Here is a 72,089-nt window from a genome sequence, read left to right on the forward strand (position 1 = left end):
TACCTTTCTCTGCTGCACATTCAATAGCTCTGATTTTGATAGGTCTCTTGGCACAGTGTGGCTTAGCTCTCTTCTGGTCTGTGGTGGGACTACTCATTCTCCTGGCCCGTGGTAAAGGATCTCCTCAAAGCAGGTCTACACAATAAGGCCTTATGGCTTTGAAATCTCTTTCCTACTGCTTCAGAATCTGTGGTACAGGAGTCTGTCCCATGTTCAAAGAGTTCCTTCTCTTTCCATGGGTTATGTGTTAACTCACTTCCTCAAGGGGTGTCTGTGTGTGTGTGTATGTGTGTGTGTGTCTGTGTGTCTGTGTGTCTGTGTGTTTGTAAATCATACTTTGCTTCAAAAAAACCTTCCTCCATTTTCCCATTCAGGAGAAACCGAATTAACCTTTCACTCTGATTCTCAATGGTACAACAATCAATGTTTGTAGTGGGGACTGCTCTGCCCATATTTGATGCCTCATGGTATGAAGTTGCCTGTTTTGGGGTAAGTCCAGATCCATACAGTTAATGTTAAATTTATTGTGACAGAGTTATTTCTAATCCTAGAAATGCTTCTGCATAGCCCAAGCTAGATCAATGCATTGGCACATTAATTGGCTCTCTTCTGTTTGCTTCCTGGTATTTCCTGTTATCTATCCAGATTACTTTTACTGACCTTATTCTCTACATTTTCTGTATCTGATGAACCTTAGCAGCAGTTTAACATTTTATGTACATCTGTTCTTCAATGTGAGTGTTTGGGTTACAGTCCTGGGAATGCTTTTTGTTGAAGTTGTGGCTGAGCAGCTTTTTGCCCATCATGCTGCCCAAGTTTATCACCAGATCCATGTGGATTAGTAGGATGCAGTGACTTCCACTGCTGGTGTTACTAAGAGAGACACAAATTCTTAGATTATTGAGATGTAAAGTAAAAACCATCCGGAATATATGAAACTAAAAATTAATTTGAATTAGGAAAGTTTTACTAGATTTTAAATTTGTTTCAGAAATTAATATGGGTAACAGGAGAGATGATGAAATTGGAACATAGATATTTCCAAGAATAAACCTAAATAGCCCAGATGACTCTATTTATCCTGAATATTCCAGAAAAAAAGTTGGTGAAACTGAAATCTAAAACTGAACCAGAAAGTGGCACTGTTCTGAATAGTATGTGAACAGAAGCTAAATAAGAGTAACAGGAGACAATTGGAGGAGTCCCAAGGCAGTAACATGAATTAGATGGCAATACCACCTTACGGCTCAGAGACACGTTACTTAAAAAAAGGAAAGCAACAGTGAAATTAAAGAGTGATAAAAAGTATTGTTCTGTAAAGTATTGCGTATTACTGTGTATAGCAATATGAAAAGTGATATAATGATAATTAACTAATATTAGTGTGTTCACAGGATTTAGCAGTTTCTTTATAACCTTTTGCTTGATCAATAACACTGTAGAGTCTTAAACAGATTTTCAAGCCTGTAATATAAATAAGAAAAATGGGACTGGTGGAATAGAAAGTAAGCAGAAGGTAACCCATGAAGCAATGAATTAATAGGAGAATACTTCAGTTGTAGCAGGAATAAACTAAGAAACATCAGAACTGTGTTCAAATTTGCCTCCTGTTTTTATTTAGCTTGAATGTTTAGCCTGGTATTGTCTTTAGACAATGGCATGTATCTCATATTTGTGTCATGCAGATTTAGCAAGCTTCAACTTTTTTTGCAGCAACTTGAACTTGGATTTATGATTTTTACATAATATTCTGCCATTTTATCATTAAATTTTTTGACAGTTCAGTAATTCAGGAAGAATAGGAAGAGACTAATTTTCTTTTGTTATTTATTACAGGTCAATTATTAAAATAAGTCATAATAATATTAACAAAAAGGGGTTTATTGATGATTAAATGGTGGTCTGATTGTAACTAATTGATAACTGTATGATAATCAAATAATAATTAAGCAATAAATGAATGGCAATTGAACAGTGGTTTTGCAAGTATTTAATGATGATTTGACAATGATTTAAACAAAAATTTAGATGACAATTAGATGCAAACACTCTACTATTTCTTACACTTCTATAAAATTATAGTTGGATATGTGTATGTTGTTAGCATATGATATAATTTTAGGCCTAATATAAAATGTCATTTTCTTCATTAGAGACTTTGAAGAGTAATGTTAAGGAAGATCCCTGCTCAAAGTGAGATCACCACTGTGCAGCCTACTGCCATGCAGGAGAACTCAATGGGCTCAAGGGTACAGATATTTATAGGTAAATTAGTTGGCTTGTAATCAATCCCCCCTTCCATGTGTGCATGAGTAGTGCAGAGCAGCAGTTTTAATTTCGTCTAGTCCCATCTCAGGCTGGTACTCTTAGCCTCTGATAAGACATGGCCTAGGCTCTTGGGTGCCTGAGAGCTTATGTTCTCACAGTTCGTGCTTGTCAATAACGCCTGAATCAAAGTGCTGCCCACCATCCATCACAGTATCCTTCTGTAAAAAAAATCATCCTTGTTGTTGTTGTTGTTGATGATGATGATGATGACAATGATGATTGTACATTATATATACTGCATTGTGTTTGCACAGCCAGGCCCTGGTAGTGGAAGGTGTACAGGGTTGGCTCTGTGGCTTCTGTGAGAAGCTGCCAGAAGCTTTCCCAGTGTCTCACAGAGCCAATGCCAGCTGGCTCGAGGATGGACCCACTGCTGGCCAAGGGAGAGTCAGTCAGGAATGATAATAATGACTCTGTGATAACCCATTTAAGAAGAAAAAAATGTTATTGCACAGATGTAATTGTGGTCAGAGAAGAGTGGGGTGAGAATATGTGACAGGAGTAACTCTGCAGACACCCAGGTCAGTAGAGGAGGAGGCTCAGGAGGTGCTCTAGGTGCTGGAGCTGATACTCCCCTGCAGCCTGTAGTAAAGACCATGGTGAGGCAGCTGTGCCCCTGCAGGCCGTGGAGATCCATGGAGGAGCAGAGATCCACCTGCAGACCATGCAGGAGCCCCACAATGGAGCAGGTGGATGCCTGAGAGGAGCTGTAAACCTTTGGGAAGCTTATGTTGGAGCAGGCTCCAGGCAGGGACCTGCAGATACATGGAAAGAGGAGCCCATATCAGAGCAGGTTTCCTAGTAGGACTTGTGAATGGTGGGATATCCACAGCTGGAGCAGCCTGTCTTTGAAAGATGGTACCCTATGGAAGAGAGACCCATGGTGGAGACATTTGTGGAGACTGATGCCTGTAGTATGCACTCATGGTGGAGAAATTCACAGAGGACTGTCTCCCATGGAAAGAACTCTGTGCTGGAGCAGGGGAAATATTCTTCTCCCTGAGAAGCAGCAGAAACAATGCGTGATGAACAGACTATAACCTTCATTCCTATCTCCCTGTACCACTGGTAGGGAGGAGGTAGAGCTGGAAAAGGGGTTGGGGCGGAAGGTGTTTTTAAGATTTATTTTGCTTCTCTTTATTCTTCTTTGTTTTTGTTACTAATAAATTCATTTAATATCCCTAAGCTGAGTCTGTTTTTCCCATGATGGTATTTGGTGAGTCATCTATCTCCCTGTCCCTAACTCATGAACCTTTCATTATATTTTCTCTCCTCTGTCCACTTGTGGAGGGGACTGAGAGAGCAGCTTTGGTGGGAGCCTGGCATTCAGCCAGGGTCAACCCACTACAAATGGGTATAAAAAGGGATTGCTTAAGTTTTCGTTTAGTTTTTATGTCACTTTCTGTCCATTACAAAGGAGCCAGAACTGTTAAACTGAGCACCAGTTGGATTTTAACAGGTACACTTTTATTCCTTTGGTTCACATTTGGTATTTCAGATTTTAAGAGCTTGTGACTTTAAACTCCTGTCTACAACCAAGAAAATTATAAATCCCTCTGTATATGAAAGCCAAGATCCTCCTCTAAAACTGATTCTGGGAGTTAGTGACTAAATGTAATACTGCAAGTGTGTCAGTAAAATCCTGAGTCATGGCAATGAGTTTCACACAGAGATTCTGTCCTGCAGCCAAAATCACCATAGCTTAATTGAACTTCATCTCACTGAATGTCATTAGCAATAGTTTGCATTAGTGGCTTTCCAACATCAGATGCCTATATTCTGCGTGTTATTAAAATCCTGGCGAGTCAGACGGACAGCAGAATACACACCAAAAGGCAGAAGTCTGAGCCATGCTCAGTCATTCACATAGGCTGAACCCATGTGAACATGGGTTTTTGTCTTTTCCCTCACAGAGAGACAGAAGAAGCAACCTTCAGGCTCCTCCTGTGTGATACAGGTCACCAAATGTGGGGGTGCGGCGGCCCGATGCTGCGGATCCCGAGTCCCCGAGGCCGGCGGTCGGCGTAATCCACGGGGACGCTGCCGAGGATGCCATCGCCTGGGACTCGGAGGAGGCCGGGCCGTAAAACGCTCTCTCCCTCCCCTGGAAAGTTTTCCTAAGCTTATTGGTTTAAGGTTTGCTTCCCCGCCCCTATCACCGCCCCCGCTGCTTGCCCACACTAGAATGTTCTACTGCCGGGCTTTCCCCATGAGTTGCTTGTAATCCCCTCCCTACTTATATTTCATTTGCTCCCCTGCTTGTCCCTCATGTTGTCCCGGAGCCCCGTTGGCTCCGCCCCTGCTGTTCCTCCCCGGGAAACCCCGTATTTCCCCCTAAAAACCCCTTCCCTTTGTTCTCTCGGCGTGGTGTGGCCGCGACCCCAGCCCCGCCGGGCTCTGCGCCCGGCAGCTGCGTGGGCCGCCCCACCCGAGAGCCCCCAGTGTGCCTCCCCCGCGCCGCTTCTCCTTGAATAAACTGCACACTGGCGACTCTCAACTCGTAGCACTCTCTTTATCCCGGGAAGCGACCAGCGACTCCACGGCGTTCCTGCCCGGGAGGCACCCGCCTCCGCCGCGTGGTCCCTACCGCTCCAAGGAGCGACCCTGGGAACACCGAGGCTGACTGCAGCCGCCTCTGGACAGAGCCGAACAGCCGGGAGGGCTGAGAGCTTGGGCCAGGTGAGGCCCCCGAGGTCTCCCGAAGCCCCGGAAGCTCGTTGGGGCCGGGCGGCCGGACCCCGCCGGACCCCCCTTACAACTTCAAGTGGCGCCGTCAACGTGACCCTCCGAACCTGCCTTCGCTCCTTGGAAGGGAAGAGTGGAGATCTGTTGTTCCGCCACCCGGCGAGTCGCAGCACCCTCCCTGGACTACATCGAGAGGTGCTCCTCGCCGGCACCGCCAGCCCCGTGAGCCCCGTGAACCGACCGCGCCGCTTTGTGTTCGGGTGAGTTGGTAGGGAAAGGGGTTCCCTAGCTTGCCCTCTTTTCATTTAATTTTTCGTTCGGATCGGTCGGGTGAGAGTTTGGTTCGGCTAACCTCTATCTCGGGTGGAAAAGATGGGAGTTAACCTAACCAAAAAGCAACGAGAATTTTATGTTTCCGTTAAAACCTCCCTCCGAGTAGCGAAATTTTCTTTTCCCTCCCCGCTCCTAAAACGCTTTGTTAAATTTATTTTTGCCGAATTTCCCGATGTTTCTCCCCAAGATGCTAACTCCATCGATTTTTGGCGTGGGGTCCGCTCGCGCATGAACCAGCTTTTGTCCCGGGGGGACAAGCGAGTGGACCAGTTTTTCGGGATTTTAACGCAGATTTTCCACGCTTTCCGTCCCTCCCTTCGGAGCGCGGGAGTCCCTGCTTAACCCTTCCCCGTCTGCCCGTTCCTCAACTAACCCCAGCCCCTGTCCTTCTCGAGGCGACCGCGGCGGCTCAGAACGTCCGCGGACACGGAGTTCTCATCTAGTCTCCGGCACCCCCGCGGTCACTTCGTCCCCTGCCTGGGAGGGAGAACGCGCGACCCTCTCGGGCACCCCCGGTTCTGTCTCTCCTAACCCCTCTTCCCGAGTTAATTCGTCCCTGGTAGTCCCCCGCAATCCCCGCTGTGTATCCTTTTGTCTCCCCGGAGAGCCAAAAAGGAGCGGCGGCTGGCACCGGGATGGCGCCTGCCGCGTGGCTTTCCCATCCCCCATCCCTTCTCCCTATAATTCTCCCGTTCCCGCTGCTGCTTCGGCTTTCCCGCCGAGCCCCTTCCCTGATCCCTCCCCCTGGGCGGCCTATCCATCACCGTGCGGGCACACCCCCTCCCTCGGACCCTCCGCCCCTGCGCCCAACCCCTTTACCCCTACCCCGCCTACCTCCCCTTTCCCACCGAAACCCCACCTCTTCCTCGACTCCTCCCCGGGACCTTCGTCAGTCGCCCCTCCCGATGTTCCGCCCCTTCCTAACCCCTCCCCGGAGGCGGGTCTTCCCGGTTCCCACGGCTACCCTTCCGGCGTCCGCCGGAAGGACGCCAACTTGGATCCCCTTTCCCACGATGACCGGAAGGAGGCCATCTTTGTTGGTCCTCCAACGGTCCCTGACCGGAAGGAGGCCATCTTTGTTGGTCCTCCAACGGTCCCTGACCGGAAGGAGGCCATCTTGGATGGGTCCTCCGGCTTGGCTGGGAAAGGTTGTCACCTAGATCCGGAACCGGAGAGCCTCCAGGCCCCCTTCGCCGCACCAGTCCGCGTTTCGGGGCAACGCGATCACCCACGGTGGGAGCCCTTTGATAGGGCCGCGCTCAAAGACCTGGCCAAAACGCAAAAGGAGTTTGGCCGGGACTCGAACTATTTCAGAGCAGTCCTTCACGCCACTCTCACCGGTGTCCCTCTAGTTCCCTCCGACATCAAATTAGTGATGTCTTGTCTACTGTCCCCCGTTGAATACCAAGAGTGGGAGGACGAGTGGAAAAGGCAGATCAGGGGGCTAGAGCGACTGCTTCCTGGGCACGGCACTCCAAACGGCCCCACCTTCGAGTTGTTGTTGGGTGAGGGGGATTACTCTAAACCCCAGACGCAAGCCCGAGAGATACCCATAGACGTTCTAGTGTCTCTCGCTGGTGCAGCGGAGAGGGTACTGCTTGGTATCCCTCCGGTGGATGCCCCTACCATCCCCTACTTGGAGATATTCCAAGGGCCTGACGAGGCCTTCCCCAGTTTTGTTGATAAATTAAAACAGGCCATCGATCGTCAGGTCCCTGACCACACCATCAGGGAGCAGCTGCTTGTGGATGGGGCAATCACCAGATCCAACACCATCTGCAAAGAAATCATATTGTCCCTGCCACATGACCCACGGCCGACCATCGCCCAGATGGTCAGTGCCTGTCGGCGCCTGGCTGCGGTCAAGGCGCTGAATGCTAACACCTCTCAGGCACTGGCCATCCGAAACACCTATGCCACCTGTAACCGGTGTGGCAAAAGAGGACACTTCGCCGCAGACTGCCCCACGCCGGTCGAAGAAATCTCCAAGTTTTCCCGTTCTCCTGCCCCTGCCCGCGCCCAGCGTCCTTCCCCCATGTCCCTAACTGACCCTTCCTCGTTTCCACCTCCCTTCCCTGCTGGCCAGGGAAACTGAGAGCGCAGCGTGAGATGCCGGCCTCACGCTGCCAACAGCCACCGGCCGGCCTCGACCCCACGGATTTCCAGCAGGCGTGGGTCGATGATGACTGCACGATACCCGGATGTGACTCCTTTCTTGTTAAGCTAAAGTGTGACTTTCCTGACGCTCTTGTCCTTGCCATTTCAGATGCGGACGCCGGACCCAAAGGGATTGCCATCATCCCTTCCTTGATCAGAGTGGATGCAGAGGGGTTCTTTCCACTCCAGGTTGAAGTTGCCGACCCCCCTCTTATCCTCTCTAGGAATCAGGTCGTGGCCAGGATCAAGGTCATCCCGTTCCACGCTATCCTCACGGAACAACCGCTGGTTGCCTGGTCCGAGGCGGTTGGTAAGGAGAGGCCAATGCTTACTTGTGGCCTTTCCCAGAAGGGAAGCAACATCTCCCTTACTGGCATGATTGACACTGGTGCGGATGTCACGGTCATCTCCTCGGCGAGTTGGCCGTCGGCATGGGCCAAGGAGCCTGTGGCTCAGTCGTTGAAAGGTGTGGGAGGATATACTCCTGCAGAGCAGAGTTCCATCCCCGTTCTAATTGAAGGCCCCGAGGGTCGCATCGCCACCGTGCGGCCATTCATCATCAACTCGGGATTCAACCTGTGGGGGAGAGACACTATGTCCCAATGGGGTGCCCGAGTCGAATTGGCTCCAGCTCGGGATTTTTTGATTGGGGTCACTGGTGAGCGCCCGACCCAGCCATTGAATTGGCTCACTAATAAACCTGTCTGGGTCGACCAGTGGCCTTTGCCTATACACAAATTAAGAGCGCTCGAAGAGCTCGTTGAGGAGCAACTGGAGAAGGGGCACATCGTGCCCTCGACCAGTCCATGGAACTCGCCCGTCTTCGTTATCAAGAAGGCGGGAGGGACCAAATGGAGGCTCCTCCATGACCTCAGAAAAATAAACGAAGTCATTGAGGACATGGGGCCTCTCCAGCCCGGGTTGCCATCACCTTCAATGCTCCCGCGGGACTGGAAGATTGCAGTGGTGGACATAAAGGACTGCTTCTTCCAGATCCCCCTGCACCCAGACGATGCGCCCAGGTTCGCTTTTTCAGTTCCCTCCACCAACAGGGAACGCCCAATGCGCCGCTATCACTGGCGAGTGCTCCCGCAAGGGATGAAAAACTCCCCCACCATTTGCCAGTGGTATGTGGACAGCATTCTCGCACCAGTGCGAGAGGTCACGGGTGAGTCAATCATTGTCCATTATATGGATGATGTATTGGTCTGTTCGCCAACCGAAGCCATCTTGCGGTCAGCACTCTCTAGAGTCGTGGGGGCCCTAGAGAGCGAAGGGTTTGAGATCCAACCCTCCAAGGTCCAGGTGACGGCGCCGTGGAGATACCTGGGAGCAAAAATTGAGGAGCAAACAATAACACTCTTGCCGATCAAAATTATTGACAATCCATCTAACCTGCAGGAAATGCACCAGCTCTGTGGTGCCATCAACTGGATTCGGCCCCTGATCGGCATCTCCTCGGAAGACCTGGTCCCGCTGTTTTCCCTCCTGTGTGGAGATCGCGACCTGACCTCCCCAAGGACATTGACCCCGGAAGCGCGGGAATCCATCAGAAAGGTACAGAACGCCCTGAAAACATGTCGCGTTCACCGATGCGACCCCAAATTGCCCTTTAATTTGGCCATCCTAGGTAAAATGCCCCACCTGCACGGGCTCATCTTTCAATGGGACCTGAAAGACATGGAGAACCGACTGCTCATTGTTGAGTGGGTCTTCCTGCCTATCTCGTCCCCCAAAGTTTTAGTTTCGCCACTGGACAAGGCGGCGCAGCTTGTTAGACGAGCGAGGTCCCGCCTGTCCACCCTAGCAGGACGTGAGTTCGCATACATCCACGTTCCATTCGACACAAAATCATTCGAATTTGCCTTGCTAAAGAGTGAGGAGATGCAGCTAGCACTTGAATCGTTTCCCGGCCAGGTTGTTACCTGGTTTCCAAAACATAAGATATTCGCAATATCTGAACTAAAAATTGTTCTTGACCGGGTCCAAAGTCGGAAACCCCTCAGTGCTCCGACACTTTTCACTGACGGCTCGGGCACATCAAGAAAATCGGTGATCGCCTGGTGGAACCCCTCGACAGAGCGGTGGGATTGCGATGTCGAGATCGTTTCTGGGTCCGCCCAGGTGGCCGAGCTCGCAGCCGCCGTCAGAGCATTTGAGCGCTTTCCGGGACCCTTCAATCTGGTTACTGATTCGGCCTATGTAGCGGGGATCGTTTCAAGGGCTGAGGACAGTTGGCTGTCCGGCTCCTCCAACCCAAAAATTAATTGCTTGGTCAAGAGGCTCAAGACAGCCATTTCCCACCGTGACCAACCCTTCTACGTGATGCATGTGCGCTCACACACTGACCTTCCGGGTCCAATCACGGAAGGGAATAGGGTGGCAGATGCGCTCGCTGCGCCCGTGCATGTTGCCAACGTGCCTGATCGATTCCAGCAGGCATCGCTGAGCCATGCACTCTTTCACCAAAATGTCCCGGCCTTGAGGCGAATGTTTGAGTTAACAGTGGACCAAGCCAAGGCCATTGTGGCGGCCTGTCCCCATTGTCAACCCCTCCAGATTACATCCATGGGGTCTGGAATCAACCCCAGAGGGCTTAATAGTGGGGAGTTTTGGCAGTCAGATGTCACGCACGTGCCTGAATTTGGCCGACTAAAATATGTACACGTGAGCGTAGACACCTTTTCAGGCGCGATCTTTGCCACCGCACATTCGGGGGAAAAGGCGAAGGATGCGATTTCGCACTTCCTGCAGGCCTTCGCCGTCCTGGGCATTCCTAAAGAGGTTAAGACGGACAACAGTCCGTGTTACACCTCTGGACCAGTGAGGAAATTTTTCCTCCAGTGGGGCATTTCCCACACCACCGGGATTCCCCACTCAGCCACGGGTCAGGCCCTGGTGGAAAGGGCCCATCGGTCCCTCAAGAGGGTGCTTCAGCAGCAAAAGGGGGGACCAGAAACAGAGACCCCGGCAAATCGGCTCGCCAGGGCTCTTTTTACTCTAAATTTTCTCAATTGCTCCGATAAGGAGCCAGACCCCCCGGTGGTTCGCCACTTTGCCAACCACAGGCGAGCCAAGCTGAAGGAGCGCCCCCTTGTCCTGATCAAGGAACCGGACTCCCTAAAGATCGTTGGCCCCTTCCCTCTCGTCATCTGGGGGCGTGGCTATTGCTGCGTCTCCACCTCTGAAGGGCCACGATGGGTCCCAGCTAAATTTGTCAAGCCTTTCCTAAAAGCAGGGCCACTCTCCCCGAGACCGGAGCCAAAGGACGTGACATCGGCCCACTGGCGCCGCAAGAAGAAGGCAGAGACTCCACCTTCCTCACCTCGCCGCCTCCGACCCCACACTCGCAAGCAGAGCGTCTGAGTCACCAAGAGTCCATCCCGCGGTTCCCTGAGCCAGCCTCCCACTTTCCTTCCCCCTCTTCCCTATGGCCTTCCCGTCCTCCCTCCTCCACCTGCCCCAATCTTTATCGCTTTGGTTAATGCTGTTTTGTTTGCTCCCCCATTCAAAGGCCAAGATGCGTCCTACCATCCTCGCGTCATTCCTTCTCTTCATGCCGACCATCATCCCAGTCCAATCGTGGGTTGTGAGGCAGCCGAGCTCCAACGTCTGGGTGACATTAGCCCGTGCCATGAACAAGGAGCAAATGTGTATGTCTACAGATGCGGTCCGAGATCCGCTCTCGTCTGCCTTGGTAGGAGCTCCGGTGCAGGTAGATGCGTTCCCGCCATCCCTCATCTCCTTGTGGAGGTCCACTTTCAATTTGAGCCAAAATGTCTATAAATTTTACAAGGACCGCCAAGAATTTTCTCTCCCTCTTCCCATTCAAAGCCCTCTTTTGCTGTGGCAGAAGTGGGTTATGGGTGAAGCGAAGATGGAGAAAGAGCCCCACGAGTTTCAGCTTATTGGTTCTCTAAAAGCTCTCGCCTGTGTCCAATTCGATTACCAAACTCCGCATAAGTTGGATCTAAAGCTGTACCAGGGGCTGAGACAGGGCAATCCTAATTACGTTGCGAAGAATTGGTGCACCCATATTACCCATGTCAAAGCGCCCTCGTCTTCAAATCGGCACTATGCTCACCCGATTCGGCTCCCGGAGGGAATGTTTTTAATCTGCGGAGAACGCGCCTGGGCCAGGGTCCCCTCTCACCTTGTGGGGGGTCCGTGCACTTTTGGCCATCTGACTCTTGCTTCTCCCAACATGACCCACCTCCCGGTGTGGTCAAACAATTCGATCCCAAAAAAGCCTGATGAGGAAGATTGCAGCACTGAAATTTATCATTGGAGTAAAGGAAAAAGGATAGCAGTGTCCGCCTTCCTGCCTTGGGTAGCTGCAGCCAAGGCCCTTGGGGAGGTCGGCAATTTAGAATGTTGGGTATCAAAGCAAGCCCGATTGACGTCAGAGGCCATTGCTGACCTCTTGCAAGATGAGCAAACAACCAGGCATGCGACTTTACAAAATCGAGCGGCCATCGATTTTTTGCTCCTTGCGCATGGACATGGCTGTCAACAGTTTGAGGGGCTCTGCTGCTTCAACCTATCCTCCAGGAGCCGTAGCATCCACCAGAGGCTGCAAGATATGGACGCCTTGATAAGAAACATCACCTTCGAGAGCAGCCTCTGGTTTGAAAGCACCGTGGATGGCGTCCGTCATGCTGTGAACTCCACGCTTTCCACCGTCGGGGGATGGGCCCACAAAGCACTGAAAGGACTGGGACTGCCCGAATGGGGAGCCACGCTTTTAAAAGACTGCATTATTGTTTTATTTGCTATTGCTTTAATTGCTGCTTCATTTGCATTGATTAAGAAATATTTAGTTAAGCATATTCGCTCCTTATTTAGTAAAGAAGGGGGAGGTGTGGGGGTGCGGCGGCCCGATGCTGCGGATCCCGAGTCCCCGAGGCCGGCGGTCGGCGTAATCCACGGGGACGCTGCCGAGGATGCCATCGCCTGGGACTCGGAGGAGGCCGGGCCGTAAACCGGTGTCTCCCTCCCCTGGAAAGTTTTCCTAAGCTTATTGGTTTAAGGTTTGCTTCCCCGCCCCTATCACCGCCCCCGCTGCTTGCCCACACTAGAATGTTCTACTGCCGGGCTTTCCCCATGAGTTGCTTGTAATCCCCTCCCTACTTATATTTCATTTGCTCCCCTGCTTGTCCCTCATGTTGTCCCGGAGCCCCGTTGGCTCCGCCCCTGCTGTTCCTCCCCGGGAAACCCCGTATTTCCCCCTAAAAACCCCTTCCCTTTGTTCTCTCGGCGTGGTGTGGCCGCGACCCCAGCCCCGCCGGGTTCTGCGCCCGGCAGCTGCGTGGGCCGCCCCACCCAAGAGCCCCCAGTGTGCCTCCCCCGCGCCGCTTCTCCTTGAATAAACTGCACACTGGCGACTCTCAACTCGTAGCACTCTCTTTATCACGGGAAGCGACCAGCGACTCCACGGCGTTCCTGCCCGGGAGGCACCCGCCTCCGCCGCGTGGTCCCTGCCGCTCCAAAGGAGCGACCCTGGGAACACCGAGGCTGACTGCAGCCGCCTCTGGACAGAGCCGAACAGCCGGGAGGGCTGAGAGCTTGGGCCAGGTGAGGCCCCCGAGGTCTCCCGAAGCCCCGGAAGCTCGTTGGGGCCAGGCGGCCGGACCCCGCCGGACCCCTTACAACTTCAACCAAAGTGGGGGTAGGAACCCTATAGCTGCCTCTGAGCTCAAGGAAGACCCTAATAAATGTGTTAGAAAGGTGAAGACTGTTAGAAAAAAGTGCATTCAGTGACTGTGTTAGAATTGATTTGGTGGCAAAATGCCTCACAATTCTGGTAGAGATGGAGATATATATAAAACAAATTCTTTATTTTTTTAATTTAAATTTTTTAATTTTTTTTTTTTATTGCAAGGGGGAAAAACCTATCAGTCTTTCAGACACAATAGTTAGATATGAGATGACTCTTCCTGTACCACTCCAGTTGCATCCTCATATTTTTTTATGCTGCTGTATAATTTAATTTCTGTGCATGTAAGTCCCTTAAAAAATTTTTACTTAAGTTTGACAGTTGACAGCTTTGCAAAACTAAACCAAACTAATTTCCTTCATAATAGCTCTATTTTGTATATTCCCTGATGAGTGCATAATATGAAATATTTTACTTGAAATTTTAATTAATTTTGAATTAAAATTCCTAATACTTTTAACAGGAGATGAAATATTTTATTGCCTCTTTCATTTCAGTGTTATATTTTCCAGCCTTTCTGATCAAGCCAACATCATTTACATGATCTAAGTTGTTATTTTTTGTGGGTTTCAGCTTTGAGACATTAGCAAACTTACACTTCAACTTAATTCTACCTTTCTCTTCTTAAAATAAGCTCCTTCTAGGTTTAAGGTCACAAGCTTTCTAAAGAATAAATAAGTGCTACAACATTCTCATATAAAAGTTCACACTTTCATGATGCTGATTTTTTTTTTTAAACAAGGCTAGACAAGGAAACGTTGTATGCAGATTTAGGTTATTATAGTATAGCTCATGTATAAAAGAAAGATACTACAATATACAGAAATGTGGCGTGTTTCCAACAGCTCTATGGAGTAGTGCCATCAGCCCACCATTTTGTGGCACACAAGACTGGCAAAGAGTGCTCCACAGAAAAATCCTCATTCTACCTTCTTGAGGCTATTCCAGATTACTCATGGCTTCAGCTGATAGCTCTGATCTCACCGTTCTCTTGTTTCTTTTAACTTGACATAGTGGATGAGATAAGCAGTTATTCTTAATTAGATTATTCTGCCACCAGCCCAAATCCTTACAGCCTTGGCATCTCAAGGGCAACATCTTTGAAGGATGTTTCTATTAACAGTGTGACTGTAATATGTACAAGATCAAAAGTAGATCTGTAGTACTGTATATTATGTTAGGGAATATATCCACATTCCATAGGACACTAAAGGTTAAAGGGAGTTTCACAGTCTGCATCTAAGTTTCTGGTCATCTCTTTTTGCTTCCACTCTCCGGTGTGGAATCATTTAGGTAAGCATTTTTTTTTAGCAATTTTAGTACAGCTGACAAATCTCCTGCGTCGCTGTTGAGCCGCTAGCAGAGAAGTAGAAACCCAGGTTCTCAGGCAAGAAAAGGGAGACTTTATTATTTTGATTTCCATATATATAGACTTTTCACAGGTCACCCAGATTGGTCAGTCAAAAACCTCCCCCTAGGCCTAATTGGCCAGGCCTGAACTGCCCAAATCTTGAGACCCTGTTTGCAAAAACATCCAAACTTTATCTTTGTTTATAAAGCACAGCAAAATGTTCTCACAAGAAAGACCTGTGCCGGACACACTCCTGTTTCTCCCTTTGAACTTTAGGAAGGGCCAAATTATGTTTACTCCTGCACTGAAATTGCTTCAAAACTGGCATTAATCCCTATATGCCGTGCTGGTTTTTTCTCTAGATATATGTTTTGGGGGAAGTGTATCATCTGAGCAGGAAAGGGGTGGTCAGCTTTGTTAGTAATATTTGTTCTAGGAAAAGGACCTCTCTAGCAGGCCTGCTATTAATGGTCCAGATCAAGGAGGCTGGTAAAACATGCTAGTGTCTTACTCTCTTGAGTAACAGTTATGCTTTGTGTGGGAACACAGCTTGGTATACAGAAAGTTAATGTCTAAGCTTTGTCACCAAGCTTGTAGTCAGAAAGAGTCTGGGATGAGCTCCAGTAACCCACTCCACATCCAAAACCAAGTACAATGGGAATCTTCAGGGAAGAAATTCCTGTTGCTGCAGGGAACTGACTATTTTGTGATGTTTTCTGGATTCTTCCCATGAAACGTGACTCCTGCAGAGTTTTTCTTTTGATGAGGAAATAGCTCTTTGGTTTTGCTCTTGTATTACCAGCTGGAAATTCCACAGCTTTAGTGTCATCTGACACTGAGGGGACAGATGGGTTCTTTTAGGGATCCTTAGCAGAAGGATGACGATATTAATTCACAGTAACAATTGAAACTTTAATTCCTTAACATGATTTCATGATTCATACTGGACAGAATTTGTGATTAGAATGGCACAGGATGTCTACTAGTAGAATCAATATAATGCAATCTATAAGTAACATAATATAGAATTTATAACACAGCTTGTGATTTCTAATCACCTGGACCCTCTGCAGATTGTGCCAGATCTTAATATGTGGCTTACCACCTGTGTAACAATTATAACCTGTTATAACCTGTATAACCTAGACTTGAAACTTACATGAAAAAATCCAAGTTACTTCTTAGAATTTGGAGGAAACAGAGGACAGCAGAGGTGTCTCTGGCCATTGTGAGCCTCACCATCTGGCAGCTGTTCTAGCCCAGATCTCCCACCTTTGACTTGTAACTGATTTTATTGAGTGTGCTCTGGCTGCTGCTGCACTTCCCTGTTCTCTTGCAGGGCCATTACCAGGCTAACTCAGTGCCTGGGAGTTTCAAGGCAAGAGAGTAAGAGAGTAATCAGCCTGGCCTCAGGAAACCTTGAGGTCAGTAGTGGGGAGAAGAAGAAATCTGCTTGGTTTGTCTACTTGGTTCCTAGGGCCTTCAGGGATTGATAATGAGGGAAAGAGGACCAATATATGACTATCTCAGTCACAGAGAATGGCTCCTTGCCTCATAAAATGGCATTGCTTATTCTAACCACACTACCAGAAGTTGGGAGCAGGGTGTACTGGCCACACTTAGTCATCAGGAAGCTCCTGGGAATGGACTTAATTGCTTTCCAGAGGCCCTGACATGCAATTTGTTCATTGTTTGTTTGTTGTTATAAAAGCTGCCCTATAAGCATAGATGCTTTTATTTTATGAGATTAAATGGCATAATGTGACCTCATATACTCTACTCATATACTCTGAGTTGGAAGGGACCCACAAGGATTATTGAATCCAGCTCTGGGCCCTTCAAAGAGCCATCCCCAGGAGTCACACCATGTGCCTGAGAGCACTGTCCAGGTTTGGTGCTGTGACCACTGCCCTGGGGAGCTGTTCCAGTGCCCAAACACCCTAGGGGTGAAGAACCTGTTCCTGATATCCGTGTTCCTAAACCTCCTCTGGCACAGCTTCAGGCCATTCCCTCAGGTCCTGTCACTGTCACCAGAGAGCAGAGATCAGTGTCTACCCCTCCTCCTTCTCTCACAAGGAAGTTGTAACAGCAGTGAGGTCTTCCTTCAGTCTCTTCTTCCCCAGGCTGAACAGAACAAGTGACCTGAGCTGCTCCTCATTCAACTTCCTCTCAAGGCTTCTCACCACCAGGGGAGATTCCAACTGCATGTTAGGAAGCATTTCTTTACTGAGAGGGTGATCAAACACTGGAATGGTCTTCCTAGAGAGGTAGTTGGCACCCCAAGCCTGTCGGTGTTTAAGAGGCATTTGAGCAATGCCCTTTATAACATGCTTTAACTTTGTTGTTCTCTACTGGATGCTCTCCAATACTTAATGTCTTTTATATATTGTGGCACCCAAACTGCCCCCAGCACTGGAGGTGAGGCTGCCCCAGTGCAGAGCAGAGCAGGACAATCCCCTCCCTTGCCAGGCTGGCCATGCTGTGCCTGATGCCCCCAGGACAGGGTTGGCCCTCCTGGCTGCCAGGGCACTGCTGACTCATGGCCAACTTGCCATCGACCAGGACCCCCAGGGCCCTTTCCATGGCACTGCTTTCCAGCCTCTCATTTCCATCTGTCTGTGCATCCAGGGTTGTCCCATCCCAGGTGCAGAATCCAGGAGGTCCAGAATCCTTGCTAAACTTCATGTGGTTATAAATTGCCCATCTCTCTAATTTTTCAAGGTCTCTCTGCAGGTCCTCCCTGGCCTTGAGGGAGTCAACAGCTAAATCTCCCAAACAAGAATTTTATCACAAACTGGGGACACAAATGAGAAATGGTGATACCTGTAGAAAACACCTCTGTGTCAGGAAGTCCTAAAGCTGGAATAATATAAGAGAACATGCATTTGCCAAATTCTTACTCTTCCACAAAGATAAATTCACACTGGCACAGAGCATGGGGATAGGTAGACCTTGATGAAAGAATGATCTTTAAAGCCATCCTCACATATTTTCCCTCCAGTTTTGCTTTCTTGTTCTGGATTGCTTTAGAGCAAACCCCTGCAATGAACACTGCACTAGATTTTACAGTGCAGAAATAATGGGGGAGTATTTTGGCTAAGTGGAATCCAAGAACCTGCCAATTGCATTGCCAGCACACTCTTTATTCCTGGCTGCCAGTTAGTAGCTCACTGATTTGGGTCTCCAAATCCTGCCATCTGTTTGTATCTTAGCCAAAATTAAAGGTTTTTAAAAACTTGTGACAGCCAAATTTCTCACAGACACAGATTTTAAACTACCTGATTAGTTCACTGCTTGACCCTGATTAATTCTTAACTTTCTTTAACTATTCCATTTAGGAAATTTTCTTGAGGTTTACATTAGTAGGCCAAAGATTGAAATTTGCTCAATGCAGTCACTCTGTTTATGTATGTGCTGTGGACCCTATACGTCATTAAAAGTAGTGTGAGATTATCTGCATGCGTAGAGAACGGAAGACAGAAAACCAAATCAAATAATAGAATTATTTTGTTTAATGTGCTTCAGACAGTTCACAACTGGTGATAATTTTTTAAGTTTTGTTCTAAAGTCAGTTCCCAGAAGCCTATCTTCTTCAGACGCTCTCAATGGAAAGTGACTCCTAGAATAGATCTATTGTCACTATATAACAGGACTTGAGGACTCTGGTTCTGCATGAACCCCATCTAGTACCTTTGCAGATCTCCACAGAGGCTAACAACATTGTCCATGAGTTCAAAATCTATCCTGAAGAGGTAATGTATGCCTAAAGGATCACATTGCCATGGTGTTAGGCTACTCAGTGATTTATCTGAATACCTTCTTTGGATCTACAGCTCCTCTTCCAAGTGGATAGACACCCATCACAAACCCTTTGCAGACCTAAATGTGTCATTAATCCACACCCTTCTAGGAGCCTAAGCTCTGTTCTTCATGCTTTTCAGAAATCTCAGAAAAAAAGTTTATTGATTCTGAAAACAATTGCTAAATCATGACTGAGAGGGAGCTGTGGTGCCTCAGAAGTCGCCTACTCCAAAGGTGGCTCTTCTGCTTGACCCTTAACACACGAGGTGCCAGCAGAGGGTTTCAGGCTTCAGGAGCACATATCTTGCATATTACACAGATCAGATATTACATTTTCACTAATGCAATATGTAACCACAACCCTTAATTTGAGAGAATATCTTTTCACTGTGTTCCAGGTTAAAACACATGCTGCAGAATTCAGCAGCAGTAATACCCAAACTGGCCCTCCAGGGCTACAGTTCTTGACAATTAGGCCCCATGGGTAGAGCAAGGAGACCATAAGTACATATAATCCTATCAGTTTCTGTGGGTAAATCACAAGTCAGAATGACTGCAGTACTTTGAACTGAAGCAGTTTGAGAGACTCACTACTGTAACCTCAGGGAAATGCATACCTGAAAGCTAATTACCTAAAACATCACCAATGTTCCAAAATACATCACAGGCACTTAAAACTTGCCAGAAAACTTTGTTAGAAAATCTTCTTAAGTGTTATAAACATGTAAACATACGAAAACTAAAAAAAAGGTGTCCAATTGCTGGTTGGTAACACTCAAAAAAATCAACATCTACATTTTCATCTTCTTTTTAGGAAGAAGTTATGTTTTGATGATAAAACCAATGTGATAGAGGCAGATAACTTTTCAAGGGCAAGAAAAAGCCGTTTGTGTTTGAGAACTGGCAATATTTTCACAGAATTTTTTTTTTAATCCTTTAAGATGTGCATTTAACTGGATGACATACTATTCACTAGCTACAATTGGATACTATATAAAAATGAAAATGACCTTACCAATACATCTGCTGAACTCGAGAACACCAGGGCTGCTTTGTTGTTGCCGTTTGTTTGTGAGGTTTCGTGGTTATTTTTGGTTGGTTGGAGTTTATTTTTTTAGTAACATTTCTACAGGTAGTGACTGTGTAACAGAGGAAATAATTTTCCTTGGCTAAAATTCTGAGATCAGTCCCATAAACTTCAATCCATGAAAACCCTCATTTTAATTTCCTGTAAATATGAAGTTTATACATTTTGTATATAACATGTGGTGTTAGGACTATATTTCAAATTGCTAGTGTTTCAATAAACCGGTGAAAAATAGAGCCATCTGCAATCTGTATGCTGAGCACAGAAATAAAATTATGCTTTAATGCAACCGTGAAACTGTGGCATTCCAAAAATGGCATATTGCAATGTGTCCTAGAGCATTAGATATCCGTTAATCTTTTAGCAGCTTTTTGAGCAGGACATCTCTTTGAGCACAAATGCTTATTTCCAAAGAGACCATGCCCTCGCCTGAGGGGAAAGGTTATGAAGACTACTAAAGAAATTTGTCAGGACACCAGATTTATTGTACTTCTCTTTTTCAAAATGTACCATGTAATTGCTAATCTCTGGAAAACTTTGATTTAACATGTCATCTAAAAGATATTAGTGTACTATTGCTAGCGCACTAGCCAGGATGCAAAATACAAATGTGTGAGTAAAAGGAATACATCCCAGATTTTCAGCCATGACTGCCTACAATCTCCTGACATAGCAGTGACAGTGGGACCTTCCAGTCACACTCTACCCTGCTTGTTTCACTATATAATCTCCTCTAGCATAGTTTTCAAATACTAAAAAGCTGAAGTTTTCTAAATATAGTTTCAGAGAAGCAGATATTTTGTGATGATAAAACATCCATTGCAGTAATTTCAAATGCCTGCATTTTCAGTTTCCTTTAAATATTTTTATTGGAAATAAGAATCTATTGCAAATTTAGGGCTACTGTTAGCAGACCTCATTTTTTGACATAGTAATTTTTTTTGCAAGCATGCAGGACTGACAGCCCACCAATGGGAAGCCATGACTTGTCTACTCAAACCCTAGGTTTGTAACAGGTTTGTAACAGGTTTGATGCCTGTAACTCTGGAGAACAGTATCAAGTTAAGAGATTTCAGAGAAAGAAATCAAAATGGCAAGATGCTACTTAAAAATTGTGTACTGGGAATACTAGAGTATGGTGTTCAAATTTGCACAATAAATTTGTACATCTGTTGCCAGATAAAAAGTGATATTTCCTCTGTAATGTAAGTTAATTTCTTCCCACTCTTCCAAGTGATGATGATTAAAAAAAAAAAAAAAGTATCATGTCCTTTTCAGTCCTGATTACAACATGCTCATTTACAATTAGCCTTTACAGGTGTCTGCATAATCAAAATATACTTCTGCTTTTTTCCTTAAGAATAGGGCTTGGAATGCCATGGTTTCAAAATGTGAAATGCCACATAATATGAAACAAAATCCATTGGCTGAAGGAATTTTAGAGTGTTATAATATTAAATTTCATTTTATAATGTCAAAGGTTCCATAGGCAAAAATTTGCAACAGTTAACAAGTATGACCTTTAAATTAGTCACATGAAATTCAAGGCAAAAACTTTAATATTCACTCATATACAGCATTTTTTTTTGCTTAAAAATCCAGTAGCAGGAATGAACACACCAGTCCTTATTATCACATTGATGAGTGATAGTGAAGTGATAGTTCAAATCTATAGTACTAACTTATGTAAGAAAGAAGAATTGCGCCAAATGAAAGAGAAGATCTTTAAAATAATTAGGATTTCAGCTCCTAAATAAGTCATTTAACATTTGCAGTGGTAAGTATGTCAGTATACCTCTGCTTTTCATCTCAGTTTTTAAGGACTTAATTTGGGAAACCTGGTGGGCTAAATCACAATTAAAAGAATCTTATTATATCTGTTCACACATTTTTACCACATACAAATAGATGATAAATAAAGTCCTTTTTGTTTGTTTTTTTGTTTGTTTTGTTCCAGCTGCAGTGTAGAGCTTATAGTCCTTGGTAGCTACTTAGATCAAGGATGTTTGAAAGTAGATTTGTCAAAAAAGGACAAAAATAACACATAAGATAATACACTTTGAAAATTAATCAGCTTTGGGAGACCAAGACTCACCTCTACTGTCACCTGCACAAGTACAAGGATTGTGAAACATACAGTTATGTCAAAGATACCTGCTACGGCTTTGGCATAGAATCCAAATTGAGGCATGTTTAATACAAGATGTGCAAACTTTTTCACTAGTGCTTCTTATCAAAACTTAAATATGATCTCTCAGTCTCTCAAAGCTAACATGTCTATGTACCTAAGAGTTCTCTTGATTTAAATGAACTAATTTGGCATCACTATATATTATTTTGATGCAGATTATTTTATAAAACTGAAAAATGAGGTTATGAAGTCATAATAATCCATAGTGGTGGCCTTTTCAAAGTACTAATCATACTCTACGAGTTCCAAAGATTATCTCAAAGTTCCATTTAATTCCGAAGGAACTGGGTATATATTCTAAGTCATGCATATGAGAGTTGTATGGAAATTGCTGATGTTGAAATGCTGTTTATAATTTTAGAGTTTGCATTTGAAAAAAGATGCTGAAAAAAAATAGGACATAGAAATTAACCTTCATGAGACTGAATGTGTGGAAAGTTTATCAGGAGGCTTAAAACAGTTCAGTGTGTTAAGGACACCAAAATGTTGAGCTGCTTACAGTATCTAAGTGCTTCTATATGGAGAAAATACAGTCATAAACCAGACTTTTGCAAAGGGAATGACAAGGTTTAATATGAAGAACCTGAGGCCAAACATATTTAAATAGGAAATAAGGCATATTTTTGGTAGCAAATTGCAACGGGTCACTTACAGCGTTTTTTTAGATGGATATGGTTAATTCACAAATTTTAGGATGACCTCAGGTATATATTTAGAAGACGTGTTTTGACTGAAACCAAGTATCTAAGACTCACAACAGTGATAAAAGAATGAAATATACGGTCTAGTGATATGCTTGAAGAGGGACTGGACAAACATATAGATTTCTGGTCCTGAACTCATGAACTATGTGTACATGACCAAACTGCCTACAAAAGTGAGAAAGACTGAAGGTATATGCCACTTTGCAGTATTTTCTTTTGTTTATATTTTGCTTTTTGGGACTCAAGATGTGCAATTTGATTTTTCTTGATATTAATAACCATTTGGGGAGTTGAGTTAATAAAATGAAAGAAAATAGGTTCTACCATTAAAAACTTTAAAAATTTATTTTTTTGCTGCCTTCTGCTGCATTTTTTCCTCTTTATATTTTCCTTACTACATAATTCAAGGGAAATGCAGTGCTCCTTTTCAAGACTGTTTTAGCGTCAGACTTTTCCACATCATAAACAAAGGAGATACCATTTAATATCTTAAAGAGGATTTAATTTATAATTATGTCACTTTACATTGGTATGCATCTCTGTTATCTGTGAAATGTTCACACTCGATAAGAATCACCGCTTAATGTTCATGGAATGAGGGTTTAAGAAAGATTTTAGAGTTAATTTCTGAACTTTGGTCATTTGTTTCAGCAATTCTGTGGAAAATGTGCAAGTGGAGGGAGAGGCCAGAGCGCTTCTGAGGACAACGTTGTGACTGTAAAGGCACTCAAGAGAGTTGTGTGCTGTCCTCCCAGGAAAAGTAGATTGAAGAGTATGCTAATATGGGAGAACCAGCTGTGCCTAACATGAAAACCCATGAGTTATCGTGATTTCCATGGGCCTCGTGTTATGGACAGAACCTCTGCAAAGCACATGTAAAAAAATTCATGTCTGTGCAGCAATTTTTCCAAATTTACAGAGAAAAGGCCCTGACAGTCCCAGTCCAGTACTCTCCATTGTTGTGTGAAATGGCTATCAACTTCAAACAAGCCAAATATTTTCTGGTTTTATTTTTCAAATGGAAAAGGAGAGTACACATAACAATTAACCACAGATCTTTAAATAGTTCCATTCAGTAGCTAATTCCATAGAATTATGATAAGAACATGGAAATTAAACCAGCCTATCGCTCCTCACAGAGCCAGTCAGCTCATGATTCAAACACTGGACTACTTAGTTGACACAGGACCATTTCCTGCTTTATGTTCAGCTACTGTCTGCATGGTTGAGTAATTTCTGAGAACAAATGTACCAGGTAAAATACAGCTTGCAACAGATTGCCAGACAGGAGCTCAAGATAGAAACAATAGCTTCATACTGAAAATGATCTTGAACTAAAGGTTAATCAGAAGAATGTGTGGAAAACCTTGACAACCATCTTTTACTAAATAGCATTCCACAAAAAATCCCATGTGTTTATTGCAGATTTCTGAAAAATAGAGATGAGTAATTTTCTTACAATTAATCTGTTCTTTAACAAAGAAAAAGAATTTTCCTAGAATCAATTCTTTATGTCTTTGAGATCTCTACGTGGTTTGTCTAGGTTCTAAAATCTATTTATAATAAAATACCTAGTTACTGCAGCATTTTCTATTTTTTCAGGGTTGGGGTTTAGTGCTTTTTTTTTTTTTTGGTTGTTGTTGTTGGCTTCTTTGGTTTTTTTTTTAAATATCAGAAATTACTTAAATAGTCTGAGACACAGCTTCAGTGTGACAATGGTTGATCCAAAATAATGAGTAGAAATTAGTGAGTTGGAATGTTTAGAGGGCAGTATTGTTAAAACCACGACACCTATTTTACTTTCTCTCTTATTATTTAAATGTCACTATGTGCTAGCATTGTACAGCTGGAAATAATAACCATCTTCAATTACCTCATCTTTCATGCTTGCCAAAAAATACATGCAATAGCATGTTTAATTCATCACATTTTGTTTGTACATTAATAAAAGGAAATTGCACAGACAGGAACTGCAAAGTATTGTATAGCAGAAGTAATAAGTAGACAGCAAAAGGTCTGGTCTGGAAGTTCAATGTTCATTTGCAAGCTATGGACCTGAAACAAAGTATGGTTTGAAGCAAAGTGTGGCTGTACATTCAATATTTGCAAAATAAGTTAAAGGTATAGCTCAATTTCCTTAAAATTTAATTTTAAATGAGTAACCTTTTCTTCTGGAATTAATACTAGAACCTTCAGCTGGACTGCAAAGCTGTTAGCTGATTCATTGATAACATTTGTGAGATTTTCTGAAGAGGTTCTATAAAAGACCTGGACTAAATGTGACAGGTGAGGCTAGAACTTATCACCTAGGGTTGAACTCGGTGCATTGTATTCTAAAGGCTTTATTCCCATTTTATTCTGCTGAAACAATGGAGACTAATGGAAAAAAGTATAAATCAGGTACTTTTGAGTTCATAAATAGAAACTCTAATTGATTGACAATTTTTGCCACCTTTCTTTTTATTTTTGCCATTTTTCTTTTTATTTTTGTCATTTTTCTTTTTATTTTTGTCTAATATATTTTTTTTTTCTTCTTCTTCATCTTTCTCAGACTGTTGAGGTCTTGGAAAACTCCTTTCAGTCGAAGGAGAAGAAAAAAGACAGCTAGGAGCAGAATTAAAATTGTTCTTGATTATTATAAAACTTCAGCAGAACCCAGGTATGAGAAGGAATTGGAGAAAGAGAACTGGGAATAAAATTTAGGTTTATCTGCACAGAAGGGAACTGTTCCAGCTGATTCCCAGCAGAAAATAGTTTTCAGTAACTCATTAACAGAGAAAATTTAGTAGAACCCTGAAGTAACACCTGAATCCCAAGTTTATAATGAGCTCCTCTAGAAATCAATCCTTCAACCATTAAAATGCGGAATATTTTCTTGTGACACAAGATGGCTGTTTTGCTGTGGGGACCCTAGAATGCCTGCCAGTGCACAAAGGCTGTACTGCTGTGTGGCAAGTGCAAGCAGGGGCTCAGGTGCAATCTATCCCTTTGGGCTGTTTTAAGTAACCTGTGTGTCTTTTCCTTTTGCAGAAGTACATAGCAAACAAAAAGAGAGTGGAAAAAGGCACACCTGGGTAAGGGAACACTTCTGAAAAGGCACAGTCTTTGTGGTTGAAGGAGAAATTTAGTTAGCCACTCTCAAGCAGTACTCATCTCTCCTTCCTTGAGTGCTGTGATGTACTCTTTTCTGCGTCTGCAGATAAAAGACAAATCCAGCACATAATTCCAAAACCCAATTAAGTTTAGTATAGAATTAAATTTAAGAGTTTGAAATGTAGGCTGATTTAATCAACTGTGGATTATTCATGTTGGATTTGGATATCTTATTTTGAATAGTAATAGGTCAAGGAATATGAAATCTCATATTGAAAGAACGTCAGAATTTCTTTATATGCAATATTTGCCATGGATTAACTGGAATTACATCATGTTAAACTGCCTTGAATCTGTTGTTTACTTTCCCTCTGGTGTAAATGACATGGGTTTTTTTAATAATAGATTATTAATCCTTCTTTGAAAGTATCCTCATGATCTGTGCTCATTCTAATGAAATTGCTATAGATGCTGCATCCTGAAACAGATGTAGTACACTACACAACACTGCTACTACACAGGTAGTCACTCTCTTTTGGTGGTTAAAGTCAGGTTATCTCTTAATCTCTTAGTCATCTGTGATCATAATGCACTTGTATCACCTAATAGATTTAAATGCAAATGCAGGAATGTTTGTATGCCTTTGGACCAGAATTCACATCACTGTAGTATGCCACTGAGATATGCCTTATTCATTAATTGTTCCTGGGATCTGACTGTCAGGGAAAGAGTGCATATAAAGCCATTCAATGATCATTTAGCATATACATGTGCAGATGTCACAGACAGGATCCTAGTGTCTACCAGTGTGAAAAGAGTCATAAGAACACTGATTACATCTGTGGAATATCGCTGCAGAGTGATATTCCCAATTTCCATCCCTTTCTCTCGAATATACAAAGGTACAACAACCATCCATCACTTGTGCATTTTATAATCATTTGTTGCCCTTGTTCTTGCTATGGTTTGGGGTTTTAATTTTTTTTTCTCTGTATCATTTGCATAAAAAGACAGCCTTTCACCAAAGCAGTGATGACAGAAATGAAGTGTTGCACTATTACTCGTAGCCCTTTAAGGCATAGTGACAACCTTTAGGGAAACGAATTCCTCAGAATGGTTCAGATTCACGTTTCATCCAGTGTGAACCCCAAGAAAAAGGTGACCAGAAACTGGTAGGATGCTTGTGGCATGAGACCTTTTCATATTGTTTGATTAATATCATGGATCACAGGAAGATTTTCTATGTGGATTTGATTTGAACACCCCATCTTCTTATGATGTGAAGGTCAAGAACAGACATGAGTCCAATAATGTTGGTTTATAGTTCAATGTTACTCATTGCAAATAACTGGATTACCTTCTGAAAGTCAGGACATCATCATCTTTTTGACAGAAGCTTTCTAAACCAGTAACTTCTGGAGGTGGAAAAAGAATCTTGGAGAAGAATCATTACATGAGTGTGGTTTCCCTGTAATCTTCACCAAATGAATTCTGTTTGGCAGTGCTGGATTTAAGTATTGCACTTTGTTTTTATGGCTGCCACAGCTGCCTCTGCAGTTCCTGTTGTCATTTCTGAATTCTGAAACCTTTTCCACATTGAAGGTGATGAACACTGCACCCCACTGAGGTGAGCCTAAAAACAGGATTACCTCACTCAGTCTGTGAGAGGTGAGGAAGTTCATCACATCTGTGAAAACAATACATTTGGGTCCAGTAATCATGTCATTGAGCTATCATGGTATTGACACAGGGAGTGATACCAAGTATTTAATCTCAATTTTATGGTAAGATGTTAACTCAGTGAATGAAGTTTAATGAAGATAGATTAAATCTACAACCACTTTCAGGTGCTACCATGCCATATACACTTAGTTGCTTGTGAAACTATTTTTTAAAAAATACAGGATGTAATGAGGAACAAAAGGACAAAGGGGTAATTACTGCTAGACAAGATCTCCATGAGGCAATGCTTCATCAGTTGTGTGTGCTTCACCACATTTTCAGTCCTATTTAACATAAATTTTCAGTTAGATTTTGCAGTATGTAGCCCTGCATTAGTATTCTTGATCTGTAAAAGGGGCAGAGATATTTAAAAGCAGAAAACCATAGAAAGATGTTTGATGCCAACCACAGTCTCAAAGACCTTAGAGGCTGAGAATTGCAGTTGCTTTATAGAATCATAGAATCATAGGATGGCTTGAGTTGGAAGTGACCTTAAAGATCATCTCATTGCAACCCTCCTGCCAGATGCAGGGACTTCTCCAAGTAGACCAGGTTGCCTGATTCCCCATCCAGCTTGAACACTTCCAGGGCTGGGGCATCCACAATTGTTCTGGGCAACCTCTTCCAGTGCCTCATCACCCTTGCAGTAAAGAATTTCTTTCACATATCTAATCTAAATTTCCTTCCTGTCACTTTGAACCCTTTATTCTTTGCTCTGTCACTACAGTTCCTGACAAAGAGTTCCTCTTCAGCCTCCCTGTAGGCCCATTCAGATAGTGGCAGGTTTCTGTGAGGCCTTCACACAGCCTTCTCTTCTCCAGGCTGAATAGACCCAACTTTCTCAGCCTGTCTTTCTAGGGGAGGTGCTCCAGTCCTCTTATCAACTTTGTGGCCTCCTCTGGACTTACTGCAACAGTTCCATGTCCTTGTTAAGTTGGGCACAGCAGGGCTGAACACAGTGCTCCAGGTTGGGTCTCACCAGAGCAGAGCAGAGGGGCAGAATCCTCTCCCTCGCCCTGCTGGCCACACTGCCTTTGATTCCCTTGGCTTTCTGGGCTGTGAGTGCACTGCTGGCTCAGGGTGAGCTTTTCATCAACCATCACACCCAAGCTCTTCCCCACAGGGCTGCCCTCCATCAGTTCTCTGCCTGCAGGTGTGTCTGGGGTTGCCCCAATGCAGGTCTAGGACCTTGCACTTGGCCTTGCTGAATTTCATGAGGTTTGCATGTTCTCACCTCTCAAGCCTGTCCAGGTCCCTGTGGATGCCATCCCTTCCCTCCTGTGTGTCAACTGCTCTGCACAGCTCAGTGTCATCACTGAGGGTGACATTGCTCCCACGGTTCTTGTCACTGACAAAGGTGAGGAGCAGCATCAGCCCCCATACTGGTCCCTGAGGGTTTCTCTTGCATAAAGCAGAGTGACTTTGGAGGCAACAACCTCCAACGAAAATGAAATCCTGATGACCTCAAACATTTCCTCCAGTAGAACTTTCCCTGAGTAAATTCTAACTTGTCCCCCTCTAACTCTTTCAATTTATCATTTACCAGGGCACTTCTTAGGTCAGTTCCTCATTTTCTGTGGTCTCTGCAGTCCATGCATATTTGTTTTAATATGTTTTTTCAGAATATCTTTCTTTAGCTACCTGCATACAATGTTTGAGAAATAATAACTTGTGGGAGTTCTCTCTTTTCCTGATTAAAACTATCAGTAACATCTGTGCTACCGTAATGGAAAAATAGAAACTTCATTGAAAATCTCCTTAAAAGGATTACTTTAGAAATGTCATGACCACTTTCAGAAACATATATATAATGTTTTGTAGCTTACTGAGACTTTTGCAAAGAACATTTCAGCAGCAATTGCTAATGAACAAAATATTTTCAAAATATTCAAACCCAAGGTTTCTTCTTATCAAAGTTTGAATAGGTCTTTGTATCTGTCCTGAATATCCAATCTTAAATCCCAGGGTTTTGCACATATATAGAGAGGCAAGAAATTGAAATAGAAATTATCAAAGTTTGAATATTGCCTTTTGACATGACTTGGTTTGGTCATTTGCAGTTTTCAACTGCAAAAGGCCTCAGCAACAAGTCAAATGTATAAATAAGTGTTTCTAAATCAGTGAGTCAATTATATTTTATTATACAATTCAGTACAGATGTACCAAGAATTATTTTTGCTTATTTAGGAAACATTATCTTCTGTTTTGAAGCACATTAGCAACATTTCATTTCAGTGACTACGCACTAAGATATGAATAGCTGAGGATCTCAGGATTGTTCTTGGGTTTGGTTTTGGTTGAGCTTTTTATTTTTTTTTTTTTGTGGGGAGTAGAGGGACAGATGGAGAAAGAGCTTCAAAGAGTCTGAGGGCCAAATCCAGGCTTGAGACAGAAACTTACCTGTAACTGTGACTAAGTGTTTAAATTTCTCATCTCTTTTAAATATACTAGTCAGCAAGACACCTACGTGAGAAGTTGGAGCGGGTAAAGCTGAAATCAGTATATTTGCTTGGAAGCCTCCAAAAACAAACTCAGAAAAAGGAAACTCAGATAGAAAATTCTTTAAACACTATTATTATATCTTAAACCTCTTGAGTACTCAGCAACAAAGTGTATCTTTTGAACAGCTATTTCTTTTCCATTTTTGGGGCGTTAATAGCTGCAGATTACTTATTTTATGGGGAAATACATTTCTGTCTTTGAACATAGAAATCTTGCCAAAACATTTGGATTCACCTTATCCATTATTTCAACAAATAGAGAGCTAGGTATTTCATATGTTGCTGTTGAAGGGCCATGTTTATATTAAACTGGAGATGTGTACTATTATATAAGAGGCTTGAAAGAAAATATGCAGCCATAGGGAATGCCTTTCTAACTTCATAAGCAACAGGGGACCACTCAGCACACCATTTGTTACAAATTCTGTGACCTTCATAAAATACCTTTAAAAAACTACTTGCAAACATATGTCAATGCAATATTATTTTAATTGAGTTTACCTTGACCTCTTTTGTGGCTTCATAGTTTAACTTAAAAAAATGTGAGGCAAAGCAGCAATAGGAATATATTTGTGAAATACAGGAGTTTAAAGGTTTCTACTGCTACTGATAAATTGTCAGGAAATTGGAAGTTTAGTAGAAATCATATGAGCATTATTATGTATTTTCTCTAGAGAGTTTTCTGAAGATCTGAGAAGTCAGTAGAAGAAACATGAACACTTGGAAACTAGCTTTTTTTTTAAAGCAGGTCTTGACCTTGATGACAGTTGAGTAACTGAGTAAAAATAAAAATATAATACAACTAGATAATATTTCCTTTCTAGCCTACTGAGGAATTTTTAAATCCTTAATGAATTCATAGTATCTGATGATTTCAAAATATAGTTGTTAGAGAAACAGACTGACTGTCTCCCCTGCACCTGTCTGTTGCACCTAATACAGAGTACTTAGACAACTTTTTAATGCCATATATTTACAGACATGCTCAGTGCATCTCTTCAAAGAAAATGCTGATCTTCTAGGCTTCAGGAATGGCCTTGGAGTACCTCTCTCACCTAACAATGTGTAGCTTTTTGCTGCTCATGAAATTATATATTTGTCTATTCAATGTTTATTCTGAGAAATTATATCCTTTTAGTCTCCATAAAATATACTCACTGAATAAATTTTTCCATCTAAAACTGTGGTCTTTTGATAAGAATATGAAACATTCATCAATAGCATCCACAACATTCATATATCCATACTATATGCTGTACTTTTGAGTACAAAGTCTATTAATCATATTAATCATATTAATCATATTAATCATATTAATCATAATAATCATATTAAAATAAATTACTCTATAATTTGCTTTTTAACCCAGAGACCATGTATTTACTCAGTCTTCAGAGCTATTCAGACTCTCAAGGCTTCCCTGATAAATAATAATAAACAATTCTTGCAAAGACTGACAATAATGTAAAACAAATGGAAATGTAATCACCAAGGAACAATTTGACACTTCATTACACTTATTTTAGTTCAATTTTTGCAAGAACAAGATAACTGATATTAATATCTCATGAAAAGTACTTCAATAAAACTAAGCGTGCATCCCTGAGCAAGAAATTTTTTTTTTAACAAGATGATTTCTGGCAGTTAGTTCACAAACAATCTGAAGATAATTCTATTCTCCTTTGTAAATCCTGAAATAAATATAATTTAAAAAAAAAATTGCCACTTGGTAGTCTGGTTGCCTGGGGAAACATGAAGTAGATTTTGGTTTTGTTGTGTAACTGGGATGCAATTTCTCAGTCTTGGCAAGAGATGTGCAAAAAGTGTGTGTAAAACACTTTATGACTCTCCCAAACTTTCCTCTTTTATATTTTTATTCTCATACACCTGTATCTAACTGAAGTATCATATTTTGTACTGAGTTATTAATTCTCTGGTGCATGAACCATCTTTTTTGTTATAAACTTTTATAACTGACTCTAAGTGCACCACTTGGGCACCTGGGCATTACTGAGGTAGAAAATTCAGGTGCACTCAGCCATAAAATGGAAGGCTTATTTAACCAGCTTGGTTGCAGCATGAGAACTTACATAACCACTGACACACAAACAAATTGTGTGACTGATATTCATTTTGGTACATCTTTGATTTCCCAACCAGAATGACCTGTTACCTATTTACATCTGCAGACAACCTGCAACAAGATTCCTGATCATCTTGATCTCAAAAGAAAAAACCAACCAAACAAAAAAAAACCAAAACCCAAACAATCTCAGTCCTATCTCTGGATTCACAATGTCACAATGTGAATCTCTAAATTCTTTTGTGACTAAGCCCTTATAAAGTATAAATTAAGAATATGCTGTTAAAATAGCTTCTTTATAACTGCTTAAATTTCTCAAGCAGGAAGATCAACCCCTTCAACAAAGGAGCAACATTAATCAAAGATGTTTGCCATTGATTGAAAGAACCACACTGCGTTTCATTTCCAGATAAGGATAGCAGAAGCAAAACACAGTTCATTTTGGTTTCCAACAAAGTGCAAGCTTTGCACTTGTGATCAAAACAGCCCAGCAGTCATCGAAGAGCTGCTCAGAAAGGTCTTATAGCAGTACGCAGCACTACCCAGTTTCTAACTTCTGCCTTTTGGCATCCATCTCTTCAAACATTGCTTTGTAGCATTATGATGGCATTTATCATGATGAACTATTATTCATGGTAGTTTTCTGGCATATTTAAATTTCTAACTCAGAACTTAAGTAAAAAATGGCTGCATGGTGTCTGCCAACAGTTACATCTAATATTGCATATAGCTCTTTATGGCTTCTGTATCATACAGCATTAGATTACACCAGTCAAAGCAACAACACTTCTTAATTTTGCTATGTTTCATAGTAAAAGTTTACTTCTTATTTTTGCTATGTTTCATCAGAACTGGTGAACAACTTTGCTCTTTCCTTGAGAACATGGGGGCTTAGAGTGGCTCAGTCTGTGATGCAAACTTCTCCATCACTTGGGTCTCTAAAAAATACAAGGCTGTCTGTGATGTTCCCTCTAAGTTGCACTGCAAGAGGAAATCATTCCTACTCATTGTTACAATAGTTCCATGGATAAAGCATTGACTGGGGAGACCTGTATTCCGTTATTTCCTCTGTCTCAGGAAATTCAAGTTTATATCTTCAATCTCCAGAAAAAATCACCACTATAACTGCAGGTCATAATGATAGAGAATAAAGGAATTTTCTGCCTCTTCTGGGGAAAATGTTCTTCTCTAATTTTAGACAAAGAAAGAAAAAAAACAAATACATGAGCAAAACATTTATCTGAGTTGTGAAAACCTGTATGTGAACACAATTCCACTGTAATAGCTAAGGAAAACTTGGTGTTAGCCTATACTCCATCAGCCATTTATATATTTTCCATCAAATAACCACTGAATGAAACATAAAAGTTGTCCTTAGAATTGATTTTGGGTTCCTTTTTCTAAGGAGAATGAAAGAACCTCTAGACCACGAGAAATGAAGCATCCCCTTTTAAATCATTCTGGCTTGCTTTCAACTCTCTTACAAAGATTTTATCGCTATTGCTCCATGCTTTGTTATTTTGCCATTAATCTACAAAGCTGTAATTAACACTGCAATTATCTTTCTTTTCCATTTGCATGAGAAAAAATGAGGGAAGCATCAGAGCTAGAGGCAGAAAACATACTGTGAGGTGAAAGAACCCTAGAGGTGGGTGAAGATCCCAAGACACGTCTATGCTAAATATTTTTCTAAGCAGCAGGAGGTAGCACAGGAATTGTGACTGTGCTTGTCATCATATTATTTGAATGCATAAACCTTCACTGTGTTTCATCAATAATAATACCATAGATATCCTCCAGTAGTAGTAAATGTTTACAAGATTAGACAGACAGATTCACGCTCTCTGACCCAACTCATTGTTCTACTTGCTGGTTCCCAAGCCTATAAATAAACAGATTAATGTTCTCATCCAAGTTACTATCAATAAAGGCCCTGTCCAGGCAAGGAAAGGAGAGGTCTTCCCCGTGGTCAGTAATTGTATTGTTAAAGGCTGGGGTTTGATTTCAATGACCACTAGTTCTTGCTTGACTGCTCAGTTGCTCTGGCATCACCACATGAATCCAGCTGCTCTGAGCTCCAACTCTCCAGTGCTCTTCTGAGCATCTCAGTGTCTGGCTCTGTTTTCTGTCACTAAAGAATTCAACATGGGTATATATACACACACACATATGGATACACATATATTACACTTTGTATTTGTCTGTATGTTTTATTTCCTTTTTTTTCTCCTGAAACTAACAAAAAGGTGATGCTTTCAACAAAAATACTTCCTTCTTGCTTTTTTCCTGCATTTGTCCACTGCAAGAAACCACTCATCATCCTGAATTTTTGCGTTAGTGATTAGGAAGAGGCTTACAACAGGGAAAATGGACTAACTATAGGAACATTTCTTAGTTTATCCAATTTTTATGCCATAATGTAGTTTTAAGAGATCTGGAGTAATAAGATAGCAGCATCTCATAGCTATGGCTTTATTAATTTTTAAAAGTCTATTGGATTGTTGTGTTATATTATGTTTAGATCTATCCACAGCTGCACTATTGACTTTGACAGTAATACAATCTGGATATTTCCATGATTAGCCTCAAAATGCATACTGTCATTATAGTCTGGATGCGCTTGCACAGGCACTTTTTTTGATTAGGTGGTATGATTATTTTTTGTGCTTCTGTCTTTCTAGGATGCTTGTATTTAGCCTTAAACTTACATACAAAAACCCTCTCCATTCGGGCAACAGACAGGGGTTTTTACCTCTTTTCAAAAATTCATGATTTTTAAAAATCATTTTTAGTTCAACAATTAAAAAAACACAATTAAATCCTGCATCAAAGTTTGATATCTTCCTTATAACTTCCAGAAACTTCTGATTTTAATGGAACTTCTTGCATTAAACCCTGAAAAGAGTGTTCTATCAAAGTATGAAAATATGAAGTCATTAAAATCTAAGCTTTTTGTGGTACAGATTCAGACATTCTTTATGGCAGAAGTAACACCACTAACGACACACTATAGTTACCTGGGGGGAAATTACACCTCTAAGAAAATGGGTAACTCTCCCTGGTAACTTCAGATTCAAAACGATTATTTAAGCCTTGGTCACACAGGTCCAAGCACTATGTCTGAGTCATTCCACTGTTGTCTGTTCAGCCTTGGCTTGCTCAGGTTGCTGTGGTGAATGCTGCTCACCTCCTGAGGCATCCAGAAGCCTTTTCTATCCTCTGCCTCATGTGCCTCATTTGAAGCTACAGCTTCAGTGGCTGCATTGACTGCCTGAGTCATAACACAAACTAGGTCGTCTATACCCAAGCTGAATGTCCCAATCATTGGACCAATGAATCACCTCCTCTAACTTTCTGGCCCAATGTCTCTGTTCAATTATATAAAAAATCCTTGACCTTTTCTGCCACAGGTAAACATAGCTGGTGATCAGAGCATTTAGCTGTAATGAGGGAAACTCAGGTTGAAGACCTTTTTCTCCTTTCAGGTCTGCTCTTATTTAACTTCTCTTGGATGCTGTGGAATAACCTCTCTACAATTTTTTTCCCACACATATTTCTGCCCTCCTTACCTTCCAGTTTCAAGCTTATGAGTACATGAAATATAACTAATTTTAAGGAATGTTTTTGGAGATGGCAAAACAATTTCCCTCACTTCCAATGAGAGCATCTTGGTTTCCTGTTATGGATGTTTATTTAATTATTTGTATTACATTTTCTGTTAGACATCATATCTTTTTAATAGGTAAAATGGAAGAACTACTTAGTTGCTCAAGAAATACTATTTTTCCATATAGTATTATTTGAGATCCTACTTCATCTGGTTACTGAATTATATTGGTATGATAAAAATAATTATTTTAAAGTGTTTAAAATTGCTTTTCCTGTCTGGAAGTATTTTGACATGTAGTACATTGTAAAAAATTATTATGCTAATGTTGCTATCCTCAAGGATCTAAAACTCAGTAAGGCTCTTGAAACCATGAGATGTTCAAAAATGTTATCTTTTGGTTACCTTTGTTCATTTTTTAAACTTTCTAAATTAGTAGAATGTACTTGGGTTACATTTTCAAGCTTTTCTCTAACCTTCCTACAAGTGTGGGAATTCATGCTTATTAACAGCAATAAACACTGAGACTAATGTATTAATGTAAGCCCAGAAAAGAGGGCAGAAATTTCAACAAAATTTGCAAGGCTTGCAATACAATAATTTCTGCTGGTTAACCCTCTGTTATCGAGGCTCAGTATAGTTCTGCTATGAGGTAGTTCTGTTGAAGACTTGAAGCTATTTTGTTTTGGATCATGAATTGACCTTATATTGCCCTCTATTCATAGAGTTTTGCAAGCAATGCTCATGAAGTGCTGTAGTACTCTCAGAGTACAAACCAGCTTATTCCCTGAATATATCCACCCTAACATTTTTGGGTATATTTTTCTCATTTGCTTTAATACCAGAAACACTCAAAGGCTAGACAGGGTATCATCACAGACTGACAGTCTAAAACCACTTCCAAAACAACTAAAAGTCTCAACCTGAACATTTTTCTCATGTCTATTAACCTATCAGGAAAGCTGCTGGGCTGGGCACGAACAGGCATGTTGTTTGTCACAAGCTATGGGCCGCTTACATTTTAATGTGAGAATATGATTCAGAAAATCTTGGAATACCTACTCATATCAGGCGCTGCAGTTAGAGCTTTCACATATACAGAAAAATAGTAGAAAACTATTACATCATTTTTTGTTGGTAATCGATGTAATAGTTTTCCCCCATTTTTTTTCTCATTTGTCATTGCTTTACTTGGGATTTAATTTTTTAGAGAGTTTGGTGCTTGACTGCAATACAACCAAACCAGCAGGTTTTTTTACTTAATGATAAGTTAATACCGAAGTACATGGTGAAGGGGAGGACTGTATATTATTACCAGTCTTTGAGTGCTGAATGTTCCGGAACAACTAGATTCAGAAACATATATTAAGGCAACATTTGGCCTGGAAGTAATGCAAAGGAAGGTGCCAATTTAGTTTCTATCAGCTTGATTCAGCTAACTGAATTGCACTTCTTGTAGACCATTGCCACATGTAGGAGTTGGTTACTCCATCATTAGTGTTAAGTATTTCCAAACTCTCCTTTCTTCTGAGATCCAAAATTAGTGCTCTGATTTCTATAAACAATGCACATCCAAAGCAACAGAGGTGCAGCTAGGAGAGCTCTGCGGTATTTCTGAATGTCAGACCACTGAGCAGTGTTAGGTTTGAACTCCAGGTCTGCAAATCTTGATCTAAATTTCCTTGCATACTGTCTTGAGAACTTGCCAGATAGCTTCCTGCCAGCTCTTCTACACTGGACATGTTATTCCTTTTTTCTGTCAGAATGACAAAAAATCAGTTGTGGGATTTAGGATCTGCTAAGTAATTAACATCATCTCAACATTAACTGTGTAGAAAATATTATGTTCTTAATCTGACTGATCTGGAAAGTCAAGCTGTGCCCACCTGCTGCCTGCTTATAACGACTCAGCACCAGAAGCATTGGTTTTGCCAGAAGAAATAAATCTAGCAAGAATGGTTTGAACTGCTTCTCTCTAATCCTGTCTCTCTCTAGCTGTCTGCCTACGTATCTCAAGTACCCATCGCTTTAATGTCATGGTGCCAGTCTTTGTAAATTGCAGAGCCACCCAATAATTTGAGTCTTCATATCTATTCTTTCAAACTAGATTAATTCATCCTTCTCTGGTTTTATTTCTTTTAGGAAAATAAGATAATGTGTAAAAGAGAATAGTGAGCCGTGGGGAATTTTACTATGAGAAAACAATTCCTTCAAACGGAATGAATTGGGATTTTGCTGCTTCTATATTTCCTGTTATCTCCTTTCATCTGGGAAGGAAGTTATGAAAAACAATCTACCTGGATATATTATTTCCTCGTTGGAGATCAAAAATCATACAAGAAAAAGAAAAGACACGAACAAAAGCAGTTGACACTACATTTTGAGGTATAAATATTTCATTAAGCAAGGAGAAATCCCCTGTAAAAGGTATTTTCAAATGCAACTTTCACTTAGAATGAGTTATCTTCATGAGGGTGAAGCCAAATAAATATTTGTATCTGAGTTTCGGTTTTGGGGAATTAAATGAGATTAATATGTATTTTATCTAACAAAAGAGTATCTGAGTGAACAAAGAAGGGGAGGTTTTCTATGCATTGGTATCAGAAACAAAACTGATTTTTGAAAGTATAAATCTCAGCAATTTTATGCAAAATAGCTGTTCACTTCTGCTTGCCTCAAGAAAAACAGTTTGCTTTAAAGAAAGCAGTTATTAACTCTTTTGTAGACACTTGGATAAGCAAAACACATGCATTTCTGATATTATAAGACTGAACTGCCCTGAAGTACTACAGATGTGAATGTCATATGTTCCATTTCTGGGTGAATGTAGCCTTGTGCTTCTGTCCAGTTGAAATTAGTTTTACTAAATAAGGTGAGGTCACCCTGCAGAAGACACCATACTAAACATCCCGGGGTGTTAGAGAGCAATGAAATATACAATTACCCTCAACAGCAGTTCTACAAGCTGTGTGATTCCTATGCATTTACTGATTATCTTTATTTGTATTCTTTTTTCGGTAGTGGATATAAATTACATACCATTATGGTCCAACTGCAAATAATGAAATGACAATACCATCCATGCCACAGCACAGTCTGGCATTCATGTATCTCTTTAGAGGTGTTAAGAGAAAAGACAGGGTATTGCAGCTGAGTGCACTTTATAAAGGAATGCTCTAATAGAGATTTAATATATTTATCTGCCTTCTGAAGCCAGCAGCTATAGTAACTGCAAATGGCTGGCTGGCCACAGTTATTATCTGAGCAATCTAAGTAGTTATGTTTTGAGCTACAGGGTGTTGAAGATAATAGTTCACTCTAGACTAATGCCTACATAATGGCATATTGCCTTCTCCTTTTTACTTGCTGGTCAAGCTTAGCTGATGATGATTGACTTAATGAGAGTTATAACCTGGCCCATAACCTAAGGAATAAGAGGACTGTTTACACAGAAGAACAATATTATGCTCCTTGGGGGATTTGATGGATTTTGTTAGTTTTGGAGCTCTTTAACTCCTCGGACTTCTGTGGTACCTTTAGCAAATTGTCAGTCGACAATGGTGTCTTCAAGGGTTTACTGAAATCACTTAAATCATTCACCTAACAACAAATGAGTTGTTGCTGAAGGTGTGAAATTGGACATTCATCTTGTTATTACTGTCCCTCTCTCCTACTTCTTTTTCTGTTTGTTTTATTCCCATTAGAGGGTTTCATTTTCATCCATATCCTAATAAATGTCTCCTCACTGGATGACGCTCAATTTCCATTACTGCACACAGTATTTGTATGTGCATGTGCAACAGCTTTTTAAAAAGTTCTCCCCACTTTTCCCCCCCCACTTAGACTTTGTTGCCAGTGCATATTTCATTGCCTAAAACACCAGGTATGTTTCCTTGTTAGGCCCAGAGAAAGTGGCTATTACTCCTTTAAGGAATCCCTCCCCCTTCTTTGTTTGGTGGAAGAGGTCAGGGAGAAGAGGCATCACCTGGACTCAAGGGGCTCAGGTTAGGCTTTCTGGGAGATTTTATGTAAGCATGACTAAAATGTTTAGTAACACTACTCAGATTTGCATGGAGCAAAAAAAGTCAGTACTCTGTCTACACCATGGAGAGATCAAAGATGTTATAAAGAGGTAGACATAAAGAGGCTAATGTTTGGGACAAAAATATTTGAAAATAAAGAAAAATAAAGTTTCACAGTTATTTTACCCTTAAACCTAATCTCTTTTCTGGAATGGTCTGACTATATATACATGAAGTTGAGTCCACAACTGAAGTGTACCTGTCATACCATACTGAGTAAATAAATACATTTCTATCTCGCTGAAAATTTAAAATCTTTAAACTATAACATATAATCTGAACCAAAGAACTCTCAGCATGTTACAAACATAGACTTTGAATGCAGGAGCTATGTGAGCAGGTTTCAAAACATCTTTATTCCTGCAAAAAAAGGTAGCATTCACTCTGTGTGCATGATTCTAACAAGCCAGAATACATCTTGATGAAACTCTATTGACTTTGATAAATTAATAATAAAATTAACTTAACCCAAAGACTTTTTTTCAGGAAAAGGAAGCATTGTTAATTATTATCTGTGTTTACTTTTCTTGTTCTAACATGACTTTTTCAACTTGCATTCTCTTTGAGCTGGAGTAAAATATTCTACTTACTCTTGAGGCTGAGTACTTTTCTACCTATGCAGTGAAGAATATTCTTAATTTTCCACAATTTTTGAAAAACTTTACTGTGATTTCTGTGCTTCTACCTTATCTTTCTTACATTCACTGATGATGTCAAACAAATTTTATCCTGAGTACTGCAGTCTCCTCTCTCCATGCTTCCTTTCAGGAAACATGTTCAGGATAGGAATCATTTTGGACCAGCCATTCTGGGGACCTTGCAATATTAAAGGTGATTATTCTGCTCCTTTGTTCATTTATGCCCTCATGAGTGTTCCAGAGATATGGGAAGGAAAGCAACTTGTGAATGTGTTTGGAATAGCCAACAGCTCTATCAACACACCTGAAAGCTGTGAGTAATGATAATTATGTGAATAATGATAATAATGATAATGGTAAATAACAATAATAATAAAAATAATAATAAAACCAGCAATAACAATAGTAATAGTAATATTAAACAGCCCTAATGTGAAGAATGGTATGAATCTGGGTTCTTTGCTTAAATATTGTAATCAGCTGAATGACTGCCTTTACCTTTCTTTAATAGGGCTATTCAGTCACTTAGTACTTGAATACTGTCCCTTAAATCCCCTTCTGCAATCCAGTTTTCTCTCTGTAAGGGAGGGTTAAAGCTGTTTCATCACTCCTCAGTGCAAAGGGATCATTTGGTCATCAGCAAATCCATCTGCCCAGAAGATGCTTTTCCATCCCACTTGCTCACCAGCGGGAGAAGAGGGAAAAGGTAACCCAAATGGTACTACTTATTGCTCTCAGTCCAGAAAGAGACAGAAGTTATGGGAATGATGTCTTGAGAACCCTTACCATGGATTAAAAACTAAGTTGTCAAAAGGCAAAAAAAATGGGTTTTTTACTTCCCAGTTGTGGATACAAATACCAAAAGGTTTTTGCTTTAGTGCTTTCAAATGCAATAATCATTCATCAGTTTGTTTTCCTTCTGTGCTAGGGAGGACAGGTAGTCAGAGCAGAGAATACACACTGTTTCAGTCAGCTCCTGTTCAGCTGATAATGGTATACACAGCTGTATGTAGCCAGCGCCTGCCAGCAGAGGCCTGACCTGAACAATTAACCTTATATTAACGCCCCTAATGGTGATCATCTGTTGCCATATGCCTGCAGCCTGGGCTCTAACTCAGCAATGAGACCATCTACTCCTCAAGTCACAACTGATCCTTGATCACAAGCTATTGAGCTTCAGCTGATTTTTAAAATGTTTATTGGTAATCTATTCCTTCTAGGGAAGAATAAATCCCATTGAGAAAAATAACAATTGTTTCAGGCAAATCTGTGGGACCTGCTTACATGGGGACAACTGATTAAACACTTTGTTCTAAATAAAGGTCTGGGGTTTGTATTTCTCTTTGTCTAGAACTATGCTCTTTATTAAAACCAAGGAGAAACTAGAAGAACTCCTTTTCTAGCTTATTTGCCTTTGGGACTGAAAGTGTTCACTGCCTCTGTATCAAATACAGTTGTTTTTCTAGGAGTAGTCATTGAATCTAAAAGCAATTTGAAATAGCCAGTGTGTGAAGTAATTTTTCTTGTACTCAGGTTGTGATGTTTAAACGTATGTGTGCTAAGACCAGTATTTGCTGCACCACTGCTGGTGTTAATCCTTGTTTATACTGTGAGTAAGCTGCCTGGCAGGTGTTACATTTTTATTTCAAATCTGTTACTTTCCTAGATTTATTATTTTGATCATTGCCATCCTAAGAAAGCTCATTCTTTTTTTTTCCTCCAGTGGTAACTCAGGCCTGAATATGTACTAGAAGAGCCACAGTGGAAATCTGCTACAAAATACTAGCCTTTCTATATCATCCATACAATAAAGAATGAAGTAGAATTGAAGCAAACTGTGCATTAATAAGAAATAAAAAACCAGTGCGTGTTTCAGTAACAAAAACAAAAGAGCCTTCTTTTTTTTTCCCATCCCCAGTATCATATTTTATGTATGATGCTTCCATGTACCTCTTTTTCCTCAATCTATACATATGCAATAGATTATTGATTGTTTGGGCAAGATATGCCTAATGCTTTCTCCTTTGCCCATTATCGTAAAATCTAGAGGGACCAAGAGGCTAAAATACATTTGGATATGTACTTGGATAAGTGCAGAGAAGTTTTATTAATGAAGTCCACTTTAAGGTTAGCTGATCAATAAGAGGTAGTATGACTTACTTGTTACAAGTAAAAACCGAGGCCTACAAAAAATGTTGCACAATAGATTTTGAAAGTAATATAAAATATGCTTACTTACATCCCCTTTCCGTTTTCAGTATATCCACCCCAAAGTAGCAAAGATTATGTGGTACAGTCTACAAATAAGAAAGTCTGACAAATTATGCAGTAGTAAGAAAACACACGTTCTTTAGTGGTGCATATAAAAGTTATGCAGTATATATGACATATTTTAAAATCCATTCTTGCAGAAATAGATGGACCTGATAAAGTTATTTTGTTTCTTAGTCCAGCAGATTTATTTCTGCATTCTACATTTACCACCATGAATCACTAAAGGAACAGGAAGGACAATGTAGACAAGAATTTAAGGACTGAATTCTTATACCAGTAAATTTTCTCTTTTGCAAACATTTTACATTTTCTGTCCAGTTCTGGTCTCTTGAGGTGTTATGATCTCTCTGTTCTCTTCAGCTTCTTGCTGTTCCCATAAAATGTATCAGGATCTCCACTAAATTCAGTGACAATACTGCAATTCTCTACGAGAAAAATAACATCTCCACTGATAAAAGTCTTTGCTGCAGATATAAAGTATTTATATCAGATATAAAGTATTTACACACACTGCATCAACATAATCTGGGAATATTAGTCTATTTTTAATGTCCATTCTACAAAACATTGTAGAGAAGCAGGAATATTTCAGTACAAAACATGGAAATTATGATGAAATTTTTACAGAACAACTGAACTTGGACTTTCACTGGACATCAGAGTCAGCATTGTTTTACATGGAAATAATTTCTATTCCTATGAAATTATTTGTTTCTAATTAAAATTCAAAACAACCAGAATTGGAAATGCAATGGAGTGGGGGTCAGATGGCCTGAAGAGTAATAAATTTTTTTCTTAATATTTCCCAGCTTGTTCATCCCTGAAATACCAGAAGGGACCCCTGGGTGACTTATTAGATGGAATAAACTGTTATTCTTCAATTAAAAACTTAACTCTGTTTTTAAATTTCAAAAATGTGGTGGTGAAGGGGAACATCTTGAGCTGTCAGCTCTCTATTAGAATTGCTTTGTGTGTCTGACAGAATATCACAGCTGGCTATACGAACGGGAAGATGACTTTACAAGAAGGAAAATTCTATTAACTTTCTCTAGGTCGTTTTTGCTAAGGTCTCCATGATGATGACAGAGGTGTTGTAACTAGACAGCTAGGAGAGGAAAGGGAAAAAGCCTACTTTCATATTTAGGTACGTAAGCACAATGAAAATCTGGAAGTGAACATGTGTGATAAGATATTAAAATCCTACACTTCTGTTTTTGACAAAGCACAACAGAAATGAGAGTTTCTGGTAATTTTGGAGTGACCCAAAACAGTACATCTGAAAATATTGCAAAATTTTTGTAAAAAAAATTGGGCATTGTATATTGCATTTGCTTACATTTTAACAGTAATTGTATACAATATACAATTAAAGAATTATCAAACCTCTATATTTAGAAAGCAAATTACATTGAAAAGCTGGTCTTAAAAGGAAAAAGGATAGGCCTTTAGTTAACTCTTGATTGTAAAGGGGTAAATTGTGTGAAAAGGAGAAAACCAGTTTTTTACTTTTTGTATGATTCTAACACAAAATTACCAGAGTTCATTAAAAGTTTTCATGTATTGCCTCCCTCTCAAATAATAAATTATTTAAAATACATAACTATCCAGTCACACAAGCTATAGTAATCTTAAAATATGTTTTGCTGTCAGGTTCCTCAGTAGATTGACAAAGAATTATAGTTAAATCCAGTTCTCCCACATAAATCTTGAGTAATTTAAATATACACAATTCTGAGAAAGAGGAGTTGCACAGGGGAAAATAGAGCAACAATAGCAGGAGAGGAATAGGGCTAATGTCTCTTTTTCCCTCACCATTTTCCCACTATTGAACAAGCCAGTGGGAGAAATACTTGCCCCTTTCTGCTTCACTTATGGCCTGATTTGTACAAATATGCATCCTTTGTCCCTTTGGGGCAAGCATGTGGTCCTACTGCTAGAAACTGAAGACCACTCTCACAGAGATGATCCCATGGTCACAGTATGAATCTGCTGTGGATAAGAAAAGCCTTACAGAATGAGGGTTTTGTTACCCTTGTAAAACTCTTGCTCACTCCTGTTTCTTTGGCTAACCAGAAAGCATTCTGGGAGTGACTCAGCTAGCCTAGAAGTGAAAAACAAGGTACAGGACTGTAAAACAATTATTAGAACCAAAGAGAGCTCACACTGTGGTGATGGTTGTTGCGCCTATCGTGGCTTATGCTGGTTGGTTTAACATGTTGTGCTTCACAAGAATGTAAACTCATAACAAGTTAGCAGTTTAAAAACCCTGGACTTTTGCAATAAAGCACTTTGGTCACACGAATGCTAAGGGGAATTGCTGTCACTCATCCACTACAATGGGAACCTGGAATGCTACATAAATCCTCTGTGGGGGGCTAAAACTTGAGCAAGCCCTCCTACTCAGAGTGAAATTCATCTCTGTGTTTTCAGGCTGACTTCCAGTTACATATTTTTATTTATTTCTTTTATAAAAGACATAATGCACCCTAGAAAATGTGTAGTCATTCATCAGAGCAAATAAATTCTGGAATATGTTGAATGAAAGCCCTTAGGCTTCACCAGAAGTACTACCAAAAGGGATGGAGTGAGAAATCAAAGAGGAAGCCAGTTGTGATGCCTGAGACTTTTTTGTGTGCACAGCCATTTTTCTTTTTGACACTTGTTTTATTTCTGGGAAGCATCTTTTACTCACTTATTTCCTCTGATTTAATGCTGACTTGAGCAAAACCAAACCTTTCCTCGTTTGTCTTACTTACTGAGGATGGCCTTAACATGTATTTCAAGGCAGTAGATCTGGACTTGGCTCTGTGTTTGAACCTGACAGATTTCCTGCTACACACAGTCCAGTCTCTGGGTCTGTTCACCAGGTCTGGGCATCTGCAAGCTTTCTGCTGCATGATCTGAAGGTGTTGTGTGGGTTGCAGTACCTGTGTAACCTGGGGTGCACTACAGAATAAGTGACCATCTGTTTCTTTTCTGTCAGTTTGCCTTGCAAGGCAAAGGTTGTCTTCGCATTTAAGGGGCTGCATTGCAGAGACAAAGTGAGGTGTTTTCAACATCTGTGAGGGTGCTTCTGAAGCTGATGAAGCAAATGACACTCTCATCCCAGGGACAGTTATCTTGAATATATTCATGCATAAATACTGTGGTTCAAAAACCCATCTTAGTATCTACGCTGTATCCAAGTGCACATTTTGATTTGGCTTTGGCTTTCCTTCCACAAAGTCACCTGGCTACAGAGTAAGTGTGCAGAACAGTTATGGCACTTGTTCTAAAGGTACCACCTGTTGATCCAGATGCAATCAGTCCTCTGTTTTCCAGTGTTTGGGACACAAGCACTAGCCATCTCACTCTCTTCAATACTGCTTGTGACAACATTGCTTACACTCGATGCCTGCTGGCCTGATATATCAGCTCAGAACAACTACAGCATTTCATCCTTTGGACCACCTATGCAAACTGTACTGACTGTGAGTGAAATAATGCAACCCCTGTCTTGCCCCTCTTGTAATCCATAGTCTTAAAATGTAAACATGGGAACACAAATGCAAAAATGTGTTTATGCACCATCAAACTTACAAATCGGAACACTTGAAAAATTAGGAACTGTAACAGCTAAAATTTCAACAGCAGTATAAGCTTGGCAAAAAGAATCATGCTGGAGTTTCTCTTTGTGCATGTAGGTACACAAAAGAATTCTTTATTGACCTATGAAAAGCATGCATGGCATGTTTAAATACTATACATATGTGTGTGTATCTGTACACGTACAATATCATAGTTAGAAATATGCAAAAATGAATAGAATTTTTCTTTTTGCTTATATGCAATGAATTACTGAACCACTAATTATTATTAACTGTCAGTAATTTGATCAGCTGGTTGTGCACAGTACAGTGGGCAAACTCTTTTTCTGTGGAACATGCAGCAAACACAGGCCAGAAATTCTTTGTTCATTCTATTTCTCTCACTCGCATGACTATTCTCTGGCCTTGATCATGTGCTTGGATTTTTTTCCCTCAGCAGAGACCCAGTTTGTTTATGGTATATTTTAGGAGCAAAGTTCTGGAGAAAAAAACACTGAAGTCAATTTTGCTGAGTATTGTAAAATTTTTACTGACTGAATATATACTGTTTTGAAGGAAGAAAATCATAACAATTTCTTATGTTTCCATTAAGTTGCATTAATGGAGTATTTGCAAAGGATAGTTCTCCTCTTAGGGTTGTTGCTATTAGCAGTCCTCTCTCTCACAGAGGGCATGAAATTCTGCTTCTTTCAAAGTCATCATCACAACCACAACCAACATCCTTCATTCCAGGACTGAACCCATGAGGGTTAGCGGAGCCATTTCCATGACACAGAATCTCCATACCAAAGTAGACTTCCCTGTAAATGCCCTCTTTGAATAATGGTCATTCTTCATCATAGCTGCACTGAAATTTAAGTTCACTGAAGTCAGAATTAACCCTCAGCCTTTATACATGAACACATTCTTGCAAATCAATCTTCATGCAGAAGTACCATTGTTTTCACTCCACGGACATTTAATTTTTACTTAAATCTTCTTTTTCACATTATAAGCAATTAGATGTTATTTTTCGTCACTGAGTATGGAGATAACTTCTAAAAATGTCTCAAATCCTCACATATCATGCTATTTTGGTAATTAGATCAGCACATAGAGAAAGTTAAGACAAGATGTGTCTCACAGCAAAAATAAAAACCCAAAGCTATTTAATTTAGAATGCTTTCAGTTCTTAAAGGCAGCTCGTGTGGGCCTTTTTTGTAAAATTTGAGTATTTCCATTGAGTTCAGTAAGCTTCAGTTCAAGTCCATATGGAAAAAATGTCCCTCTAAATAAAACTATTCCACTTCTGTCATGACATTGTAGTAGTTACGGTAATTTTTTCAGACATTGTTTGGTAAATCTCGCTATAATATTTCTGTCTAAGTTAGTTCCCATTTTAGTCTAATATTTAGAGAATCTTCTCTTTTTCTATTTGCAATGTATCACATAAACATGTATTATGCTAGGATACGGGCTTAAAGGGTCAGCAGTGTTTTAAAAACAGTTGTCAGTCTCAAGTAAAACACCTGGCCTAAAGTCCTGTTTCCCTCCTTTCCCCCTTCCCTCTCTTTTTTTTTTTCTAAAATATTTTAACATCAAGACCACAAGCAGACCATGGTTTTTCTTCTTCTGCCTTTAAAATGCTTCTAGGCAAGAATATAGTAGTTTAAAACTGGTCTTTAGAAACAAAAACTGAGTATCTTTCCAAGTCACAATTCCATTTTTAACTAAGCTTACATATAGGAGAAATAAACACAAAAAAATAAAGCAGAAGTAGCTTAAAGAATTGTAAAAGTATTTACACTATAATAATAAAATTTCAAGGAGGGTTTAGAAAGTAAAAATACAATAATAACTAGAGCTTTATAGCTCTAGAACTGTAACTGGAGCTGCAGCCTACAGTTGAGGGGAGCTCTGCTACTTTAGTAAGCTTTAAAAATCACAAGCAAAAAAGCACTTTCTCATGAACAGTTACATTAAAAACCTTCTTCTGTTTACCTACCAAGCTATCAGGAAATTTTGGCAGCCAGTTTGTATCTCAGAATGAGCAGAGCTTCAAAAGAAATGTAATGATCTTCAGAAGACCTAATGAGAGAGCTTTTTCAAATCTCATTCAAACATTTGTTGTGTGAACAGAAAAAAGCCATACAAGAATCATAAACTGCAGAGAGAAAAAGTGGTTTTATTTTCTTCCCTGTTGGATGAGAAAAAAACAGGAAGGAAAGCGAGGAAGAGATGGTAAGATCCTAACACACTGCAAGATTTCAGGTACTAGGCCATCTGCACATAACCTGTATTTTCTGAGTAAGCAGAGGCAATTCTAAAATGAAGCTGCTGAAAACCTCCCTTCCCATCAAGAATATAAGTCAATTAGGTCATAAAACATAAAGTGATTGTAACAATAACAGTTCCTGAGTTATAGAGTAAATACTCAGAAGATATTTGGGTTACTTCAGATGGAGTTTAATGTGACAGAAAAGACTTTATTGACAATGCAGTGACTATCCATCCTTTTATCCACCTAGCAAATCATGCTATGAGCCAACTTGCAAGCAGTAATCTCAGACAAAATGTCAGAATATAGAATTAGTTTGATGGCATGACAGGTAAAATTTCTTCATTTTCATAAATGTTCATTAAAATGGGAAATATGAGGGACTTTCTTTTATAAGATTTTATTGTCATGTTACTCAGAAAGTGAACTCTCTAAGAGTAGTCAAGAAAGTCATTACACGGCATAAAATCTGTTTTACCAAACTGTTGTGGTAGTGTTACAAAGGGAGTCAGTAGAGTTTTCTGGGAGGATTGCACTCTGAAACCTTTCTTTTTGATTATGCTGAGTCCCTGAAGATAAGGAAAATTGAAGAAAGTTAATATATATGTAGCTCAGTTCAAGAACAAAACAGGTAGAAAAAAGGATCTGTGTAACTGACAGAATGTATATCACATATTAGCTAACAATTTCCTATGAAAACATCATCTGCCGCTGATGACCTGATTAAATTTATATTTTTACTGTCAGGGGAAAAAAAAGAAAACAGAAAACAGAAAACTGTTGTAAAGTCTATGTGAATTACACATATAAAGACACACACACACACATAAGAGATAGATGGTTACTGCATTTATGGGAAACAGCTCTGCCAGCTTTTGGATACTTCTTGGCAAATCTTCATTCTGGTGGTTTTTTAAACCACTCACTGCATTAGAAATTTATCAGCTGAAGAGAAGCAAGAATATAAAGGAGATATAAAGTAGGTATCTCCTTAAGGTAAAGTTGTTCTGTCAGAATATTTTGTGTCGAGAACAACAAATATGTAGTTAACCATTTAATTGCTCTAGTAACATAAGGTGTAAGCAGCTATGGCCATAGTGTTCTTATACTAAAAATATTTCCACACAGATGAAGCTTTTTTAAAACCAATATAATGGTTTGTTGGTTTTATCAAATAGCACGTATTCAAAACCTTCATATCAGCTGTTATAATTACTTATTATCCATTATATTGGCAAAATTACACTGACTTGTGTTGAAATAGAAACCCCTTTGTTATATAGACATAATTTACATATATAATAGTTGATAGATTTTGTCCTAACTGGCCAATGTTACTATCATTCGATCAGTGATGAATCAGAATTTTGCTGCATAAAAATGAATAAGGCTGTAAACTACAGCTTAAAAAATACTCATGCAATGAAATTTAAAATGCCCTTGGATAGGATAGAGTCACTAGTCAGAACTATAATTTCATTTTAAAAAGTATTTAATCTGGAACAAACTGTAACTACCACTCTCTAAGGACTCTCTTTTCCTCCCTCCCCTTGTCTCTTCTCCACTGTTTTGTATTTTAGAATATAGTGTATATACTCCCTAGACATACATCTGTATTACTTCAAGACCAAAAGAGCAATTCTCTCTCTCCCTCCTCCCCACCCCTAGCTATACAGTTTATGTACTATACTATATACAGTTGGCAGAACTATAAACTCAATCTGAAGAGAGAAATTCAGGGGTATCAGAGTAATTTTTTTTCACACCATAGTTTAATTTTCCTGCACTGACTGAATCCTTTTACTTCCTTCTCAGCAAAAGGAGGACACAATTGTCAGTATAAGCTTTTAAATGGCTTCTGAGCTTGACAGGTTTATAACTTTATTTCAGTTAGGAGTGGAGCTAGATTTTAGATGCTGCATTCAGTGACTTCTGGATTATAAATCTCTATTGTATGGTAGAACAGCATAACTTTTTAAGAATTTGGGTAGTATTAAATGTCTTTCAGCACTACTTGTAAAATTTGCTTCTGTTCTAATTACTAGAAATCTGTACACTTTCAGGGAAAAGGGAAATTATAAGCAAGTTGTAGCACTAATATATGACTGCAAGTTGTGGGGGGTTTTTGTCTGTTCTTCAAATCCTGCTTTTATTAGCAGTGATTGCACTTATATGACATCAGCAAAAGCTGGTAAAATAACATCATTTTTATGACAGAACCATTGCATATGTTAGAAAATCCTGTTTTGGTTGTCATACGTGCCTTCTGACAGAGGGCCAAGATTTTCACATATTTAATATGTTTTGTGGGGTGTAAGTCTATGCAGAAGTTTAATCATGAGTTTGCATGGGAATTTTCTTCAGGAAAGGAGCATATTAAGATGGACTGTGCTGCAATTCTTTAGTCTATATGGAAAACCCATAAATTGGGATCATGCAATAAAATATTGATGTTGTTTGCCAAGTGCTGTGTGAAAACCTGTTTATTTGCATTTCTACACCTATGTCATGCGTATTTTCATTCCAACTCACCATCCCAGATGGAGTGGCTTCTTGGAGGAGGAATTCCCTTAGTTCATTTATGATTTCAAACCTCTCTGAATTTCAAGAAAGAAGAAGAATTTTTATGATTCACTGACATCAAGTTGTACAAAAAGACACTTAATAAGTTCTACATACACAGACATTTTATCAGTTGAATAGCACATGGCTACACATGCCAAAAACACAGCAAGGGACTCGCCAAGAAAGGGGTGGACTTCGCAGCCAAAACCACATGTGGAGGAAAGCAAAGGAAGAACTACTTGATGAAGTGATGTGGCAGTTTGATTTCCAGATGAGGCTTCAGGGAGCTGAGAATTCACTGGAAAGGTCTTACAAACCAGTTTAAGAACTAGTTGTGATCTAACTGCCCATGAAATCAAAGCCCCCATAGCAAACCTTGTCGATATTCCAAAGGCTTCTTAAAAACTGTTTTCTTTCTGAATGGTGATCTTTTTCTCTTTAACATTCATATCAGAGAGAAACTACACTTAATCTGTATGTTATCTTAATCCTTCAATCACATCATCATGTAGCTGAGACAGCTCTCTGCCCCACTCTGACATTTGTATTTCTGCTACATTTGTAGGAACTGGACATGTTTTCTGCTAGGCCCTTGTTTTCCTAGATTAAACAAAGGAACTTTCAGCACCTCTCCTTGCAATGCAAAGTAGATTGTACATTCTCTAATCAGCCCATCTTAAACTGAAGTTTGGGAGTGAACCCTTTGGCTATGAGAATGTGTTAGCTCTAGAGAGATCAGAGCTGCAACGGGATGCAGAGCTGTGGGCTGAATGCTAAGGAGCTGGAATGTTGAGCTGAATTGCCAGTGGAACAGTGAGCGTTTTGTGATCTCCACACCTCTTATTCCTTTGACTGACTGAAGGAACTGGAGTCTTGGCTAATAGTTTCTTACCCAAGAGCTGTATAGGGTGCTGATAGCGGCTAAACACAAGTAAAATAAAATACACAAAGTGGCTAAAATAGTCTGGCAAAGACATTAGATACAAGGATGTAATTTCTGGCTCGCAAGACTGGAATGATGCAATCAGAACATATTCTCACACTTCTGTCACAGATGCTGACTATGAAGAAGTTGACAGTTGAAGACTGCTGTGAAGATGGATCTACTTTAGGATCTACTTTTGGTCCAAACCTCTATGGCAATTTCTATGCCATGGCAGCCTTCCATAACTGGGCAGTAAGCTTTGCACTTAAGAATTGAAATACTTAAGGATTGAAACTTTTGTACTGCAAAAGAGCTTGAAACGAGACAAACTGTTGCAGAAATGCTGTCCCTCAACTAATTTTCATGCTATTATTCAGGGAAGCAGCATAGATGTGACTTTATATGCAGGAAGTATTACTGTTGCATAGCTCCCCGATAATTAATAAAACTATAACCTACTTAGCACATATTCCCAGGCATTGCTTCTCTTTTTGTGTCATACAATGCAGTTTTAATAGACGGATTAAAATTGCATGCATGCATGCATTACTTATAAGAGAGAAGAAGCTACTACCTGCAGTCAACAAAGGTGAAAAATGTGATGTACACAATTCAAGAAATCTGCCCTAGCCCTGAGAAACTGTTCATCTTACAGCCATGCTGGAGTGCATGTCACTATGGCCTTGGGACAGCCCCAACCTTGTGTCCCCAAACTGTTTCCTTTTCCTCCATCAGCACATTCCTCCATCAGCTCACATTGACACAACATTTCTGCCTGACAGAGATTGTCAGCACAGGGTTTACTGAGGCAACATCACCATTATAAATACTGATGTAACTACTGGAGGGGTTTTTTTGCAGCTGTTCAGAGAGAATAAAATTATAATAATTCCTCATGAAATCCCTTTAAGGATTTGTATGTCTAAATACTACTCAGCCAGAGTTGCAATATTAATAATTTATTATTATAGCCAGACAATTTCTGCAGAAGATTCATAATAACACCTATATGGGTTCATTAACTTTTAATGGTAAAATTCTAGGGAAGGTGATTTGGTTATGTAGCCTTTAATAAGGCTTAGTATAAACACTTGACACCTGTTCCTTTCACCTTCCCTGCCTCTCATCCTAAATTATCTGTCATATCAATTCCTGATTCAGGCTCTCCATAAGGCTTTACCCTCGTTTCCATTTGAAAACCTTCATTTCAATGGGTGGGCTGAAAAGTCCTGTACTTCTAAAATTGCCACTATTCCACTTATGAAGCCTGGTTAATGGCATGTCTTTCCACTTTCATTATTCAGCTTAGCAATTATCAATAAGCTTTAAAGAAATTACACCAAAGGTGCAAAAAACAGAGTATCTTTATTACTCCAAAAGAATATCCATTTGGTTAAGAAAAAAAGTTAAGGTTTTTTTTTTGTAACCTTGTGTTCCAGTTGCTGCTATGAAACTTTTTCTTTCTCTTTGGCTCATGTTGAATAACAGGGATCAAGTTTTTAGTTAAGGGACCAGGATATAATTATTAATATATGAATTAATGATACAATTAAGAACAAACTATAGAAAGTTTATTGCAGAAAACTAAATCTCAAGTCAAAATAGAGCTATAAACCCACAATATTTAAAAGTATGAAATTAAAAAACAGAGAGGAAGAAATGTTAAAATGGGAATAAAATCCAAAAGATCGTGAGGACCAGACACAGTAATGAATTAAACAGTAAATGGCAACTTTCATTGGGCTGTCTTTAAATATATTTTTAGATACATATTACAGGGTTTTTTCATTTGTTTGGGATGTTTGTTTGTTTGTTTGTTTGTTTGGGTTGTTTTGGGGTTTTTTTAATAATTGCTCATTTTTTTCACTGAAAATTCATCTTCTGTTTTCAGCTTTGGGCTTGAATCTACATACTGCCTAAGCCAGTGCTGAATCTAAAAGCTTTTCTATGGACTTTCTAAACTCTAACAAGCTAACCGTGACAGAGGAATACCTGCCAGGCTGAATAGGTGAATAAGAAATATTTTGTTTGTCTTTCTGTAATTTACTTCCATAGGATGATCTGAAAACATAAACTGTTTAGTTTAAGTAGGATCTAAGCAAAAGTGATCTGGTTTTACCTCACAAACAGATCCTGTTTTACTCACAAACAGATCATGTTTGTTGTTAATAGAAATCATATCAGCTCAGACCTCTAAAATCAAACTGCTTTTGATAGAAAAACCTCTCAAACAATTTGACAGACTCAAAGATGCCCAGAACAGCTAAGGTCAGAAGGGGCTTCTGTAGGTCATCTAGTCTCACACCCCCTTCTCAGACAGGGTTGTCTTGAGTTAATTTTTAAAAATTAACATTAGAAATTTTTTTTTAAATTATCCTCTTTTTGTTCATGTTTCAAGATTCAGCATCTATGTGTTTATTACATGGTTTGAACAAAAAAAATTGAGGCATAACTAAGTTTTACCATAATGCAAATGTAATTCTGAGATCCCAGATATAATTTAATAAATGTTATCTTCAGACTGTGCATCAAATTTTGTTTCTATATTAGAATTTGTGGCTTTGTTGGTTTTTTTTTTTTTTTTCATTTGCCTAGAGAGATTATCTGAGAGTTTTCTATCCAATTTAGTAAATGTCTATGGCACTACTGTTATACCTTGGGACTGTTTCTGTACAAACACCAAGTATTACAGTGCGACAGATGTCACTATGAAATAAATACCTGAGCTTTTACTTTAAAATCTGAAAGGTCTCATTGGCAGTCCAGGGATGGCCTTCTCACTGTGAGAAGCAAAGAGCATGAAGATTATGATCACATGTTCTGCAATGGAGGAGAGTGGGAAGGGCACAGCAACCTATCAAATAGATTTAGATATATTGATACATACCATAAACCATGGATCCTGCCAAACCCTTATCTCATCCTTTCTGTCAGTTCTGCAGACTTAAGTTGGGTCTAACTGACTATGCAAAACTGTGATCTATGTATTTAAATAAATTAATTTGAATGGCTTGTCTCCAATCTTCCTCTGATTTTCAGAATAATGTAATTTACAAATAATTTCAGAAATAAATACCTAATGTGACCTTAGTAAACATTCCAAATAAATTTCCTAATCTCTTTTTTCTCTATATAGTAAAGTTTGTGCCATTTTTGAAAGTAGGGTTGTAAAGTATTTGAAGAATTTTAATTGTAGTCATTTTTCACAGAAAGAATAAAGAAAAACTGCTCTTCTTTTTTTCCCCTCTGAATTTTCAGAAATATCATCTGGCAGTTTTATTATCCAATTTTTGAGCATTCCGTAATTTCCAATAATCAACAGGACAATCATTACAAGAGCCTGGTCAAAGAAGCCTTCAATCTTCATAAGTCAAAGTATTGAATTGATTAGTAGGATATAATTTATAAATTCAACACCTTTCACATAAATACTAATGAAACAAATAAAAAAGCAGTGGTTTATATTTAGTCAAGCATGTGTGTAGTTTGTTCCCATCAAAGAAGTCAAGTTTTCACTTCTTTTTTTCCCACTGCTAAATACCCTGTCCTCTTCCTTCTGTAGGCATTTAACTGTGGTTGAGCAAGGTTAAATATTTAGGAGCACAATGTTATTGTTCCCCCATCTATGTACACTTCTGCAAGAAAACTCATTAAAACTTATGGCTATTCAATGAATTATCACAAAACCATTGAAGACTTTATTTCATGGACAAAGTTTCAAGGGTCTGAGAAGCTTGGCTTCTTGTGGCAGCTTTTGAGGTAAAAGCACACGGTTCATTTTGGCATGCATTTGTTTCAAGGTGTATGTTCTGTTCCATGCACATAAGAGACTGAGGAATGTGTAACTGAGCACACACTCACCTTTACATCACTGCCTTATACCATTTCTGTGCATCACGGTAATCCTTTTTGGTAGAGATTATTACAAACAAGCAATGAAGGTTTCAAAGAATTAATATTATCATACAAAGGTGTAATACAATAATTTAATTGAAAGTCTTAAAAGTCATACCAGTATTTTATTTTAAAACCTTGAGAGTTTATTTTTCAAACCAGCCCAATCCTTGTAAATTCAAACATTCCAGTTCCATTTTGATACAGCATAGACAAAGTTACTGTAAAGTGATAAACTCCCTCCCAAAAAATCAGGAAATACAAAACACCTTCTTGAGGAGACTGTGCCTAATACTTTCTGGACTACCTGAGTGAACTGGCAGTCTTTGAAAGCAGGTAAGAAGTGAAAGCTTAGTATGGCTGAGATAACAAGTTGGGGAGTGCATTGTTTGTCTACTGGCGCCAAGCAGTGTTCTTAAGATTAGTGGTCCTAAATCTTTCATTCATGGCATTACAAACTGACCATCATAATCCATTCATTAAAGCCATACCAAAGAAAAGGATAAGAAACTAAACAGCTATGTTTAAAAACCACAAAATCTTAAATTGACAATTTAAGTATTTAAATGTGCACAAAGTCATATTAAGCAAACCTTAGGATGTTTTGGACTAGAAAGACTTTTGCAAGCTCGAATCACTTTGTAAATTGCCATCTCCCTCTTTTCCTCTCCTCCCTCCTCTCATGATACTCTCACAATAACAAAAGGGATTAGCTAAGCAATCTAAAGTGAATCCACTTTAAGGGCATAGTTAAACTCAGAGTAACTAGCAGTCAGTGTCAGGGCATGTCAACTATTAAGTCTGAAACTTATAAATGAATTGATCCTTGGGTTTCTGTCCTCTGTTTTGAAATAGTATTACTTGATAGGGGAAAAGCATTCCTGAAACGTAAAATCACATTTAGTCTGCCATATTTTTACTTTCTCTTATCAATTTCTGAACTGAAATAATTCCACAAATATAATGAAAAGGGGTCCTCTTTAATAGCCCAGTAAGTGGGAGCATGCCAGTTTCCCAAACAGATTTCTACATAGAAGTTTATCTACAGTTGTGTACAGATTTTTCTAAGGAAGGTTTACACCTGGACTCACCTAAGAAGGGCACCTGTGACTGTGCTTAGTTCCAGTGTTCTCAGTACCAATTCCTGTCTAAATAATTAAACACACTTACAGGTCCTCATGTGATATTAGACATTCTCCAGAGAAGATGCAGCCTTGCCTACCATCACTACAACAGGAGGCTGACAGTAATGTGTTCAGAACATGTTCTTGGGCTCCTTAAAAAGATTTTCAATGAGCTCCCTACATGACCTGGGATCAGACAGGTTATGCAGACAGGCAGGTATTCCTAGATCAGTTTTGAGAGCTGTATAATTACAACATGTAAGAATTAGCACTCAGCTCCCAGTGACATCTTTTCTTTGAAAATTCTAGACCAATATTTTGAAAGCAGAACACATTTTTGCAAAGAAGCTTTTCCTAGATAGAGCATTATAATATCTTAGTACTAACACAAAGCCTGTTATGAACAGCTTTATTTTGTGGTATCAGATTGGCAGGGGAATATGAAACTATAATTCTCTAGAAAAAATATTTTAACTTTTCTCCAGGTCAGGAAGTAGTTCAATCCCGGAAAAGTTACTGATAAAAGAGTTCTTGAGCTGGGAGTTATTAGTGTAACTGAATGAAGTACAGTGTCCCAGCAGTATAGTTTCCTCATCTTTCTTAGTTCTCTATGCCATACCCTTTAGAGGTCAGATTTCTAACTCTTTTAGATGTTCATCTACTTAATTCTGCTTCCATTTACCCATGATAGCTGTACATACTCCACAATGAGAAAGAAATAAACCAAAATTAAATACTGAGACTTAGGACTCTACTGTAGTTTACCAAAAATTCGTGCAAGTCAATAAGCATATTTTCATTGTGGATCACAACTATATGACTTTGGATGAGTTTTTCACCAATTTTTTTTTAATGTTTGCCTAAGTTTGCATATAAAATTCCCTGAAAATGGGCTGTTTCCTTGATTTTGAAATTGAAAAAATTTACTTTGAAAGTTACTTTGAAAGTGATTTTTTTTTATTTTAGATAGCTTTTAATTTGAAATTAAATTGCTCCCAGTCATAAACTTTTAAACTCATTTTAAATGAGTGCTTTAATTTAATAGAACACAACATTTTTCAGATACTTGGGAATTTTTTTGAGATTTTGATAGCCTGGTAGAGCTTGATTATTAAAGATAGTCCCACTGCCCATAGATAACTAATAAATAATATTTTAAATTCAAACAATGAGACTGAGATAATGAAAATTTAAAATTTTTCTACAGCAATGTTTGAGAAATCCTCTTAGAAAAGACGACATTTCTCAAATCATCTTAGTAGCAACTCCTGCAGTATAACTGTGCTCATTCTTAGATATTTTTCAGTTCTAGTCTTTCTAAGTGAGCTGTTGTCTTAAAAGATTTCAGACTAATGACCTGACTGGCTTTAGTGATTTCTAAACAAGATAGTAACTAAAAGTTATTACGCATTTATCCTGTTACTTAGAGTAGATAGGGATTTGAGACCCAGGAGAAGATTAGCATAAGAAAGACAAGACACATATTTACTAGCTTATGTCTTTTCTGGTGATTCATCCTATCTTTCTGGATACACAAGCAGTGTAGCCAGATCCTGGGACAAGATGGATGGACAGATATCGTGTATGTATGGTTGATAGCTGCGTGATAAATTGTGGAACCATCCCATTTATTTATATCCACCTTTGACCATCTCATGTGCCCTTTGCCTACCAATTTATCTTCACCATGATGACTTATAAAATCCTTGGAACATTTCAGTCCATTCTATCCTGCCTCCTTTGTTTTCCTGCACATTCATCCAGCAAAATGAGAGAAGATTGCCACAGTCTGAAAAAAGAATTATTCATTTGTATGGAAGTGACAAAAAGGCCAGTAACTTTTCATATTTCCACAAATGTGAAAATTGAGTTCTGCCTACCTATCTTTATGTACTTTAGAGATCTTTTCAATGATGGTTAAAAATTAAAGTTGATAAATTGACTGTAATTTAATTAGTTTTAAGTATTATTAGTCCTAGATATGGGTATTTTTACTCTCTCTGTTACCAGAGAAGATAGGAAGAGCAACCTGTGGAAAAATTAATATAATCTGGTTTAGACTCTTATTTTGAAACAAGAAAATCAGAAAGTAAAATATTTGCATACACACAGTTCAATAATTTTGTAGTTTTCTTTCTAACATGTTCTTTAGGGGCAGAATTTTCAATAAAAAGAACCAATCACAAAGTTGTCCAGTGCCACTGAGACCTATTTTCTGACACTTGAAAGGTCATGGAACTCTTTTTTTTCTGTCTAGTCTTTGGAATATGAACTTAATACCATCTTTTTATATGTGACCTATTTAAGATGATATTCAATTAAAAAAACAGAAGTTTGGTAACTTAATAGCAAAGATTGTAGGTAGCAAGATGCTCTAGTACAGGTTTCTTCTAACAATCCAAAACTTTTTTTCAAGAAAGAATGAAAAGTTTCAGGCCTGTGGGTTTCCAGGATCACTCAGTGGTGGTCACTAATGCAAAAATGAAGCCTCTGATTCAGTGACTGTCACAAGCTTAGAATTGGTTTCCTGTCTTGTGTCTCAGTTGCTCTTTGCTCTATTATTAGATGATGCCAGAAATGAAATAACATTGTCTTGAAAGATATATGGAGAACTCAACTCTGACATATTTTCTAGCTCTTGAGTGCATCTTGAAACACTTGCACTGTGCTTTCTAAGGAAAATTATGTCAAATTATTTGTAGATTTCTGATAAAAGGGCAACCTAAAAACATTTCAAAAGAATGGATTTGTAGAGCACGAGAACATACACTGTTGAATATTGTCCATTAATATTTCAATCCATGCTTCTAAGTCATGAAAGACATATGGGTTTTTCCAAATAATTTTGTCAGTAATGTTGCTGGTTTTATGGCTTTTTAATTGGACACACTTATTCCAAATTTGAATGAACATTTTCGTATTTCTTTGTTTAGATGAAATATTTTTGTAAGTTGTATTAGTTAAAAAGAAAAATCCTGTATCTTCATCATAGAATAGTCCATTGACAAAAAAATATGTACTGATCAAAATATACAGATTTAAATTCAGAGGACTGTCAAGTCATACCAGTTTGGCTATGAAGGTACAATATATAAGCAAGTTCCACTTTACACAATCCCTGAAAAGCTAGTTTTCTTCAAAAAACTACTTCAGTATGGTCTAACAGTACTCCTGTGGAAAAGGAAATGTTAATTTAGATGTCAATTTTTAACAATTAAAAATTAAAATCCCCAGCTGAGTAACAAAGTTTTGTTCATATTGAAATTGGAAATTGGTTAAACAGATTTGGTTGTTCTATTGAGGCAAATAAAACTATTGAAACTTCATCTGAAACACTTCAGACTGCCTTTACTTCCACACAAGTCGAAAAAGGAACATGCATGTGCATGTGCTTCTGTCAGGGATGTCAAAGTGTTAATTTTGATCTGTCCCTTGCAACCCAAACCATTCTATGACTCTGTGGTGGCATAAACCTGTCAAAGGCAAACTCACTGAATCTGTAAAGCACCCTTCAGAAAGCTGACTGGCTGCTGATCGCCAATGAACATGCTGAAACTGCATTTCCCTTATGGAGGTGCTCACTACATGTCTATAAATAAATGCGGATGGTGAGAACATCTCTGTGTTTTCCTGATCACATCTGAATCACAAATGGTCTAGAATTGATCCCAGAATCACTAGTTCTGGGAGGGGAGGGGTGTCCCCCAAGTCTGGGACAGTGGCCACCTGGGCCAATAAATTAGGTTTGAACTAAACCTTGTTATTAAACAGGATGATATGTTGTCACTTGAACTAGATGTATTACATCTACACTTGAAGTAGATTTTCTTTTCTCTATGAATTGGGTAAAATGAGGCCTGTCAGTTGAGACCAAACAAGATACAGTACTACATAACTCTATCTTAATGGCAAAAATAAAAGACATTCACCCTTAAAAGAATATCTTTTTTAACCTAAAGAAATCTTTGACATTTTAACTAACTACTGAAACTTAGAAAGGTCAAGCAATAATGCAGAGACTCCTTATGGTCTGTGCAGAAGTCATGATGTTAGGTTGTGTAGGAGAGCTTACTTTATTAGGCCAGGGAAATCAGACAGCATTTTGGCATTACTGTACCTCTCATTCATTTAGAGTATGTCATGAGTTCCCCTTGGGCAAGCAGTGCAGACAGACAAAAGCTGCTTCCTTCTTAAATTCTATCTTTTTCCAACATCACTGATAAGAAACATCTTTGAATAAACTCTGAAATATAGGGCAGATGCTTTTTAGTCCTTCTTCTCTCCCCCGAACAGCCACAGCCAGAGCTATGGGCCCATCAGTATGTGCAAGTGGGAAAAATGGAGCACTTGCAACAGCAATTAAGTGCATGTACAATTATAAACGTGCCTAAAACATAAGACTAGTTTTGCTTTTTTATACTCCCCAGACATTTCAGAGTAAAAGTGTCTCACTCGGTTTGTAGCATAACTATTTTTAAATGTAATAGTGCAATCTCAGCTACACAGAAATACTGTTTCTTTCCTCTGACAAGAGACAGAAAGATGAAGCCAACACTTAAACATTTGTTCCAAGTGTTTGTCTTAAAGCCTGTTATTTAGGAGACAAAAATGTTTAAATTCAGGTACATACTAGACAACCCAAACAAGCCATGGTCCAAGCTGTTGCCACAGTCAATAGTATTTTCAGGGGTGCCTTAAAAAGCTATGAGAAAAAACCGAATTCAGGTCCCCAGCTGGGAAACGTGGTGTTTCAGCTTTACAGCTGGGGCTGGGGCAGTGCTGGCAGGCAGAGATGGAGGTGTGACAGAGACCTCCTGGAGCAGCTGAGCCTTTTGCTTGAAACTGGAAGGATGGGTTGGGGCCACATGGCCCAGCAAAACCACTGTCACTCCTGCCCAGACTCATCCTAGATAGCAGGCTGTTCCACTACACAGGAAAAATGAGGATCCAAGGCTTGGCTTTTCCCCTGCTGCAGAGCCGAAGCATGCATCTATTCACTTGTGCCAAAAGCACAAATATGCTGGGCCACATCCCTGTCTAGATTGCATTTGTTAAATTCTATTAATCAATGTAAAAACCCTGCATATAACCCAGAACCTTATATACCATGCTCATAATTACACAATTCCAACTATTTTTAAAAATAAAATTCAGGTAGCAAAAATTCAGATTGTTTCCAGTTAGAAAATACAATTCCTGTTGCAATAATTCAGGTCAAATGCTAAGCTCTTCCAAAGCCTTTTTTGTGACAGATATTTGAAAAGGAAAATTACATATCACATGAAGACTTTTAGATAATGTGACTGATCAGCTGTATGCATGATAGGATAAACTGTTTCTATTAATGACTATTCATCATTAAAAAAAAATTTTTTTCCTGTGTTTATCTGTTTGCCTTTCCTCCATTTGAAAGCATAAAAATGTAAACCAAGGAAAAAATTCTGATTTTTAGAAATAGCATAGACCTCACAATGTATGTATTTTATTCAGAGCAAGTTTTATCTGGAGAAAATATAATGGTAGGAGAAGTTCTAAGAATATCAGGGTTGCTAGCACTGCTGTGAATATCATTGTTCAAATTAATTAAAATATTTCCATATCACAAACGTTCTGCTAGTAACCAAAATTTCAATAACCTGGTAACAACTTTAATGTAATGAATAAGCACAAGAAATAATAAATTTATTAGTATATTTCCCAATGAAACAAAGAGTGTTAGTTTAGTTTTCACTAAAGCATGTAGTCTTTCAAAAATGTTTCTCACCCAAAGAAAGGGTGTCATGGTCTTAAAAACAGATATGGCATCAAAACTGACTAAAAATTTTTTTATCTCACATGTGGAGGAACTGTTCTGTTTAGGTTAGTGAAAGGGTGAACAGAACAAGCAGGGCAAAGACATATCTGGTATATTTTTTCACATTGTACATGTAAATTAAAAATGGGAGCACTAACTTGCAAATGCTTGCAAGTCATATTGCTGTGCAGTTTTAAATTGTGTCTGGAAATGAAGCAATCTGTACGAGTCAAAATTAATTATTTAGTTAACTGTAAAAGCAGATCTCAGTGCTATGTCTGGAGCATTATTTCCATAGTTTCCTAACAGTTATCATTATTTCCAATAAAAAAGGATATCTGTTTCACTCACAGCCTTTCCCTCTTGCTGCAAATCAGGCTCTAGCCAAATTCAGCTGTATGTATGAACAAGTAAATAAATGAATAAAACATTTCAGGTCTTGAGCTGTTAGATTTTCTGCAACCTTTACACTCCTGGAAAGATTATTGCAACTAACCTTTATAAAAAAGAAACTTCCTTCTCACAGTTCATGTGCTGATATTGTTTTATGTTAGCTTTTTCCAGCTGCCTCTCTGTAGTGAGTATGTGCTCTTTACACTTGCTGGAAGTATTCTGGGAGACTTCACACACTTCTAAAGCAGGTTTGCTGAGTGTTGATCACAACTTCCTTGAAATAAGCTTTCCTGTTGGCTGAGCAGTAGAAATGCTGCCCTTCTAAATGCTGGGCAATGATGATGACAATAATTATTTTGCCTTTTCTTATATTAAGGAGTGAATAATGCTGGGTCTTCACTTAAATATTTGCAAATGTTATTCCTGACCAGGCTGAGTTTGGAGATCTAATTTAAAATGCCCATCTTTAGGATTCCATTGAGATATATAAGCTGTTTTCCAGGATTATCTTTTGAAGATGGCCCATTCATTTATGCTGGAGGCAATTGGTGACACTCATCAGCTTGAGATGCCAGGGCTGGGCAGGTGGCAGCACTCCTGACACGACAGCTGAGCATTAGCTGACTTGGGATCTGTGCAAAATGGCCAGGGCTAAGAGATGGCACAACTAGATAAAGGGAAAGGCATTCTGCTGAGCTCCTCAGTTCCTCGAATCATTTGATCCTGCCATAATCTCCGCCTGCAAGAAAGCTGAGCGACAGCAAAGCTGAGTTGCAAAGCAAAGCTGGTAAAAGGTAGCAGAAGATATGAAGCAGCAGTGACCAATGGCTGAGCGTGAAGGAAGGCCAATGCATGCAAAGGATGGATTAGGTATTTGTTTCTCTAGAAGAGTACACCTGGCACCTATTTGTCCTCAAGAGAGCTGAAACACATCACCAGCACCATCCTGCAGGCAAGGAATGTGATGGACATGTAGTTTAGGTCCTCCTGCACCCCTGGAGAGAGACCACAACTGCAGAAAACCCAGCTTGTGTCTGAGAGAGAAGACTGGGTTCCTGCTCCAAGGGATGAGTTGAAGAAGACAGGCCTATCAGAGTGTTGCTCAGTCCAAGTGGAGACTGTTTTTGAGTTCTAAGAATTTATCATGCTACCAGCTGGTAACTAAGCACCACACAGCCAAGCAGTCACTTGCTCAGCAGTGGTATGGAAGAGAGAGCAAAAATGAGAGAACTCATGGGTTGCGATACAGAGAGTTAAACAGGAGAGCAAAAGTTACATACGCAAACAAAGCAAAGAAAGGAATTAATTCACCACTTACCATCAGCAGGCAGGTGTTCAGCCATCTCCAGGAACTCAGGGCTCCATCACGCAGAAGGATGACTTGGGAAGACAAATACCATCACTCCAAACACCCTCCTTCCCTTGCTGTTTCTTCCCCCAGATTTATAGACTGACCATGATGCTATATGAGAAAAAATATCCTTGATGTGTACTGGGGTCAGTTGTCCTGGCTGTGCCCTGTCCAACTTCCCATGCAGTCCCACTTTAAAGAAATTCATAGCCAGCTCTACCACATTCTGCCACTGTTTTAGCATTTGTGACTGAAAATAGCTTTTCAGGAGAGTGGTTTTTGGTTTTTAATTAAAGCCATGAGTAGCATATTGTAGAAAACACGCATTTCCCAGACATTTCAAAAGCAACTTCAGAGAATCACACGAAACAGAACAACTTACTTTTGTGAACATTGGCACCAATCCTCAGTCTTTAGTTTCACTGCTGGGAGAGAAACTCCCAGAGAACCTAAACTTCTGCCAAGAGTAATGCATAAAAAATCATTAACAACAGACTTGTAAATCAGGACATTAAAGATTCACTACCATGTATGGTTGCACGGTTAAAGCCAGGTAAGCCAAAGACAGATCACAAAAATGAATTAGCTCTCCACCAACACATTCTACCAGGCTTCCATGAAGAAGCCACCTGAACCTGCACACCAGAATGCAGAGCTGGAGGCAACACATTTTGCCAACTGACCTGGAACAGTGTCCAGAGGTCTCTGCTTCAAACTCCAGCTGAGCATCAGTTGTGTCACAGGTGACCAGAGCTCCATTTTTCCAAGCCTGAGCCGAGCACAGAGTCTGAGTAGCAGAGATGACTGCAGGACCAGCTGGTTTGTGTCAGTTGGCTTTCAAATAGTGTACAAAGCAGGGCCTGAGGTGTGGCCTTGAGGAACATTGGTGAGGAATTGAGGAAACTGATGAGAAAAGATTTTCCACGTAGCTGTCAATATTGCAAAATAATTAACTCATCCCTTATATTTCTACATACACTATAGTCTACATACATAGACTGTGGGAAATAGGAAACATGTATTTAGCTTGTAAAAGTTTTTCAGTCTTCTGTATTTCAGGTACACAATCATCTTCTAGTGAAGTGCAGACATTTCTACAAAAAGTTATCAACGACCACAAAAATGGCTCACGTTTCTTAGCTATTTTTCAATTACCTCTGAAGACTGAAGGGTAGAAATTCCGCAGCAAAAATTCTAGCTTCTTGCCACTGTTCAGTTCGAATATTTTTACATGGATAGATTAACTGCATTTTCTGGAAAGCACAAAACAATTGGTCAGCTATCACACAACTCTGGTAACTACCCTAATACAGCTTTCACTTTCAGAATTTCTTCTTTGTAGTTAGTTATCTGCTTCAGCTCACCAGCACAGGGATGCTTGACCTTCTCTTGTCTTCACCGGGCCTTCAGTGACCTGGCAATTATGCACCTCTTCCAACATGCATAATTGCACACACTACCAATAATATATAATATAGTCACCAAGACAAATTTCTCATGTGTGTTTTAAATAATATTTAAATGAGTTATTTATGGATTATCTTGTACATATCTAAAAGCTTCCAGAGACTTTCAGGAAAGAGAATGTCGTGGGTTAGGAATTAACTTGCAGGAGATATGTGCTTTTGCAAGAGGCTTAGAAAAATAAAACCAAGATTTTAAATCTCTTTTAGAGCTATTAAAGAAAAAAGAAAAAATCTCATCTCACACACTAATTAAATTTAGAACAGAACTAGAACAATTTAAAGGTAGATACGAAGACAACATTTTCAGTATTTTCAAAAGTGGAACCTAAAAAATACAGATTTTTCCAATTTCTTAAAGAATTCTGTTTTGCAGATGTTTTGGGATATGAAATTTGAATGATTAACGTGGACACTGTTTATGAACAGTTGCACATGTGACCAATAGGGAGGAAGGAAAGAAGGAAGCTGACTATGTAAATACATTTACTCACGTGTTAATGTTAGTATGACTATACCTAAATTTACAAGCCTGATGCTAAGTCAATATGAAAATGTTATAAGGTCAGTCTCCAACAGAAAAACCACACAAACACATCCCAACCCTGAAACAAACCCCAAAACACCATCCATCAAATAGGGGAAAGGCAAAGTTGTTACAAATCAGACACCTGCAATAGCATTTTGTAATATTTGCTGGAACCTACTAAGTGGGGTTTTTGAAAGTCTCCATCTTACTGCTAATCATTTTTTTTAAGGCAACTTACACCCTTATTGATTAAATGTGCCTATAGCTTCAGAAAGACTACCTACTTAAAAGTTGCTACCTTTTCAGATGCATATCATTCCTATCAAAAGTCCGTGGTACTGAGAAGATTACTGTAAATTGCCCTGTACATTTGTACTTTTCCAGATTTTGAATGCTATTTCTACGGGGACTACACAATGTAAGCATTGATTAACAATGTCTTTTTACCTACCACAGAGGCTAAGCAGGGATAAGACTACTTGAAAGGAGGAGTAAAGAGCACTAGAACAAGCTGAGACCTCATGTAACAACCTAAATGTTAAGCATCAAAATTTTGTCCAGATCTTCAGAAAATGAGGGTAAAACTTTCTGCTGACATTTGGTGTTGTAAATTCTAAGAAAGCGAATATATACGCATTTGCAACTACCATGTAAAATCAAGAAGAAGCAATTTTTTGAACTTTCTTTGCTGTTTTTTTTCTCAGTAGGAAATAAGTGGCTTTATTCTTTCTGGGTTAGATAGGTGAAATACTGGAATTGCATGTAGGCAGGGGACATGATTTTCCAAAAAGTCATATTCTGTTCAGGTTTTGGTTGCCACCACTTACAGTCAAAGGTCATTGAGGCTTCTACTTGTGAGGGATGGTTTTAGAATCTTTAGTTTGCATTGCAGGTCCAAGAAGCTGAATGGAAAGATTCCATCTTTTTAGAAAGGTGGGAAAATTGCTGTAAAACATTTGTTCCAGGCTGTACAGAAAAAGTGGGTTGTCCAGCTAATGCTAAGCAAAGATTTATCCTAAACAGACATTTAGTAAAATCACATCTTTAATATTTTCTTACTGGCTAGTTTACATGGTATCCTCCACAGCATGGAGGATGCCATGTGAAACCTGGGAAATCTAAAGTATCTCCTGTGAAACCTGTTAGGAGATACTTTGCCTCCCTCAAACTTCAAACAGTGAGTACTGATTGTATCCATACTGGGATCTAGTGCTCAAGACATGACACTGCAATGTTTACTTTTACAGATTTTAATGTCTTTTTGTGCTCTGGCCCAAGAGAGTGTCCTTGTAAGGCTCCCAGATAATTAAAGCAATTTTTATACTTTGCATTTTACCATCAGATGTCTTGAAATCCTTTTGTTTGACCACTTCTTCCAATTTTAGGTACAGGATCGTTTCAAATTATGTAAGACATTAAAAATAAGATACACAATATTTCCACATCACTTGGGTCAAATATATAAAATATAAAACATATTATCCATATTCATATTAAATGTAAAAAGCAGAAAAGTGTTTCTACATTGTAATTCTAGTTTCAAGGAGAAATTTTATCTACAATTACAAATTATCTCCTAAGTTCCAATTTTATAAAATCACAAAATGGTTACTAATCGGGAAAAATAAGAATTCTTAATGTAGCCTGAACCAATTTTTAAATTCTGTGATGACTGGGCCACTGTTCTTCCAAAGTCTTGTTTGTTTTTGGTTGCTAGAGTAAAATATATGTGCCAATAAATAGCCAGATGGGTGTCAGTGATGAACTGATAATATCAGACCCCATAGCAGTTGACCTTCTTTAAAGGTGTCATGTAGCTATTAAACAGCCTGAGGGAAGGAACAAAATCACTAGACTGTTGCAAGGTGCAACTCTGAGTATGGATTCAACTCTGTTTATTACCATTTCTATCTCTCTGCCTTTCAAATATAATAAAACAGCTGCAGACCATTTCTAGAAATGTGAGCTTTTCTTAACCTGAATCCTTAATAACACAAAATAATTTCATTTTTTTGTGACTAAAGGCATCCAAATTAAATATTGATTGATTGTGAGGGATTCTGCTTCATTTTTTGTCAAAGTTAGGTAAGGTATCATGTGAGAGAAATATTATTAGCTGAGAATACCAGAGGTGCATGACTAAAAAGATGTCTAATGAGCAGACAAATAAGTTGTCAGGTTTCTCATTCAAAGTAACAGTGACAGAAGAACTTTGCAGATTTATACCATACAGTCACTTTTAATTGCCGCAACTTATTCCCAATATGCCAAAAACTCAACAAGGAGTCTTTTAATTGTAACAAATTTTTTTTCCTTTTCTTTGTATTATTATCTGCTGAGAATGTTTTAATTGTTTTGGGTGTATTAAAATGCTTCCCATGTTAAATGCTCCTGCTTAATTTTTGTATATTACCCATTTTGGTTAATAAATATTAACTTCCTCAGTAATATGCAGTGTTGCAGTAGACACAATGTCACCCACAGTTTTATGAGTAATTTCTTGCATTTGCTATTAAATGCTTGATAAGATACAGCTTGTAATCACAGTGTAAGAAATTAATTACAAGGACAAGAGACACTAGTTTTGGTCAACCAAAGTTGGGTTGCAATGAGTTAACTGGGATCATTGTTTCTGGGGCTGTTCATATCCCCAGACTTTTCACAGCCCTGGCAGAGGCTGACTCTGTAATAAGTCTCACATTACACGTGGATTAGATTTGTAGAAATCCTGTAACTCAATAGGTACCTGCCTATTCTCTCCTGGCGTCAGGCTGCCTGCACTACTTTGCTCTGTAGACATACCTGGCATTCCACCCGTGCCTCCTCGCTGGCTAAGTGGGCTGGAGCCTGCCTACCAAAACATTGGGGTATTGTTGGGAAGGGGAGACCCCCTTGACAGACGAGCGAAGTGTGAAGTTAGTCTTGCAATGCCTTATTACCTTCCTATGAAGTATACACGCAGCTCTTTTAAACTTCCTTTGCGCTGCAGCAATGTGGGAAATGAGATCTGCAGAAGCGTTTGGGAGTAGCAAGGGGGTGGAGATATGCTGCAGACAAGGACAAAGCCAGCCCGACCCTAAGACCTTCCGCCTTCCCCCCAGCCACCACCACAATGTTTGTTTACACTGGCTGAGGAAAAAAACAAAAACATATTTGTCAGAGCATCAAGGATGTGAAATGGCTTGATTTCTGGGAATTGTGCCAGGTATTATAAACCATTTTATTTTAACACCCATTCTATTTCACTGCATATCATTTGCTTAGCAATTAGCAAGAATTAAGATTTTTCAAAACATTTGAATGAGGTTAAAATACCCACTTGCAGCGTTTAGGACTTTTAAAGTGAAACAGCTACCTCGCTAAGGAAAACTAAGTCATGTGATGTTTAAATAAAGAAAGGCAAATTCTCAGTTTGTCACTAACAGTTTATGATTTGTAACCTGCAAATCTTGAGATCAACTACATTGAAGCTCACAATAGAGCTTACAGAAGTTATTATCAGAACAGCAGATCAGCCAACCTACAAACTTTTCATTGGGTTTTTTACATATTTGATGGTGGGATTTTTTTCTTTTTTCCTTTTTTTTTTTTTTCTAATGTGTGTGAAATTGGAGATCCATAACAACTCTTTCCTCCTCTTTCAGCAGTTCATCATCTCATCCTGGAAGATAATGAAAAGACTCCGAGTGATTTCATGCAGATGTGTATGTGATTCTAACAACCTACTAATAGCATTTAACTTTAAATATTAATAAAGTTTGTGGCTTATGTTAACATTAAAACGTCCTATTTTTTTAAAGAAGAGGAAGGCTTTTTGTAATGGATTACCATCACAGACTGTATGGTAGCAATTCATGCACAGAAATATCTGCTTCAGAGTTTTGGCAAATGTTTATATTCATGTTTTGAGGTTCACAGCTATAACTTCTGAGTTTAGTGAGATTTTACTTCTGCCATCAGAGAGATTGGTGAGCAGATTGTTTGGGACGTAGTTTTGTTTTCTAACGAGCTGCCAAGTATCACATTTAAGCATTCAAGAAGACTGCAGGCCTGTCCTTTCCAAACGCTGCAGTGGAGGTAAATTCCTGCCATCCAACTAGTCCCTGCTGTCTTGCCAGGTGTCAGTGAGCTGCAATGATTCTGCCTGAGTGATGTGCCCAAACAGCCTCCATGGGAGGCAATGACTCTGCAGGAAAAGGATTTGCAAGGAATAGTTGTTAACATCAGACTATTCAACTGTGTTGCCTGTGCAGGTTTTTCTCTCTGTCATCTCAGTGCATTTGATTTCCCTGTATTTTTACAAAGGAAACCCTTATTGGCTTCACAATAGTATTTCATACTTTATATTTTATATTTTACATTTTATAGTTTATATGATTTTATATTTTATATTTATTTTGTATTTTATATATTTTTTGTATTTTATATTTAAAATACTTCTAAGCCTTGTACTATGGTGATGAGCTATTAACTTTGTAAGATTGAGTTTTACCTATGAGATCTTGAGACATATGCTTAGAAATAATACCCTTGTATAGGATTAATTTGTAATACAAATTAATATTTTTCTCTTAATTATATCTCTTAGTGCTCACTGCTCACCCAGGAAATCAAACTATTTGATTTTAGCATCAAGGCAACAAGCTTCAAAAGAAAATAATAACCTTCATTACTTTTGGTTTCTCTTTTCCTTTTAATTGAACACACTATCCTAGAAATAGATATTTGGGTGGGTTTCTCCCCCTCCCCATTTCTGCTGTATGCAACGTATTTCTGTTTTCATGTTCCTTTTATTACAGTGTATGACTTCCTTCTACTACAGTACATTCAGTACATTTAAGAGTCAGTGAAGTTTTTGGGAAGCAGTGCAATTAACAGAGCCTCATTCCTAGCGTTTGTCTGCTAGATCCTTTCAGTTCTGCCCTCAAACCACAGCAGCTCCTTTCTCCTCCCCAGTCCCCCCATGCCTTCACCCACAGGCAGCAGTGCCACAATCCCAAGCCTTGTGCTGCCTGATGAGCTGCCAGGACTGCTGTGATATCTGGCAAAAAGCCTGTCGCCAAGAACAGGCTGCCCCTCCAGAGGAGCACTGGTTTGGATCTTTATTTACATAGATTTTCATGAAATGTACAAATACATATTTTTCTACTACTCCAGCCTTTTAAATTTACTTGAATATGGGCAATAACAAGGAAAAAATGTATGATAATAGGGCAACCAGGAGGCAAACAAAACAGTTGCATAAACCAGATTCACGAGGTCAAACTAAAAACCACATAAAGTAATGAAGGTCAGGCAGTGGTCTCAGCCCAAACAGTTAACATGAGGGTGTCCAAAATTCCACCAGCTTCAAGGAGTTTTTCTTTCTTGTTAGTTCAGTGGCACAATTTTCATGCCAGTTTCCTGCCAAGCAAATTGCAGAGGGCTTGTACAACTGAAAGAGCTTGAGTCTGAGTCTCTGGTGACAAGCTTGCTGCAGCTCCAATCAGGGCTTTATAGCTTCCTAAAAAAAAAATAACAATGCTGCCAATTGTAACAAATGTGAAGTGTCTCTTTGACACGAAACCACTGCCTATTAAAATGAGCCAAAAATATGACAGTTTCACAGAAGACTCTTTTTTATCAGCTGCACACTTCTCAGCACATCACTTGGGTCAAATTCAAATGTAAAATCACGGTACCTGAAGGAAACAAACTGTCAAGAGTCTTGTATAATACTCACTGAGTCCTCTTCTTTTAAACGAGGCTAGTACTTATGTAGTTTTCTTGATAGTAAAATGTAAAGAATCTCAACAATGGCAGGGAATGCAGGATGAAAAGTCTCTTTTGCCATTGCAATATTTCTGCTGAAATA

The 72,089-nt window shown here is 39.5% G+C and overlaps 1 protein-coding gene across 1 annotated transcript; it reads left to right on the plus strand.

Annotated features, from left to right (window-relative positions):
• The first annotated feature begins 11,023 nt into the window (after positions 1-11,023).
• Positions 11,024-51,963, plus strand: LOC146425012 (uncharacterized). The gene is made up of 2 exons (XM_085043460.1): positions 11,024-12,265; positions 51,817-51,963. Exons 1-2 carry the CDS (start codon positions 11,024-11,026, stop codon positions 51,961-51,963), a joined length of 1,389 nt encoding a protein of 462 aa, XP_084899586.1.
• Positions 51,964-72,089: the final 20,126 nt, after the last annotated feature.

The sequence above is a fragment of the Lichenostomus cassidix genome, chromosome Z (genome assembly GCF_008360975.1).
Source record: "Lichenostomus cassidix isolate B80296 chromosome Z, HeHo_3.0, whole genome shotgun sequence".
Taxonomy (NCBI): Eukaryota; Metazoa; Chordata; class Aves; order Passeriformes; family Meliphagidae; genus Lichenostomus; species Lichenostomus cassidix.

What these genes read in the sequence shown, in the direction of transcription:
- LOC146425012 (XM_085043460.1), top strand. Translation starts at nt 11,024, where the DNA reads ATGCGTCCTACCATCCTCGCGTCATTCCTTCTCTTCATGCCGACCATC. An exon ending in TTTTAAAAGACTGCATTATT is followed by an intron (nt 12,266 to 51,816) that starts GTTTTATTTGCT and finishes CTTCTGTCACAG; the next exon opens with ATGCTGACTATGAAGAAGTT.